At 40.0% G+C, this 72,089-nt stretch overlaps 2 non-coding genes across 2 annotated transcripts; one reads left to right on the top strand and one right to left on the bottom strand.

Annotated features, from left to right (window-relative positions):
- Nucleotides 1–13,938: 13,938 nt before the first annotated feature.
- On the top strand, nucleotides 13,939–14,045 carry LOC142173981 (small nucleolar RNA R71). Its single transcript, XR_012703345.1, has one exon. It is a non-coding gene; the product is annotated as a small nucleolar RNA R71 (small nucleolar RNA).
- Nucleotides 14,046–47,987: 33,942 nt separating this feature from the next.
- Nucleotides 47,988–48,094, bottom strand: LOC142173961 (small nucleolar RNA R71). Its single transcript, XR_012703325.1, has one exon. It is a non-coding gene; the product is annotated as a small nucleolar RNA R71 (small nucleolar RNA).
- Nucleotides 48,095–72,089: the final 23,995 nt, after the last annotated feature.

Below are 72,089 nucleotides of genomic sequence, written 5' to 3' on the forward strand. Positions count from 1 at the left end.
TAAGAGCCAAGGTGAGGATCGTATTTGGTTCTAAGAGCACCGAAATAAAAATTATATGATCGCTAAGGTTGTAGGAATAACAATTCCTAAAGTAAAAATGTATGGAAGTCATAAACGACTAAGTATTCCTAAAGATGTCGCCTACGAAAGGCTTTACGAGATCTGGTAAGAAGGGCAAGTTAAGCCCGAGATATATGGAGCATGACGAGCGCAAAAGACACACTTAAATTATACTCGCTAATCAAATATAGTATAGTATAATATCGTATCCACAGAGATTGGATTTAAATAGTGTTCTCGTAGTTTCTAGGTTGGGTGCCATCCAAGATGATCAACAGTTGAGATTTATAAGATTTCTAACAAAAATTAACTAAGAATCTAAAGCTATTGACTAATGACAATCGAAACAAAGAATAAGCAAGAAAGTTATCAATGGAGAAGATAGGGTTTTAATAGGATATGTGCAAGATAATTGTTCGGGATCTAACTATAGATAATTAACATCTAATTTTCAAGTGAGTCTCTCAAATTCACTCAATTATTAGTTCAAATGTTTAGCAAAAACTCCTCTCTCGATTAAGTTTTAACCTCACAAGATGAACCAATTTAAGCACATGAAGATATGCAAGAATGCATAATGGATTGGTCTTTAGGAAAACCTCTTTCTGTTATTCTCCTAACTAGGTTTAATCAATGATTCAACTTGCCTCTTTCGATTACTTAGAAGAATCTGTGAACTCAACCAACAATATAATGCAAAGATATCACAAGTTATGCCTCTCTCGATTACATGAACTAGTGAATATAGATGCAACAATTAAATCATCCAAAAACGCTTCAATACATAAAACTATAGTTATAATCCACAAACAATCATCACTACACCAAATCCATCAAACCCTAAAGGTAACTAATCCATAGATATGGAGCAATTCATCACAAATAAAATTAAAGTATAGGAAAACATAAATTCAATCCAAACTCGGGTCTTGAGTGAGGAAAGAATGATGAAATACTTGTGCTTTTGTTCTTCCAACTCCTCCTTAGCCTCCTTGGGTCGAATATGTGTCAAAAGTCTAGAAAATAACGTTTTCCTATGTATTTATACCAAGTAGGGTCGGGCCCAGATGAAACCACCTTCTCCTAGCCGAAATAGGATATTTACTCTGTAACAACTACACAGGCGCGCCGCATGGGGCAACGAGCCATGTGGGGGCATTAGTTGGGAAATTCAGAGAGATAACAATTTGACAGACAATAGGAAATGGGCAACCACGACACCCCACATGCCGCGACAGTGGGGTTTTCTCAGAGTACGACACAAACTTTGCTTTTTGACGTCTAGACTTGGTCCTCGACACCCGAACACGAACCCATCTTAATCCCTTGGGCGTTTACTCAGACTTCAAAGCTCCAAATCGCTCGAATTCATTCCATAACATCTACATAGCTCAGAATCATTCCTACAGGGCATAAAACACACAATAAGTGCAAAACACTATCAATTAAAGCTCAAACACAAATAAAGTGCAGTGAATTAGAGTGCAATAAGCGACTAAAATACGAGATTATAGCCTACCATCAACACCCCTGTTACACCCTATATTTTCGTATGTAAAAATGCGTTGTAAGCAAACTAATGTAGGACAAAAAAATGAGATAATATTTAAAAGTATATAAAGTAAGTTAATCATGTTACCTCTGAGGTTACAAATATTGAAGATCATGAACAACAAGTACAAAGAGGGTTGGATAGTTCAGAAGCTAAAGCAATTGAAGAAAATAATGTTTCATCGAAAGTCGACAAGTTGGGAATGTTATAACATGTACCTTTGGGGTGAGACTAGGGTGATTAACATGATAAAGAGATTATGTTATGATTTATATTAGTCGTATTACATCCGTGTGTTATGTTTTTAAGTCAAGCGAGTTGTGGAACAAAAGTCGATGAAAGTCATCACAAGTTACATTCATAAGTTTTACTGAAACTTTGGGTCAAATGTAACTGCAATTTTCTCCCAATATACTTAGAGTTATGGTGTGTTCCACACATCAAATTAAAGATCTATGAGTCTAGTTTCCAATGCATTAAACCGTTTGTCAATATGACATCGGAGTAATGAGATATGGGCATTTTTGTGATACTGCGCAAGCTGCTAGGTGACAAGTAGGTGTGTCACCTACTTGCTTAAATGAAAGCCCAAAACTGGGCCATTTCGGGTCGTCCAAAGAGGCCTTTTAAGGGCCTATTTTCTTCATATATTAGACTTAAAATAGAGCATAATAACCAGACATAAGCTCTGCAAAGAATCCTCCCAAAAATTTCCCACAAACCCTAATTGATTTTCTCTCCCTTTCAAGTTCCAATTGGAGGTAAAACTTAGAGTTTGAAGAACCAAGATAGGAGCTGAGTTATCCAACAAATAAGGTGAGTTTACTGCTCTCTTTCATCCATTTTTTCTTCTGTAAATTCATGGTAAGTCGTTCTATACTTGTAAGAACTCACGGGATGGTGATCGGAAGCCGTGAGTTCGAGTTATTCACTTGTAGCGGACTGTTTTGTGGACTGTTTTGTGTTGCTGTTGGGCTGCGTGTTTTATTACTATTTTGTGGAGTTTTGGAGGAGGAAGGGGGTTTATAAACACCATATAAATGTAGGGTGGTTGGCTGGTCGTTCGTCATAACATTTTCGGGTCGTTTGACACTACTACGGTGGTCGTTTTGTGTACGAAGAGATTGGGGTGTGTTGGGCTGTTTTGTAGTATTTGATGGTGTATATAGGGCTGGAAAATGATGTATATATGTTGTTATTGTTCTGTCCTTGTATTGTTGGTGTTATCTTGAAGTTGGAGGAAGGGCATATTATAGGGGAGATGCTGCCCGTTTTAATACAAAATAGGTTTGTCGTTCGTTGTGCAATAGTTGTACCTTTCGTAACTTAACGATAGTATTATTATCATTCTTGTAGATTAAGGTGCGAAGAGGTGAGTTCAACTTGGTGATTGAAAAGATTGTGATAAGGTATGTTAAGGCTAAGCCTTCCTTCATTTTGGCATGATCTCGTAGCTACATGTGTTAGTAATGAGACAAAAAGAGAAGTTCATATTCATGAATTTATTCACACTATTCTAGTCTCATAAGTTACAATATTATTCCTTATCGAGACTCTATATTCAATTTTAGTATTGTCTTCTTCCAGTCAAGAGAGCAGCAAGCCTATATATACAGTATTACAGTATTTTCATTACCATCGAGCTATAATCGATGGGCAGGCCCCTATTGGGCAACCTCTGATCAGATGGAAAGTTATATACCGAGCCTACTGTGGCCGAGCGCCTATGAGCGAGCCCAGCATGGCCGAGATACATAGCCTAGTATGGCCGAGCGCCTATGAGCGAGCCTACTATGGCAGAGCAGTTATATATATACCGAGCCTTATAAGGCCGTACAATTATTTTACTTACTATATTGAAGGAGTTGAGTCAGTATCAGCAGGTAAGTATATCTCCAGATCATCTTTGACTCCCAGTTAATTTCAGTTAACATATTATCAGTTCAGTTTTAGATTTCAGTTATTTTATTGCCTTACATACTCGGTACATTATTTCGTACTGACGTCCCTTTTTTGGGGGCGCTGCATTTCATGCGTGCAGGTTCAGACAGACAGACGGGTAGACCTCCTCAGTAGGTGTTTTCCGAGTTCCGCCTGATCGGTAAGCTCCACGTCTTTCGGAGTTGCCAGGACTAGAGTTTTGTGTACATCTTATGTATATCTGTATATATGTTATGGGTAGGTCGGGGCCCTGTTCCGATCACAGTACATCTATCAGTAGAGGCTTGTAGGCATATCCTGTTGGTTAGTGCAGTATGTTGGGTTTGTATAAATTGGTGGTTTGTCAGCTGTAGTAGCTATGACGGCCTTGTCGGCCTAGCTTTATATTGATATTTAGTTAGTGCTAGTTTCCATTCAGTTTTATATTTTGCTTCGCAAATTGTCTTGCAAGGTGGCCCCATGGCCAAAGTATGACATTATGTGTTCAGAGTCCCTTAGTCGCAATTTGGTACGCCAGGTTAGGTGAGGCACGGGGTGCTTGTCTCGCTCCTAGGTTCGGGGCGTGACAAACTTGGTATCAGAGCAGTTCTGTCGTAGGGAGTCTACAAGCCGTGTCTAGTAGGGTCTTGTTTATAGATGTGTTGTGCACCACATTATATAAGCAAGGAACTACAGGGCATTTAGGAGTTGGTTACACTTCTTTGAAATCTAAATCGTGCTATAGAACTGAGTTATAGGAAATTTGAATTAAACTTATGTGTTGGTGTTTGCATGCACAGATGACGGTGACTAGGAAGACTACGGCTAGCCAGAGGAGAGATACAGTAGTAGGTGAGGGGACCAACAGGGTACCCCCAATAGATGGGGCCCAGTCTGAGGCTCAAGGGGAGACCCCTACTCAGCCATTACCGGCTCCTCCACCAACTACGGAGATTCCTAGGGAAACCGCACATCCAGTTCCCCCTCCACTTCCATCAGATCAGGACTTAAGGAGTGCGGTGCATTTGTTGACACAGTTGGTAGCTACCCAGCAACATGCTAGGGCATCAGCTAGTGCAGGAACTTCTGAGGGGTCTGGGAGTTCAAGGGTCCGAGAGTTTATTGCTTTGAGTCCCCCAGAGTTCACGGGGACAAATCAGAGGGAGGACCCGCAGGATTTCATAGATCAGCTTCACAGGATCTTTCGTGTTATGCATGCCACGGAGAAAGAGGCAGTTGAGCTAGCAGCTTTTCGACTCCGAGATATAGCCGTCCTTTGGTATGAGGGATGGGAGAGGTCCAGGGGACGTGATACACCTCCAGCTATTTGGGAGAATTTTTCAGATGCTTTCCTTGACCAGTACTTACCGCGGGAGATCCGACAGGCTCGAGTCGATCAGTTTCTAGCCCTCAAGCAGGGTAATATGAGTGTTCGAGAGTATAGTCTCCGTTTTGACTCATTGGCCAGATATGCACCATCCATAGTTTCTACTATGCGGGACAGGATTCACAGGTTTATAGCAGGGTTAGCCCCAGAGTTAACCGAGGCATGTGCCACCGCTGCATTGCAGGATAGTATGGATATCTCCCGGATTCAGGCATTCGCCCAGAATATAGAAAGGGGTAGGCGTCGGCAGCAGGGTACAGAGAGGGCTGAGCAAGGGCAACGTAAGAGGATGAGATTTCCCAGGTCTCAGGAGCAATCTCAGGGTAGTTATAGGACCCAGTACTTCGGACGGCCACCTAGGCCTCCGCCACCTCAGTTACAGGGTTACGGGTATGACCGCTATACTCAGTCAGGACCAGGTGAGAGCTCACGGGCGTCGGGTTTGCAGCGACAACGAGGTTCTGCGCAGACATGGTCATTTCCTCCGCGGTGTGACATCTGTGGTAGAGGACACTTGGGTCAATGCCGAGCAGGTTCTGATGCTTGTTATACATGTGGGCGTCCGGGGCATATGATGCGAGATTGCCCAAATAGAGATTCTGGGGGAATGGCACAACCAGCGAGTTCAACAACAGGATCATCTATGTCCGTGCATCCTTCAAGGCGCGAGTCTCAGTCTTCAGCTGGTAGAGGTCGAGGCAGAGGTAGAGGTTCCAGTTCAAGTGGTAATCAGAACCGTATCTATGCTTTAGCGGGTTGACAGGACCAGGAGTCTTCACCAGACGTTGTGACAGGTATATTAACCATTTGCTCTCACGATGCTTATGCTTTGATAGACCCAGGATCTACTTTATCGTATATTACCCCATTTGTCGCGAGGAAGTTTGGTATAGTGCCTGAAATACTAAGTGATCCTTTTGCGGTATCTACACCGGTCGGAGAATCGATTATTGCTAGACGGGTTTACCGAGGTTGTACGGTGACAATTTGTAGTCGTCAGACCTCAGTTGACCTAGTTGAGCTAGAGATGATGGACTTTGATGCTATCATGGGCATGGACTGGTTGGCAGCTTGCTATGCCACAGTTGATTGCCGAGCAAAGGTAGCCAAATTTCATTTTCCGGGTGAGCCAGTCCTTGAATGGGTAGGTAATACACCAACACCCAGAGGTAGGTTTATTTCCTATCTGAAGGCGAGGAAAATGATCGCAAAAGGGTGCATTTATCATATTGTGCGAGTTAGAGATGCAGATGCTGAGATACCTACACTTCAGTCTATTCCCATAGTCAAAGAGTATGCAGATGTGTTTCCAGATGAGCTTCCAGGTATTCCTCCAGAGCGAGAGATTGATTTTAGCATCGATTTGCTTCCAGGAACTCAACCAATATCCGTCCCTCCGTATAGAATGGCACCTGCCGAATTGAAGGAGTTGAAGGAGCAGTTAAAAGATTTGCTGGAGAAAGGTTACATTAGGCCCAGTACCTCACCTTGGGGTGCACCGGTACTATTTGTGCGGAAGAAAGACGGCTCGCTGAGGATGTGTATCGATTATAGGCAGTTGAACAAGGTAACTATTAAGAATAAGTATCCACTTCCAAGGATCGATGACTTGTTTGATCAGTTGCAGGGAGCTAGATGCTTTTCCAAGATTGATTTGAAGTCGGGGTACCACCAGGTCAGAGTTCGGGAAAAAGATATTCCGAAGACAGCCTTCAGGACCCGATATGGCCACTTCGAGTTCCTTGTCATGTCCTTCGGGTTGACTAATGCACCCGCTGTATTTATGGACTTGATGAATAGCCTATTCCGGCCATTTTTAGATCTGTTCGTGATAGTATTTATTGATGATATTCTGGTTTATTCCCGTTCAGAGGATGAGCATGCGGACCACCTGCGAGCGGTACTCCAAACCCTCCGTGATCGTAAGTTGTATGCTAAGTTTTCTAAATGTGAGTTCTGGTTGAAGTCTGTAGCATTCTTGGGGCATATTGTATCAGATGAAGGGATAAAGGTGGACACTCAGAAGATTGAGGCCGTGAAATCTTGGCCTAGACCTACCACTCCGACAGAGGTTCGTAGCTTTCTAGGCTTAGCAGGATACTATCGGAGGTTCGTAGAGGGTTTTTCTTCCCTTTCGGCACCATTGACGAAGTTGACACAGAAAGAAACTAAGTTTCAATGGACAGAGGCTTGTGAGCGGAGTTTCCAAGAGCTTAAGAACAAGTTGACCTCAGCTCCGGTTCTAACACTTCCAGAGGGTCTAGAGGGTTATGCCGTGTATTGTGATGCATCAGGTGTCGGGTTAGGATGTGTCCTGATGCAACATGGGAAGGTAATTGCATATGCTTCAAGGCAGTTGAGGAAGCACGAGAGGAATTATCCGACCCACGACCTCGAGTTAGCTGCGGTTGTCCATGCACTTAAGATATGGCGGCATTATTTATATGGTGTTCATGTTGATATATTTACTGATCATAAAAGCCTACAATATATTTTCAAGCAGAAAGAGTTGAATTTGCGACAGAGGTGATGGCTTGAGTTATTGAAAGATTACGATGTTAACATTCTCTACCATCCAGGGAAAGCTAATGTTGTAGCAGATGCCTTAAGTCGCCGATCTATGGGTAGCTTAGCACATGTAGAGCCCGAGAAAAGACAATTAGCTAGAGAGATTCATCAATTGGCTTCGTTGGGGGTTCGGTTAGTAGATTCTGAGGATGGTGGAGTTGTAATCCAAAACACTGCAAAATCATCCCTCATAGCTGAAGTCAAGGAAAGGCAGTACGAGGACCCAGAGTTGGTCGAGTTGAGAGAGCGAGTTCCGCAGCAGAAGAAGCCATTGTTAGAGCTCAAGGGAGATGGGGTTCTCAGATACAAGGGTCGTTTGTGTGTTCCAGATGTAGCAGGGCTACGAGACAGGATTATGTCAGAGGCAAATTGCTGCTATTTATAAAGATTGGCCATGTGTGGCATGCATAGTATGTTTCTGGCTACGTGCAGGTTGGTTTTAACCTAGTGTACGAAGGATACTCTGGAAAAAGTTTCCAAAGTCTCCAAGAGTAAACATTCGAGGACGAATGTTCCCAAGGGGGAGTGATGTTACACCCTATATTTTCGTATGTAAAAATGCGTCGTAAGCAAACTAATGTAGGACAAAAAAATGAGATAATATTTAAAAGTATATAAAGTAAGTTAATCATGTTACCTCTGAGGTTACAAATATTGAAGATCATGAACAACAAGTACAAAGAGGGTTGGATAGTTCAGAAGCTAAAGCAATTGAAGAAAATAATGTTTCATCGAAAGTCGACAAGTTGGGAATGTTATAACATGTACCTTTGGGGTGAGACTAGGGTGATTAACATGATAAAGAGATTATGTTATGATTTATATTAGTCGTATTACATCCGTGTGTTATGTTTTTAAGTCAAGCGAGTTGTGGAACAAAAGTCGATGAAAGTCATCACAAGTTACATTCATAAGTTTTACTGAAACTTTGGGTCAAATGTAACTGCAATTTTCTCCCAATATACTTAGAGTTATGGTGTGTTCCACACATCAAATTAAAGATCTATGAGTCTAGTTTCCAATGCATTAAACCGTTTGTCAATATGACATCGGAGTAATGAGATATGGGCATTTTTGTGATACTGCGCAAGCTGCTAGGTGACAAGTAGGTGTGTCACCTACTTGCTTAAATGAAAGCCCAAAACTGGGCCATTTCGGGTCGTCCAAAGAGGCCTTTTAAGGGCCTATTTTCTTCATATATTATACTTAAAATAGAGCATAATAACCAGACATAAGCTCTGCAAAGAATCCTCCCAAAAATTTCCCACAAACCCTAATTGATTTTCTCTCCCTTTCAAGTTCCAATTGGAGGTAAAACTTAGAGTTTGAAGAACCAAGATAGGAGCTGAGTTATCCAACAAATAAGGTGAGTTTACTGCTCTCTTTCATCCATTTTTTCTTCTGTAAATTCATGGTAAGTCGTTCTATACTTGTAAGAACTCACGGGATGGTGATCGGAAGCCGTGAGTTCGAGTTATTCACTTGTAGCGGACTGTTTTGTGGACTGTTTTGTGTTGCTGTTGGGCTGCGTGTTTTATTACTATTTTGTGGAGTTTTGGAGGAGGAAGGGGGTTTATAAACACCATATAAATGTAGGGTGGTTGGCTGGTCGTTCGTCATAACATTTTCGGGTCGTTTGACACTACTACGGTGGTCGTTTTGTGTACGAAGAGATTGGGGTGTGTTGGGCTGTTTTGTAGTATTTGATGGTGTATATAGGGCTGGAAAATGATGTATATATGTTGTTATTGTTCTGTCCTTGTATTGTTGGTGTTATCTTGAAGTTGGAGGAAGGGCATATTATAGGGGAGATGCTGCCCGTTTTAATACAAAATAGGTTTGTCGTTCGTTGTGCGATAGTTGTACCTTTCGTAACTTAACGATAGTATTATTATCATTCTTGTAGATTAAGGTGCGAAGAGGTGAGTTCAACTTGGTGATTGAAAAGATTGTGATAAGGTATGTTAAGGCTAAGCCTTCCTTCATTTTGGCATGATCTCGTAGCTACATGTGTTAGTAATGAGACAAAAAGAGAAGTTCATATTCATGAATTTATTCACACTATTCTAGTCTCATAAGTTACAATATTATTCCTTATCGAGACTCTATATTCAATTTTAGTATTGTCTTCTTCCAGTCAAGAGAGCAGCAAGCCTATATATACAGTATTACAGTATTTTCATTACCATCGAGCTATAATCGATGGGCAGGCCCCTATTGGGCAACCTCTGATCAGATGGAAAGTTATATACCGAGCCTACTGTGGCCGAGCGCCTATGAGCGAGCCCAGCATGGCCGAGATACATAGCCTAGTATGGCCGAGCGCCTATGAGCGAGCCTACTATGGCAGAGCAGTTATATATATACCGAGCCTTATAAGGCCGTACAATTATTTTACTTACTATATTGAAGGAGTTGAGTCAGTATCAGCAGGTAAGTATATCTCCAGATCATCTTTGACTCCCAGTTAATTTCAGTTAACATATTATCAGTTCAGTTTTAGATTTCAGTTATTTTATTGCCTTACATACTCGGTACATTATTTCGTACTGACGTCCCTTTTTTGGGGGCGCTGCATTTCATGCGTGCAGGTTCAGACAGACAGACGGGTAGACCTCCTCAGTAGGTGTTTTCCGAGTTCCGCCTGATCGGTAAGCTCCACGTCTTTCGGAGTTGCCAGGACTAGAGTTTTGTGTACATCTTATGTATATCTGTATATATGTTATGGGTAGGTCGGGGCCCTGTTCCGATCACAGTACATCTATCAGTAGAGGCTTGTAGGCATATCCTGTTGGTTAGTGCAGTATGTTGGGTTTGTATAAATTGGTGGTTTGTCAGCTGTAGTAGCTATGACGGCCTTGTCGGCCTAGCTTTATATTGATATTTAGTTAGTGCTAGTTTCCATTCAGTTTTATATTTTGCTTCGCAAATTGTCTTGCAAGGTGGCCCCATGGCCAAAGTATGACATTATGTGTTCAGAGTCCCTTAGTCGCAATTTGGTACGCCAGGTTAGGTGAGGCACGGGGTGCTTGTCTCGCTCCTAGGTTCGGGGCGTGACAACGCAGGACATGGAACCATTGCCAGTCCTCGAGCAATCAAACTACACTTCATATAGACACTACCTTTTTCAACAACTCTCATAACTCATCACACCAAGAATATTCAAAACAGATTAAGCACAATACCGTAACATCCTTGCCTCAAGATTTGAGTCAAAAGCACCACGAATTATTTATACCCCACTCACTTACTCTAATATAGAGGTCAATGACATTACCTTTACTTCATGAATCAAGTGTCCTCACACAACAATAGAGAGTAGTTCTGCACATAATCAAATTTAAGAACAATTAGGAACTCAAGATAGAAAGAATTCACTCACTCTCAGAAACAACATTCATATTCCACAAAAGACGTACCATAGGCTTTCTCGTAGTGTACTACTCTACTAATTGAGCTCATTCAGTTAAGGATCAAGTAGGACTTTAATTAGTTGTAATGTAGGATGTGGGATGGGTATGATATATTTAGATATAAGAGTGACTACACCTCCCTAAGAACTTTAATACAAACATTTAACCATTCAAAATCCCACACTTATGTCAAACCATACTCCACCTTCACATCAATATACATTAACACCCTACTTCTTTAAGCACAATTACATTAAGTTACCACTATCAAGGAACATTTTTCACACTCATACACTTATTTTTTTCTTTGTTTTCCAATTCAAGTGGCCCTTACTTTTTCAACACATTGCATATTTCTCCTTAGTTCAATAGTTCCACTCAAAAGCCAAACCAACCACCCCACACTTTGACTTTTACAAAGTTCATAATAATTTCAAGTACTCACAAGAGGTACAAGGTTCAAACATATAGTCAATTCAAACAGATGGATAAGACTTGTAATATGGTTGCCAAAGAAACGGGATTACAGGCTCAACGGGGTTAACTAAGATACATAATGATTAGGTAGGTAAAAGCATATAACTGGCTCAATAAAGAAATGCCTATATCACTTCCAAGACTGAATAAAACTACTATTTCGCTTTGCAAACACACGGGGCAAGTTCTAGACATCAAATGCAATGCACAAAATACACAAAACTTCACACACACATGGCACATAAATCACTCAGTATTGGACTATCCAGACACTCTAGTCAAAGCAGTTAAGCAAAGTTAAGATCATACAATTTAAGGTACTTATACAAGAGCCAAAAACTGAGCCTAAGCGTCACAACTAAAGCACTTACTATTCTCAAGGGATAATAAAGTTAAGATATATTACCTTCAATGCAATTCATAGCACAAGGTTTCCTACTCCTAAAAAAATAAAAACTAACTACACCCGGTTCAAACAAAACCCTTGGAAAAGAACCGCGACACAAAAAAACTAAGGGGGAATTATTACACTACCAACAAAAGAAAATCTTTTTGTCTTTTTCCTTCGACTTTAATCCCTCAAGAAACCTATCGAATAATATCCATCGTCAAGAAAAATCAAATTTTTTAAATTTTTTTAAATGTTTTTTCCATTTTTTTCTATCTCTAACTACTAAAACTAACAAAACAAAAACAAAAAACTAATATACATGCATACATACAAAATATCCCCCACCCCACACTTTAAGTTGTGGCATGTCCCCATGACACAAAATTAAAAAGCATAAGGTAGAGGAAACTTCCGTAAATATCTAGTCGGGGTCTAAGTCGAAGTCATGCTCCATTCCTCGCGCACGAACTAATGCAGACATCCATGCAGACAGCTTCTTCTCAGCCTTTTTGGGGTACACCCCATACCTATCTTTCACACTCACCGCAGCCTTCTCTTTCGCGCCCTTCACTTTCCACTCAACACTTGCAACTGGTTTTCCTTTTTGCACCCCTTTTCTACATCCATCTTGAATGGCATAGTCTCCTCACCCACTCTAAGCATAAGTTTTCTCTCATGTATATCCAATATCGCTCTACCCGTTGCTAAGAATGGTCTTCCTAGGATAAGGGGGACCTCTTAGTTTTCCTCCATTTTCACCACTATATAATCCACAGGAAATACGAACTTATCCACCAAACTAACACATCTTCCACTACCCCCTCGGGTATCAGAGTTGTTTGGTCTGCCAGCTGCAAAGATATTGGTGCAGACCTTATCTCTCCGATCTCTTTCTCTAGTTTCCTATAAATAGATAGAGGCATTAAATTAATTGAGGCACCAGAATCACATAAAGTCTTATCAAAATTAATAGAGCCTAAAGAGGAAGGTATAGTAAAACTCCCTAGATCTCCACATTTTTGTGGGAGTTTATTTTGCAATATTGCGCTGCAATGCTCTGTGAGCTTGACCATTGAGGTCTCTTCTATCATCCTCTTCTTTGTAAGGATATCCTTTAAGAATTTAGCATAAGAAGGCATTTGTGAGAGCACTTCCGTGAATGGTAAGTTTATATGAACATGTTTCAGCATATCTAGAAATCTCTCAAATTGCTTGTCCAGCTTTTCTCTATATAGCTTTTGAGGGAAAGGTATCATAGGCATATGCTTGCTCTCCTCATGTTCCTCCCTTCTTGATTTTTTTTCCTTCTTCTTTATCTCAACTTTCATTTGGCCTTTCTTCTTTCTTATCATCATCATTTTTCAGCTGCTCCCCACTTTCTTTTTCAAGTATCACATCTTTTTGTATCGGGGTGGGATCTTTCAACACTTGCCCACTTCTCAAGGTTACAACTTTCATTTTTTCTTTGGGATTTCTTTTAGTATCAGCAGGGAGAGTGCTTGGAACCCTCTTAGATAATATTGTTGCAATTTGTCCCACTTTCTTCTGTAAATTTCGAATTGCTTCCCCTTGTACTTCAAATCATTCATCGGTTTTCACAATTAAGGCCTTCATGAGATCTTCTAGACCAGGCTGATTGGGCTGTTGAGGTTGAAATTACTGCCCCGGCTGATTCATAAAACCAGGAGCTCTTTGTCCCTGAAATCTGGGGTTGTTTTGTTACCATGCATTTGCGGTACCCCTAGGTGAACTCCAAGAAAAACTAGGGTGCTTTTGACCTATTGCATTAAAGTTGTAATTTCCCACAGCATTTACTTCCTCAATTGAGGCTTGACACTCATGAGTAGTGTGTCCTCTTCCACATATATCACAGGCTGCATGAGGCTCACTTTGTATTGTACCCAATGTCAGCTTCCTTATTTCTTTAGCCATAGCATCAAGCTATACCTGCACAAATATGTTAGCATCAACTTGGTGAACACCAGTTGATCTTCTTCTTTCAGCACACTCAGAGGGCCACTAATTTGCATCTTCAGATAACTCATCAATAATTGTAACTATCTCCTTTGGGGTCTTCTTCATCAAAGGGCCTCCAGCTGCGTTGCTCAATGTTCTACGCGAGCCCGGTGTCAATCTATCCCAAAAGTCCTGGAGTTGCTTCCAGAGTTCAATTCCACTATGTTGACACTTTCGAACTATCTCCTTAAACCTCTCCCATGCCTCAAAAGTAGTCTCGGTCTCTTTCTGGCAGAAGTTATGGATTTCTATTCTAAAATTGCCCATTTTATATGAAGAGAAATATTTATTAAGGAATTTTCTGATCATCTCCTCCCATGTTCTGATCGATCCCTTGGGCAAGCTTCGAAGCCACTGATTTGCATCTTCTTTGAGTCTGAAAAGGAATGCCCTTAAGTACACTGCATCTTGTGACACACCATTGTATTGAAAGGTGTTCATAATCTCCTCGAAGTCTATTAGATGTGTGTTTGGATCGTCGTTCATCTTCCCTCTGAAGACACAATAATTCTGAAGGGTTTGAAGCAAACATTGCTTCAATTCAAAAAATTTAGCTATAATTGGAGATGGTCTCACACTTTATAAGCCTTGATTATAGACTGGTCTAGCATAATCGCCCAATTATCTCCAAGGCATATGAGCTATATTTTCAAACTGGTCTGCAGCCAAGAGTTGATTTTGAGCAATTCTCCGACCCCTCTCTTCTTCATAGATAATCTGTGCTACTCTGATAGCTGCTTCCTCAGCATCCCGTGCAGCTTTTTCTAGTTGTTAGGCTGCCTCTCTTGCAGCCAAATCTACATTATCATCACCGTTCCCAGCCATGGTTTCTTTGGTTGAGGATTGCCCAACCTTTTCTAACGTCTCAGTGAGATTTCTTTTCTTTCTCAGTTGTCATAGTTGTTCTTCTATCTCTAGCGTGTATGGTATCACTTCTTTTGCAGAAGCTCGAGTCATGCACCAATCTTAACCTGTAACCTGCGCACAACCAAAAAAACAAAATGTAAAAAGAGAAAATAGAAATAAAAAGAAAAATTCTTGAATTAGCACTACAAACTATTTCAAACATTATTGATTGCCAATCCCCGGCAACGACGCCAAAATTTGACGAGCCCAAAACACACACTTAAATTATGTCGCTAATCAAATATAGTATAGTATTATATCGTATCGACAAGGATTGGATTTAAACAGTGTTCTCGTAGTTTCTAGCTTGGGTGCCATCCATGATGATCAACATTTGAGATTTATAAGATTTCTAACAAAAATTAACTAAGAATCTAAAGCTATTGACTAATGATAATCGAAATAAGGAATAAGCAAGAAAGTTATCAGTGGGAGAAGATAGGGTTTTGATAGGATAGGCGCAAGATAATTGTTTGGGATCTAACTCTAGATAATTCACTTCTAATGTTCAAGTGAGTCTCTCGAATTCACTCAATTATTTGTTCAAACGTTCAACAAAAACTCCTCTCTCGATTAAGTCTTAACCTCACAAGATGAATCAATTTAAGCACGTGAAGATAGGCAAGAATGCGTAATGGATTGGTCTTAAGGAAAACCTCTTTCGATTATTATAGCCTCTTTCGATTACTTAGAAGAATCTATGAACTCAACCAATAATATAATGCAAAGATATCACAAGTTATGCCTCTCTCGATTACATGAACTAGTGAATATAGATGCAATAATTAAATCATCAAAACATGCTTCAATACATAAAACTAGAGTTATAATCTACATACAATCATCACTACACCAAATCCATCAAACAGTAAAGGTAACTACTCCATAGATATGGAGCAATTATCACCAATAAAATTAAAGTATAGGAAAACATAAATTCAATCCAAACTTGGGTCTTGAGTGAGGAAAGAATGATGAAATTCTTGTGCTTTTATTCTTCCAACTCCTCCTTAGCCTCTTCGGGTCGAATATGTGTCAAAAGTCTGGAAAATAACATTTTTCTATGTATTTATACTAAGTAGGATCGGCCCCAGACGAAACCACCTTCTCCTAGCCAAAATAGGATATTTACTATGTAAAAACTACACAGGCGCGCCGCATGGGGCGACGCGCCATGCGGGGCATTAGTGGGGAAATTCAGAGAGCTAACAATTTGACAGACATCATGAAATGGGCAGCCGTGGCGCCCCACACGCTGCCCCATGCACTGCAGTAGTGGGGTTTTCTCATAGTATGGCTCAAACTTTGATTTTTAATCTCGAGACTTGGTCCTCGAGCCACGAACACAATCTCATCTTAATTACTTGGGATTTTACTCATACTTCAATGACCCAAATCACTCGAATTCATTCCATAACATCCACATAGCTCGGAATCACTCCTACAAGGCATAAAATACACAATATGTGCAAAACACTATCAATTAAAGCTCAAACACAAATAAAGTGCAGTGAATTAGAGTGCCATAAGCCACTAAAATACGATATTATAGCCTACCATCAGGGCCTTACAGAGTCATTCGATGGATAAGAAGTGTAGCTTATGAGCTTGAATTGCCTCTTGAGTTTTATTCAGTCAATTATCCATGCTATAGAATTGCATTGGAGACCTTTCTCGGGTTGTCCCAGTAGATGACATTTAGATTACAGAGGATCTATCCTACGAGGAGATTCCAGTGGCTATTTTAAATCAAAAGATCCGTAAGTTGAATACCAAAATTGTAGCATCCATGAAGGTATTATGGAGAAATAAGACTATTGAAGAAATGACGTGGGAGGCTGCAGAGGAGATGGAATATGAATACCCCACCTATTTCAAATTGAAAATATTGCTCTAGATAGGATATTAGCACAACTCTATTCAGGCCAGTAAGTCATCAGGTAAGCTCTTATTTTTGACTTTCAGTATTTATAATTGACGGCTGTGTGAGGCCAAGTGTTGCTATTTATAGACATTGGACTTATGTGGCATGTATAATATGTTTTCTGACTGTGTGCAGGTTGGTTTTAGCCCAGTGTATAGAGGAGACTCTGGCAGAAATTTTGCAAGTCTCTAAGAGTTAACATTCGCGGAGAATGTTCCTAAGGGGGAAGGATGTTACACCCTGTACTTTTATGTTGTAATGCTTCTTGAGTGAATCAATATGATAAGAGAGTTTAAGGACCTTTACAAAGGTAATGATGAGTTAACAGGTGTTACAGAAGTATCATGAGGGTTAGATTCTAAACGAATCAAAGATGTTATAACCCGTATTTTCGGGATAAAACTAAGAGTGCTTAATATGCTAAGGAGGTCATATTTTAAGGTACTTGAATCATATAATATTTGTGTGTTAATTTATGAAGTCAAACAAAGTTGTAAAACAGAATTCCACAAAAAGTGTCGCAAGATACATTCATAATTTTACTGAAATTTGGGTATAATTGTCACAACCCAAAATCTCACCCGTCGTGATGGCGCCTATCTCAATACTTGGCAAGCCGACAATATTAATAACACACAATTTCTTTTAAATACTGAAAACATAATAATTAAGTTTAAGAGTAAATCCTACAAACATTAGAAATAAATATACTCCCAAAATCCGGTGTCACTGAGTACATGAGCATCTATACATTACAAGTCTGGGAAACCCGGTCTATAATAATCCGAGACCACATACAATAAACAGAAGGATAGGGAAGGAGAAACAAGTTCTGCGAAACATAGCAGCTACCTCTGAATCTCCGAAAAATCAACCGTGCGAAAGAATCAACACCCACTATGTCCGGGATCACCTGGATCTGCACATGAAATGCAGGGTGTAGTATAAGTACAACCTACTCACTAAGTAACAATAATAAATAAAGAACTGAAAGTAGTGACAAGCTTCATAGCTAAGTCCAAAAACAGTGATATATGATCGCTGAAATGCAGAAATAAAGAAATTAATGCATCCTCTCAGAGTAACAGTCACTCAGTCCTCCCATTCACTCCAACCTCACAGTCACTCTTTCCTCCCAGTCACTCATTCCTCCCAGTCACTCAGTACTCGACACTCACACTCAGTAGGTACCTGCGCTCACTGGGGGTGTGCACAAACTCCGTAGAGGCTCCTTCAACCCAAGCGCTATAACAAGCCAATCATGGCATATAGCAATGAAACATGCTGCGGCGTGCAGCCCGATCTCATAAATATCCTCACAATCAGGCCCTCAGCCTCACTCAGTCATCAACCTCTCCAGTCTCTCAGGCTCTCAGAAATCATGATAAGAAGCCCAAACAGCAATGATATGATGCATCAATAATGAACAATAGAGACTGAGATGCAATGTGCAAGTAAAACTGTGACTGAGTACAAAATAGCAATTTAGCAGATAATTCAACATGTACACGACCTCTGTGGGTCCCTAGAGTGTCAACACATGGTTAACACATGATTTATAGTTCGATTTCTCTAATACGTGGAAAATGTACAAATATCAATAGATTACTCAACTACACAGTTCCATGGAATTGACCAAGTCAGAATTCCTACGGTGCACGCCCATACGCCCGTCACCTAGCATGTGCATCACCTCTCAAAAAATCACATATCACAAAATCCGGGGTTTCATACCCTCAAGACCAAATTTAGAACTGTTACTTACCTCAATCCGAGCAATTCTTTATTCCAATAAGCCTTTTCCTCGCGATTCGGCCTCCAAACACCTTGAATCTTAGTCAAAATAATTTTATACAATCAACACGAGGTATAGGAATCAATTCCATATGAAAATGCTAAATTTCAAAATAAAATCCAAAATTAACTCAAAAATCAACAGTGGGGACCACATCTCGGAACCTGACAAAAGTTGTAAAATATGAACGCCCATTCAACCACGAGTCCAACCATACAAAAATTGCTAAATTCTGACTCTGATTCGGCTTTCAAACCCTCAAATCAATTTTTGAAAAATTTCTATTCTAATCCCCCAAATCATGAAATAAGTGTTGGAAATAATGTTAGATTCGTGAATAACGGACCAAATCAAGTTAAGATCACTTACCCCAGTCCAATTTGTGAAGTTTGCCTCTGAAAATTGCCCAAACCGAGCTCCCCAACTATTTTTATGTCAAAAATGGCCAAAAACCCCGTTTATAGAGCCTCTGATGTTTTCGAGCACCACAGGTAGCGTGGGGCGCTGCCTGTGGTGCACTTTCAAGAATTCCAAAAATTCCCAGCGCCAGGGCTATCGCCCCACGCTACCCTGGGCACTGGCGGAGACGAGAAATATTTTCTCGACACGGAAATGGGCATAACTCTCTCATACGATGTCCGAATTCGACAATTCTTTTTGCTATGGCTCCGAAATATTAATACGGATCTAATGCTTCAATCAACACTGAATTTAGAGCTCATTTGATTAATGTGATACCACTTATTCTCGAAGAAACGATGTCGGAACATTCTACATTTGATGCCGAAACCTAGCAAATCAAGTTCGATTGACTTCAAATTTTGCACACAAGTCATAAATGACATAATGGAGGTATTCTAATTTTCAGAATCAGATTCCGGTCCCGATATCAAAAAGTCAACTCCCCGGTCAAACTTCTAACTTAAAATTTCTATTTTAGGCATTTCAAGCCTAATTTAACTACGGACTTCCCAATAATTTTTCGGACACGCTCCTAAGTCCAAAATCACCATACGGAGCTATTGGAATCATCAAAACTCTATTCCGGGGTCGTTTACACATAAGTCGACATCCGGTCACTATTTTAACCTAAGCTTTAAACCTTGGAACTAAGTATTCCAATTCATTCCAAAACTTCACCGGACACGAACCAATCACCCCGGCGAGTCACATAACAACTGTAAAGCATAAATTGAGCAGTAAATGGGGAAATGGGGTTATATTACTCAAAACGACTGGCCGGGTCATTATATTCTACCCCTCTTAAACAAACGTTCGTCCTCGAACGAGTTTAGAATTATACCTGAAGTATCAAACAGGTGTGGATATTTTCTCTGTATCTCCCACTCAGTCTCCCAAGTAGCTTCTACAACTGGCTGACCTCTCCACTGCACTTTCACTGAAGCTATGCTCTTTGATCTCAACTTTCGAACCTTCCAGTCCAAGATGGCCACCGGCTCCACATCATAAGCCAAATTACCATCCAACTGAACCGTGCTAAAATCCAAAACATGAGACGGATCTCCGATATACTTCCGGAGCATAGATACATGAAACACTAGATGAACACCTGATAGACTAGGTGGCAAAGCAAGTTCATAAGCCACCTCTCCAACCTTCTTAAGTATTTTAAAGGGCCCAATATATCTAGGGCTCAACTTGCCCTTCTTTCCGAACCTCAACACACCCTTCATGGGTGAAATCTTGAGCAGAACCTTTTCCCCAACCATGTAAGCAACATCACGGAACTTCCTGTCAGCATAACTCTTCTATCTAGACTTCGCCGTACGAAGCCGCTCCTGAATCAATTTAACCTTCTCCAAAGCATCCTGAACTAAGCCAGTAACCAATAACCTTGCCTCACCCGGCTCAAACCAACCCATCAGAGATCGACACCGTCTCCTATATAAAGCCTCGTACGGAGCCATCTGAATGCTCGATTGGTAGCTGTTATTTTAAGGAAACTCTGCTAGTGGCAGAAATTGATCCCAAGAACCCCCAAAATCTATAATACAAGCGTGTAGCATATCTTCCAATATCTGAATAGTGCACTTGGACTGTCCGTCCATTTGAGGGTGAAAGGCAGTACTCAACTGAACCTGTGTGCCCAATTCTCGCTGCAATACTCTCCAAAACTTTGATGTAAACTGCGTGCCCCGATCTGAAATGATGGACACTGGCACACCGTGTAGGTGAACAATCTCACATATATAAATCTCAGCCAACCGCTCCGAAGAATAATTAGTACCAACCGGAATAAAATGTGCAGATTTGGTCAACCGATCCACAATCACCCAAACATCATTAAACTTTCTCAAAGTCCGTGGGAGACCAACTACGAAGTCCATGGTAATACGCTCCCACTTCCGCTCCGGAATTTCAAGTCTCTGAAGTAATCTTCCCGGTCTCTGATGCTCATGCTTTACCTGTTGACAACTTAACAGGTATATCATTCTTCATTTGACTCCACCAATAGTGTTGTCTTAAGTCCTGATACATATTTGCAGCACCTGGATGAAAGGAGTATATCAACTCACACAAACCATCTACATTAGGCACACATAGCCTGCCCTGCATCCGTAATACACCATCATCTCCAATAGTGACTTCCTTGGCATCACCGTGCTGAACTGTGTCCTTAAGGCAAAGCAAATGGGGATCATCATACTGGCGCTCTCTGATTCGATCATATAAAGAAGACCGAGAAACCACACAAGCCAAAACTCGACTCGACTCAAAAATATCCAATCTAACAAATTGGTTAGCCAAGGCCTGAACATCCAAGGCCAAAGGCCTCTCTGCTACTGGTAAGTATGCTAAGCTGCCCAAACTCTCCGCCTTACGACTCAAGGCATCGGCCACCACATTGGCCTTTCCGGGATGATAGAGAATGGTGATATCATAATCCTTAAGCAACTCTAACCACCTTCGCTACCGCAAGTTAAGATCCTTCTGTTTAAACAAACGTTGTAGACTCCGATGATCGGTATATACCTCACACTGGACACCGTACAAGTAATGCCACCAAAGTTTCAAGGCACGAACAATAGCTGCTAACGCAAGATCGTGGATCGGATAATTCTTCTCATGTACCTTTAACTGTCTGGATGTATAGGCAATCACCCTACCGTCTTGCATTAGCACTGTGCCGAGACCAATACGCGACGTGTCATAATACACAGTATAAGACTCCGGAACCCGTAGGCAACACCAATATTGGGGTTGTAGTCAGAGCTATCTTGAGCTTCTGAAAGCTTTCTTCATATTCATCCGACCACCTGAACGGAGCACCTTTCTGGGTCAATTTAGTCATAGGTGATGCAATAGACGAGAAACCCTCCATGAAGCGACGATAATAACAGGCCAGGCCGAGAAAACTCCGAATCTCAATAACTGAAGATGGCCTGGGCCAGCTCTAAATCGCCTTTATTTTCTTCGGATCCACCTTAATCCTTTCACTAGACACTATGTGTCCCAAGAATGCCACCGAGCTAAGCCATAACTCACACTTAGAGAATTTGGCATAAAGTTTCTCCTCTCTCAGCCTCTGTAGAACAATACTCAAGTGTCGTGTATGCTCCTCCTGGCTACGTGAGTACACCAGGATATCATCAATAAATACTACGACAAATGAGTCATGATATGGCTGGAATACACTATTCATCAAGTGCATGAATGTTGCTGGGGCATTGGTCAACCCAAAAGACATCACGAGAAATTCATAGTGGTCATAACGAGTCCTGAATGCCGTCTTTAAAATATCCAAATCCCGAATTTTCAACCGGTGATACCCAGATCTCAAATCAATTTTGGAGAACACCCCCGCTCCCTGAAGCTGGTCAAATAAGTCATCAATACGCGCCAACGGATATTTATTCTTAATTGTAACTTTATTTAACTGCCTCTAATCGATGCATATTCGCATAGTACCATCTTTATTTTTCACAAATAGAACCGGTGCACCCCAAGGTGACACACTAGGCTTAATAAACCCCTTTTCAAGGAGTTCTAGAAGTTGCTCTTTCAATTCTTTCAATTCAGCCGGTGCCATATGATACAGAGTAATAGAAATAGGCTGAGTGCCCGACACCAAGTCAATACCGAAATCAATATCCCTATCAGGTGACATACCTGGCAAGTCTGCAGGAAATACATCCGGAAAGTCTCGCACGACCGATACTGAATCAATAGTAGGGGTATCTGCATCAACATTTCTCACAAAGGCTAAGTATGACAAACACCCCTTCCCAACCATACGTTGGGCCTTCAAATTAGAAATTGCCTTGTTGGGAACATAATCTAGAGAACCTCTCCATTCAACCTCTGGCAACCCCGACATCGCCAATGTCACGGTTTTTGCATGACAGTCGAGAATAGCATGACATGGAGACAACCAATCCATACCCAGGATAACATCGAGATCAACCATACTAACAATAAAAGATCAACTCTAGTCTCCAGTCCCCCAATAGTTACCACACACGACCGATACACACGGTCCATAATAATAGTATCGCCCACCGGTGTAGATACATGAACAGGTGAAACTAAGGACTCACGGGGCATATCTAGATAATGAGTAAAGTACGATGATAGATACGGATAAGTAGAACCAGGGCCAAATAATATAGATGCCTCTTTGTGGCACACTAAGACAATACATGTGATTACTACATCTGAAGCAACAACATCTGGTCTGGCAGAAAACGCATAGAATCGGGCCTGACTGCCACCTGATCGGCCTCCCCCTCTTGGGCGACCCCTAGCTGCCTGAACCCCACCCCGAGCTGGCTGGGTGGGTGGCGAAGTAACTAGTGCTGAAGTCATGGTCTGACTCCTTTGATGCACTGGACCTCCTGGGCGACGAGGACATTGCCTCCACATATGCCCGAATTCCCCACACTCAAAGCAACTCCCTGGTACTGGTGGTGGTGAGGACTGAATCGTGCCCCAAGAACCAGAATAACTGCTAGAAGCACCAGGTGCAAATGAACCCTGAACTGAAGGAGCATGGGACGAACTCTAGGCTGGAAGGGCACTGAGAAATGACTGGCCCTGGTGAGTATTATATGAACCATGGTTGGATGATGCACCACGGTGAACTGGACAACATGTATGTGCGTGTCTATAAGGACGACCCCTGCTGCGGTATAACTTACCCCCTGAAGGAATACCGCTGAAATCACCTCGTCCACGAGGCCTCTTGGCCTCCCTCTCTCCACATTCCTGACTACAGACCATATCTATCTACCGAGCAATGTCAACTTCCGCATCAAAAGTAGCACCAGATACTCTCTCCCGAGTTATAAGTAATTGCAGCTGATATGTGAGGCCATCAATGGATCTCCTAATCCTTTCCCTATCAGTGGGAACCAACCAAACTGCATGATGAGCCAACTCAAAAAATCTCATCTCGTACTGTGTCACAGACATGCCATCCTGACGTAATTGTTCAAACTGTCTACGCAGCTCCTCTCTGCAAAACTGCGGCACAAACTTCTCCAAAAATAGAACGGAGAATTCCTGCCATGTAAGTGGTACTGCACCAATCGGCCTGCGCCTCTCATAAGCCTCCCACCATCTGAAGGCAGCCCCAGAAAACTAAAAGGTAGTGAATGAGACCCCACTGGTCTCCAGAATACCCATTGTCCGAAGCATCCGCTGGCACTTATCTAGAAAACCCTGAGCATCCTCTGACTCAACACCGCTAAATGATGGAGGTCGAAGCCTCCCAAATCTCTCAAGTCTTCTCTCCTAATCATCTGCCATAACAGGGACTATTGGGGCCTGAGCAGCTACAACCGGCTGGGCTGGTAGTGCCGCCGGTATCTGAAGTCCCTGTACTACCTGATCTGGAGTACGGGCAATAGGGGTATGCGTACCTCCCCCGGCCTGAGAAGTAGCAGGTGCGGCTTGAGCCAAAATCATCTGAGCAAGGCCAGTGTAAACTGTCAATATCTAGGCCAAAGTCTCCTGAAGTTCTGGAATCTCAATGGGCACAACTGGTGCCTGAGCTGGTCCTATCGGCTCGGCTATATCTGGAATCTGCTCCTGAGCTGGAGCAACAGGTGGTACTACAGGTGCTGGTCCAACTGTGGTACGAGCTACACCTCGACCTCTACCTCGGCCCCGACCACTCGCGGCCCTAACTGGTGGCATTGGTGGCTGACCGTCCGATCCGGTAGTACGTGTCCTCACCATTTGTGAGAGAATAGAATAACAGAATCTTAGTTTTCCGGAATCAACAAGTTCTCACGATAGAATACAAGAAAGTGAAATTTTCCTAAGGGTTCGGTAGCCTCTCGAATATAAGTACAGACGTCTCCGTATCGATCCGCAAGACTCTACTAAACCTGCTCATGACTCGTGAGACCTATGTAACCTAGACTCTGATACCAACTTGTCACGACCCAAAATCTTACCCATCGTGATGGCGCCTATCTCGATACTAGGCAAGTCGACAACATTAATAACCCACAATTTCTTTTAAATACCGAAAACATAATAATTATGTTTAAGAGTAAATCCCACAAACATTAGAAATAAACACACTCAAAAAACTGGTGCCACTGAGTACATAAGCATCTATACATTACAAGTCTGGGAAACCAGGTCTATAATAATCCGAGACCAAATACAATAAACAAAAGGATAGGGAAGGAGAAACAAGGTCTCTGAAACATAGCAGTTACCTCTGAATCTCCGAAAAATCAACCGTGCGAAAGAATCAATACCCACTATGTCTGGGATCACCTGGATCTGCACACGAAGTGCAGGGTGTAGTATGAGTACAACCAACTCAGTAAGTAACAATAATAAATAAAAAATTGAAAGTAGTGACGAGCTTCACATCTAAGTCCAAATACAGTACTTTCCAACATAAAAAGGTAGGCATGTTTTCAAGTTCAACTTTTAAAACTCCACTGCAATTTCATATCAAATTTTGAATGAAACAGAAATAATATCTTTTAGAGTTTTAAAAAAAAACACTGATATATGACAACTGAAGTGGAGCAATAATGAAATTAATGCATCCTCTCAGAGTAGCAGCCACTTAGTCCTCCCATTCACTCCAACCTTAGAGTCACTCTTTCCTCCCAGTCACTCATTCCTCTCAATCACTCAGCACTCGGCACTCAGCACTCGCACTCAGTAGGTACCTGCACTCACTGGGGGTATGTACAGACTCCGGAGGGGCTCCTTCAGCCCAAGCGCTATAACAAGCCAATCATGGCATATAACAATGAAACATGCTGCGGTGTGCAACCTGATCCCATAAATATCCTCACAATCAGGCCCTCGGCCTCACTCAGTCGTCAACCTCTCCAGTCTCTCGGGCTCTCAGAAATCATGATAATCAGCCCAAACAACAATGATATGATGCATCAATAATGAACAATAGAGACTGAGATGTAATGTGCAAGTAAAACTGTGACTGAGTACAAAATAGCAATTTAGCAGATAATTCAACATGTACACGACCTCTGTAGGTCCCTGCAGTGTTAACACATGGTTGATTTATAGTTCGATTTCTCTAATACGTGGAAAATATATGGATATCAACAGATTATTCAACTACACAGTTCCATGAAATTGACCAAGTCAGAATTCTTACGGTGCACGCCCACACGCCCATCATCTAGCATGTGTGTCACCTCTCAACCAATCACATATCACAAAATTCGGGGTTTCATACCCCCAGGACCAAATTTAGAACTGTTACTTACCTCAATCCGAGCAATTCTTTATTCCAATAAGCCTTTTCCTCGTGATTCAACCTCCAAACGCCTCGAATCTTAGTCAAAATAATTTTATACAATCAACACGAGGTATAGGAATCAATTCCATATGAAAATGCTAAATTTCACAATAAAATCCGAAATTAACTCAAAAATCCATAGTGGAGACCACATCTTGGAACTCGACAAAAGTTACAAAATATAAACGCTTATTCAACCACGAGTCCAACCATACAAAAATTACTAAATTCTGACTCCGATTCGGCCTTCAAACCCTCATATCAATTTTTGCAAAATTTCTATTCTAATCCCCCAAATCATGAAATAAGTGCTGGAAATAATGTTAGATTCATGAATAACGGACCAAATCAAGTTAAGATCACTTACCTCAGTCCAATTTGTGAAGTTTGCCTCTGAAAATTGCCCAAACCGAGCTCCCCAACTATTTTTATGTCAAAAATGGCCAAAAACCCCATTTATAGAGCCTATGACGTTTTCGTGCGCCATAGGTAGCGTGGGAATGGACATAACTCTCTCATACGATGTCCGAATTTGACGATTCTTTTTGTTATGACTCCGAAATTTCAATACAAATCTAATGCTTTAATCAAAACTGAATTTGGAGCTCATTTTGTTAATGCAATACCACTTATTCTCGAAGAAACGACGTCGGAATATTCTACATTTGATGCCGAAACCTAGCAAATCAAGTTCGATTGACTTCAAAGTTTGCACACAAGTCATAAATGACATAATAGAGGTATTCCAATTTTCAAAATTGAATTCCGTCCCCGATATCAAAAAGTCAACTCCCCGATCAAACTTCCAACTTAAATGTCTATTTTAGCCATTTCAAGCCTAATTTAACTACAGACTTCCAAATAATTTTCCGGACATGCTCCTAAGTGAAAAATCACCATACAGAGCTATTGGAATCATCAAAATTCTATTCTGGGGTCATTTACACATAAGTCGACATCCGGTCACTATTTTAACCTAAGCTCTAAACCTTGGAACTAAGTATTCCAATTCATTCCAAAACCTCACCGGACCCGAACCAATCACCCCGGTGAGTCACATAACAACTGTAAAGCATAAATTGAGTAGTAAATGGGGAAACGGGGTTGTAGTACTCAAAATAACCGGCCGGGTCATTACAATAATGTCACCGAGAGTTTCTTCCAATATCCTTGGAACTACGGGGTGATCCACCCAAAAAATTTGAATATCACGAGTCTAGTTTCCAACAAATTAAACCATTTATCTATATGACATCAGAGTAGAGAGATATTCATAGTTTTGCGAGACTGTGCAGACAGTCCCTATGAGGCCCACTTAAGTCGTGATCGACGTAATTCTTTTTAAAAATTATTTGGACGTCCATTCTTTCTCATTTTTCGATCCAACTTAGTCTCCAAACTCCTCATAATCCTCTTAAACAGATTTAAAAGGTTTAAGGATGATTCCAAAGTGATTACACCATATTTCAACATCAAAAGATAGTTCTAGTAAAGAACAACACCTCTTTGAGGTTGTGTGGTAATTGAGGGTTGTTGTGTACTACACCGGCTTGGGATTTCAAGTTTAATCTACTGACTAAGGTAAGTAAATCATGTTCTTGCTTGTCATTAAGGTTAATCATGTTTTGGTTGAATTGTTTGGGTGAAAATCTACAAGATAGTAATTAACATGGCATAAGAAATTGTTATCTTTTTTGTGGCCTATGTTGAGGCTATATATATGGTTTTTTGGGGATGGAAATTGTGAGAAATAATTTGATTATATTATGGCTGTTGTTGTTAACCCTATCTGTGTGCAATTAAGTTGATTGAAGAAGAAAACATGTAAAAAATGAGATTGACGATAATGGTTAAGGTGTTAGGCGTCTGGACTATTTTTGAAGATTATTCTTATGATGTTTTGGGCTGAAAATGATATGGTAAACATAAGTATGATGTTATAGATGTTGTAGAAAGATTCATGGAAAATGAATTGGATTCAAATTATATTTTATTAATCGTAAATCGAGCTTGCCGCTCAAAATAGTTGTTGAAGTAATCGGGAAGCTTATTGTGAATTTTATTTTCGTTGTTTGGGCTGTTTGGTGACTTTAGTAACTTATGGGATGTAGTATAAACAGGGGAGGTGATGTCTATTTCTTGTAGAATATTGTTGTTGAAATATGAGAGTTACGACGCTTATATGATGACGACGAAGTCGTTTTACTCATTGTAGATGTAAGAAGATCATATTGCTCTTGGTTGGAGATTGGAGAGAAGAATGAAAAGGTATGTTAAGGCTTACACTTCCTCTCATGGCATGATCTATTTGAGCGAAATGTAAAAGAAATGCTATGCCATAACAACTCTACTCTTAGTAGGTAGAAACCTCCATATTGATTCATGATCAAATACTAGTGTCTCCAGAAAGTCTATTCCTATGATTGGTAAGTTCTATAGAGTCATGTAACGATAACAATGCCGGTCTCATAACGTTGTTCAGAGGTGTAATGACCTTACGTCACTCCAATAAGTTCATGATGTCTCTTTATGGCTCTTGCACATGCATATATATATATATATATATATATATATATATATATATATAATGATATTATGAGTTCATGTGTGGCTCCGAGAGTCATTATATTTGCATATATATGGTACGACGACACTATAGATGCCACCACCTGATCAGCTGATATATGATGATGATGATGCCCACAATGGCTTGACGGTGCTATATATATATATATTATATGATGATGGCGTTATATGCGGGTATATATTGTATTCATGCATATCATGGCCCTCAGTGGAAACACATAGCCAAGGTTAAGTTTATTATTCCTCTTTTACATTGATATCTCTCATTACATTGTTTTATCCATATCTATTTCGCGGTCCACTCTGTGACCACAGAGCTATATTCGGAGGGTCCATTTTCTGGTTTTATAACCCGACCCTATTTCGATATATAGACATTAAGGACCATTTGTAAGGTAAGAATTTGATATTTTAGAGTGAGGAAATGCTCTATAGTGAGAGGGGAGTTCGTAAGCTAATTGCTCATCTATTCTTGCTCAAAGGTTGGAGAATCCACAAGGAAAACTCACAAATTTTTCATCCAAGAGGTAAGGTTCCATACCCTAGTTTCAATTTCGAATTTGGGCTAGAAGATGGTTAATGGGGAGAGTGATTCTTGGGTGTGAGAGTGTTATTTAGGCATGCATGTACTATCAAGGTTTGTGGGAAGGTTGTTGAGCTCAAATGGGTAGACTTTGGGTTGTGGGATGAAGGAATCCACCATAGGAGGACCTTAAAATCATAATGCCCACCTAGTGTTTGATAAAATGCTCAAATGAGTTGAAACCACGAATACCCTCCTAATTTGTGTTCAATTTTGTTATGTTTATAAATAGATCGAAGTTGATAATATTTCCGAAACATTATAGGAATTTAAGGAAACTCAAAGCGAGGTATGTTGGCTTAACTTCTCTCTTATAATTGAACCCCATGATGTTCTTGTAAGTCCCGAGTTGTTCATTATAAATTGATTATTCCGAATAAGCCTTGTGTCAAAAGATATATGTTCAATATGTTTTCCAAATGTTCTTGTCATGTTATGTTACCATTTGAGAATGTGTTCAAAGTATGGGTTGCATATCTAAATGTTATGACTTCAAGTCGTGTTTCAAATGAAAGCTATTATGCCAAATTGTGTAAGAAATCTCAATGTGCTTAAGACCCTTATTTGCTCACATGTGTACTTAAAGTCTTGAGTAGAAATGCTTTGTTGTGGATGATTTGTGATGATGTTTGAAAGTGAAAGAGGTGAGCATAAAGTATGAAATACGGCCAACGTGCCAAGAATGACATTACATTTGGGGACACTAGTGCTAATGAAATGAAGAAACGTGTAAAAGGTATTGAAACGAGTTGAAAGTCCTCTATACAATAATTTTTTTTGGGAGTATCGTTAGTTACCGAGAAAGGGTAAGTTGAAATAACCTAACCCCGAAACTACACGTGCCAATGTAGGAGTGAATTATGATTATTCCTCTTAGTTAGGATAAGATTGATGTTATGAGAATATTTCCCTTTATTAGGATGAGATGATTGCTAAATAAAGGGTGATGTCGATCCACACGGCATTGTGGTGAGATGACCTAGCCAGTCGAGTCGTGATCGGACGCCATGCCGCACACATGGTGGTGATTGTGCTGGAAATTGTAATTGAAATTATGATTGTGATACACCTCCACCCGCACATATTGGGGTGAGGCGGCGGGACCGCTTTGTGTAGACTGAATGTCTTTGGGTGAAACGGCCTAGCAGATTGAGCCGTGATCTGACCCATGCTAAAATCATGGTGGTATATTGGTGCTAAAGATCTCCAAACCTAAAATATGGAAATTTACTTGAAAACTTGTCTTGTTCCTAACTTGATGTTTTGGCATTATTTGAGGCTCCCATTGATTCTATGATTGTTCTTCCTTGTGTTATTACTCGTTCTATTGAGAGTGTGTTTAGTCATACATGCTAGTACTATTCCATATGTACTAACGTCCCTTTTGCCGAGGGAGCTGCATCTTTAATGGATGCAGGTGGTTCCATAGCGGGAGGCATTGACAAATGATAGCGGTACACTTTTTCCCAGCAGATTGGTGAACCCCACTTCATTTTGGGGTCTTCTGTTTTTTGTTCCTCGTGTATTGTATTTGAGGTAGCACTATCAGAGTACTCCTTCGTATCTATTAGAGGCTCCATAGACACAATGTGGGTTGTATATTGATGTTGGGAAAGTCAAACTAGTTTTGTTATATTTGAATCACTTGTTTCACTTCTACTATGAAAGTGCATGTATTTTGAGACTTTAAAATGAAGTAACTAATGGTAATGAATTGGTATTGTATATATGATCTCCTTATTGTATAATTAATGAAAATATATCTTCTCTTTATTCATGGGTGAGTTTGGGTAGAAGGCAATCTAGCAGGCTTGATCGGCCGGGTTATCTCGGTTGAGTGCCGGTCGCGCTCCCCAAGGCCGAGGCATGATACACGCCCCTCCGGTATTGGTCATGACAAAATAACTCCGTAAGGTCGTTACACCTCCGATTATCGTTATGGAACTAACATCGTCAATATATGTTTCAATAAGAGTCAAGATCAATGCCATGAATCAGAAATACATCATGAAAGACAATGACCAACTATTTACATCTACTAAAAATATAGCCATTTAAAAGTATCATTCATTTTTTACGTTTCATTTTTTGGATCATGCCAAAAGAATGAAAGAATGTGCCTTAACATACCTTTGTCATTTACTTAACAACTCAACGTATATCTTGCCGAAAACTTCAATCTACATTAAGACAGTAAAACTTGTAGTTAATGCTATAGAAAGACTTAAAACATGCTTCTAATCTAGTAGGTCACTTATACAAAATCGGACAACATTTCCCCAGTAACTTTCACTTTATTCCATTTCTAAACAGCATTAATCAACAACCAGAAAAATATTAATAACAACATAATTCAGCTATAATTATCAATAACCAACATACAACATCATTAACAAGACTATTATCCAACAAGACGAGCAACAAGCTCGGATTGGAACCTATTCAAGCCCTTATATCCTTTCTTGATTTTAACTTCAACATACAACATAACCAATATATTACCAAACATATTCTTATAATGTTCGATCCTTATATCTATATTCAACAACACATTATTAGCCCAACAAGAGTTAATAAAAACAAGAACAGCTTTTAGGTGCTATATAACCATTCCACCCTCTAGCTTGTAATACCATCTTCATAACCAATACTTAAACAAGCATAATGTAATGACCCAGTGTTTGTGTATTGTAGCCATGTTCCCCTATTTATTGCCTCTTCTATGTTCATTTTGTGGTTATGTGACTTTCCGGGGTGGTTGGATTGATTTCAGGAAGGTTTTGGAGTGAATTAAGACACTTAGTCCCAAAGTTGGAAGCTTAAGTTGAAAGAGTGGATCAGAGTTTGACTTTTGTGTAGACGACCCCAGAATAGTATTTTGATGATTCCAATAGCTTCAGATGGTGATTTTGTGCATAGGGGTATGTTCGGAATTGGATTTGGAGATCCATAGGTTTGTTTGGTGCTTTTTGGCGAAAGTTAAAAAGTTAAAGGTTTTGAAGGTTGATAGGTTTGACCGAGAGTTGTCTTTGTTGATATCAGGCTTTGATTTTGGTTCCGGGAGTTGGAATAGGTTCGCTGTGTCATTTGGGACATGCATACAAAAATTAGGGTCATTCCGAGTTGGCTTGATGTGTTTCAACATGAGTTTTAAGAGTTGGAAGTTCATTAGTTCATTAGGCTTGAAATGGGGTGTAATTCATGATTTTGATGTTGCTTTATGTGATTTGAGGCCTCAAGTAGATTCGTGCTATGTTTTGAGATTGGCTGGAGTGATTGGACGAGGTCACGGAGCCCTCGGGTGTGTTTCAGACCATTTCTCCATGTTTTGGCATAGCTGATATTTGATGTCTATTTTTCTCCTTCGCGATCGCGAGGAGTAAGACACGTTCACAAAGTGGTGATGCATTCGTGAAGATTTGGATGGTAGTGGTCATCGCGATCACGAGAGGATGGTTGCATTTGCGTAGAAGGGTGAGTTCAAATGGGGTGTCAGGCGGTAAGCCTTCGCGATCACGATGTTGTTTCTGCGTTCGCGTAGTTCAGGAGCGTGTTGAGCTTCGCGTTCGTGACCATGGGCTCGCATTCACATAGGGTCTTTTGGAGGAGCTGGAAGTTTGTTCTTCGCGATCGCGAGGGCGTGTCCAAGATCATGAAGGGTATTCCTGGGCAGAATGTTTTAAATACTTTATTTCGAGGGTTTGGTTATTATATCACATTGTTTGTTAAAGAGCTCGGTTTTGGGCGATGTTAGAGGGGATTTTCACGATTTGGACTACGGTAGGTATTATTGACTCGAATTTGTTATTATTCCATAATTCCATGTTTGTTTTAGCATTTAAATGGTGATTTAAATTGAAGAAATTGGGGATTTTAGCAAAAACATTCCTAAAGTATAAAATGAGGATTTCAAGGTCGATTTGAGGTCAAAATTGGATGAAATTGGTATGGTTGAACTCGTAATTGAATGGGTGTTCGGAATTTATGAGTTTTACCGGGTTTTGGGGTGCAAGCCCAGGGTTGACCTTTTGGGTTGACTTTTTGATTTTGATAAAGATCGAAGCTTTATTGTTCGAAGTTTTTTCCTATGGCATGATTTGATGATATTAAGTTTTTTGTGACTAGATTCGAGTCGTGCAGAGGCCGATTCACGTGGGAAGGGATTTTTGGAGTATTGAGTGCCGCATTTTGAGGTAAGTAACATATCTAAACTTGGATTTGAGGGTATTGTCCCAGGAAACTATGTTGTATGAGAGGTATTGGGGTGACGTACATGCTAGGTGACGGGAGTGGGTATGTGCACCAAAGTGTTCATGATTAGAGTTGGCTTTTAGATTATTATGAGATTTGTTTTGCTATCATGCGTCGTTATATCCATGTTTTCTCTACTTGTAGGACTATTTGAGCTATGATTCATGTTAGAAATCATGTCTAGGCTATATGCTATTTGTTTGAGGCATGATATGGTTATTCTTGCTATTTCTAAGCTATCTTCCTTAATTGCACACATACTCTCAGTTGCGATGCTATATCCGTGTATGATATCTTTGTCTCAGTGCTTTCTTATTTTATTCCTCACATGATGTTGATGCCTCATTTGTGTTACACTGTTGAACTGAGTATTGTGAGATGTGATTATCTGAGACTTGAGCATCTAATGACTGAGCTTGGGCCATAGAGTCGATTTGGTAATAATTTTGAGGTGACACGTACGCCAAGCTCATATTGGGCTAAGTGTTATTGTTTTGGGGAGACGCTTGCACCAGGCCCCATCATTTAGGCTGTGTGATTATAATTAGCACTTGGGTAGTATCCACCCCTTCGGAGTCTGACATGCCAGTAGTGGGCGCATGCACACTATTTTATATATGTGCTTGATGATGGGCAGTTATGCCAGACACCCGTACAATGCTAAGTGTGATTATTCTTTATGGATCCATATAACATGTATATTTGACATTTAGGCATAAAGATGCATTTTCCTCATGATAGCTGGTAAATGAAATGTTATATGTGTTGGACATTAACTATCATACTTGGAAAACAATTTCTAAATTCCCGTAATGTGAATGTACTAAACATGATATCATTGAGTTATTTACTTACACTGTTTTCCCTTATATCTTTAATTTTTATTAGTTATTAATATTGGTCTCTGATTGTTTCTTCTAAGCTCGTCACTGCTTTCAGCCCAAGGTTAGTTTTGTTACTTATTGAGTACATTGGTTCGGTTGTACCTATACTACACTCTGCACTTCGTGTGCAAATCTAGGTGCTTCCGAACGAGGTGATCTCTAGAGTTCTGTTGCTACCAGTTTCTAGAAGACTACGAGGTAGCTTCTATGTCGTCCACAAACTTTGAAGTTCTCTTTCATTATTTCTGTTATTACTGTTCTACTATTCAGACAGTTGTATAAGAGGATTTGGCTTGTATTTTTACATTCAATAGTGCTCATGTACTTATTGACACTAGATCTTGGGATGGTTGTAGCGGTATTGTGGTTGTTTTAATCAGATATTTCATGATATTTCCATTGTTGAGCTTATTAAACCATGTTTATCTAAATTTGTTGTGTTTGTGTGACTGTTGGCTTGGCTAGCAAGTAAGTAGTGTTAGGTGCCGTTGCGGCTCCAGTGGGATTGGGTAGTGACGCATAACAACAACAACCACAACAAAACCAGGTTATTCTACATATTTCCCTGCCACAAGAAGTCATATACACAACCTCAAAACAGTCCAGCAAAAAGACAATAACACCTTATGTTATTTCAAGCACTAGCTTGTAGTTTTTTATTCATACAACTCAACCAACACTTGAATAAACTTAAGCACAAGCAAATAGATCATATAATTACCTTATACAACAACTACAATTCGAAATCCAAGATCCTCTTCGCTCACAACAACCCTTAATGTCACCACAACACCATAGAAGCTTTATTCCTCACCACACCTAACTTTTGATAATGAAATATGGTGTAATCACAATGGAATCTTGAACCTTTGGAATCCGTTTAGGAGGGTTAGGAGGAGCGTAGGGACAACGTTGGGTCAAAAAATGAGCAAGAATTGTAAGGCCCCGTAAAATTTCATAACCGAATTTAAGGTTTCGTGGTGTCGAGGTAGGCTTATGTGTTTGAGGATTGTAGAAATTCTTCGCGGCAAGCTTGCTCACCGCGGTACAGAGTTTTTGTGCTGAAGAATGCACTGAGAGTTTATGGAAATGCTTGGCAAGAGAAGGTGATTCTGCGGTCAAGTTTGCGACCGCAGAACAGGTTTACGGACCGCATAACCATCGCAGAGTTGAGTAGAAAGTTGTTAAATTTTGAAAGTTATTCTGCGCATATTTTGCGGTTGCATAATTCATTCTGCGACCGCATAAGTGGTCTGTAGACTGTAGAACAGTCGCAGGCCTGACTAGTGCAGCCCAGTTATGGGCATCAGCTTTGCGGTCCATTTTGCGGACCGCATACCTATTATGTGGTTCATTCTGCGATCGCAGACCTGAGTTCGGAGGGTCCATTTTTTTATTTTTATAACCCGACCCTATTTTGATAAATAGCCTTTGGGACTTATTTTGGGGCGACCAGCTGATGATTTTAGAGAGAGGTACGAGCATTTTAGAGAGAGAAGGAGGAAACCTACCATTCTAATCATCCATTCTTTCCCCAATCTTCAAGAATCAAGGAAGCCAATCACAAGATCTTTATCTAAGAGGTAAGGTTCTAACCCTAGTCTTCAATTTTGAATTTGGGGTGGAAGGTGGTTAATGGAAGTATGAATCTTGGGTGCGGGAGTGTTATTTATGTATGCATGTACTATCAAGGGTTGTGGAAAGATCATTGAACTAGTATGGGTGAAATCTTGGTGATGAGTGGGTTGTGGGGTGAAGAAAATCTTGTAGAAGGACCTTGTAGAAAATTTGCACACCTAGTGCTTGATGAAATGCCTAAGGGAGATGAAACCATGAATCTCTCCCTAATTATGGTTCAATTTTGTTATATCTCTAGATGATTAGAATTGCTAGAAGTGTTGGGACGTTGTTTTAATCTAAGGAAAGCTCAAGAAAGGTATGTTGGCTAAACTTCTCTCCTAGAATTGAATCCCATGATGTTCTTGTAAGTCCCGAGTTATCCATCTAAATTAGCTATTCCAAATAAGCTTTGTGTTGAAAGGTATATGTTCAAAATGTGTTCCGGATGCTCTTATCATATGATGTTATCCTTCGGGAATGTGTTCAAAGCATGAGTTGGGTAAAAAATGTTATGACTCCAAGTAGTGTTTCAAGTGAAGGCTATTATGCCAAATTGTGTAAGAAGTCTCAATGTGCTTAAGACTTTTAATTGCTCATAGGTGTATTGTGTAAGTAAACACTGTGAACGGTCTATGAAACGCACAAGTGTATTGTGTAAGTAAACACTGTGTTGTCTATGAAACGCACAAGTGTATTGTGTAAGTAAACATTGTGAACGGTCTATGAAACGCACAGGTGTATTGTATAGGTGACACTGTGAACGGTCTATGAAACGCGCAGGTGTATTGTGTAAGTAAACAATGTGAACGGTCTATGAAATGCACAGGTGTAATGTATAGGTGTAAGATAAGAGAGGGATATGGACGGTCTAGTGAGACGCATTGTTAACACAGAAATTAGGTGCCACTTTCATTGGCCTTGTTTGTACATGTTGTTTCAATTACTTTATATTATGTATTCCACGCATAGTTCATATGGCTCAGTTAATCCTAAATAAAGTTTAAAATGATATAAGCATAACGAGACTTGAAATGTGAATCTATGGGATATTTCGTAGTTTTTGATGTACTTCGTATGCCTCTTATTTGAATTACCATGATTTTATATATTGTTCTGTTTGCCTTACGTGCGAGTACTATTCCACATGTACTCACGTCCCTTTTGCCGGGGGAGCTGCATCTTTTAATAGATATTAGTATACTTCTACAAGATGATATGGATCTTCTGCGTAGCAGATTATGGCGAGCTCGCTACAATTACAGTGGGTATTCGAGTCTAGTTGGCTTTATGTACTTAGGTATCTATTGTCATAGAAGCTCCATCTACACTGTGGGTCATGTACTTAAGTTTTGAGTTTCGTCATGTATTTATGTTCAAAGATATTTATGAAGCTATGTACCCATCACGAGAGAAAAAGAAAAAAAAACTTTATGGGCCATTGAGCCAAATGTATTCAATATGAAAGTCAAGATCTAATTATGTTTTGATAAAACATGCATGAGTTATGATGTGAGGTTGATGTAACGTAGGCTTGCTCGATTGGGTTCACTCGGTTGAGCGCCGGTCATGCTCCTCAAGTTCGGGGCGTGACAAGAATGGTCATCCAAATCGCTTTTAAAATAAAGTAGGCCGACCACCTTCTAAGTGGTCCCCATAGGGGCTGCCTACGCAGTCTCGCAAAAATGCAAATATATCTCTCTACTCTAATGTTGTATTGTGATGACCTGATAGGTCATTTGAAGTACTAACCTTAATTTCCATGTTTCAAGACCTTTTTAGATTCATTTGATGTTTATTGGTTTGCGTGCATGGTCCGTGTCAATTTTCGAAAAACTTTTATGTAAAACTTTGAAGAAAAAGTGATTTTTGACTTAAAATGAGGGTAGAGTTGACCACAATCAACATTTTTGGTAAACAATCTCGGATCGGTGTTTTGATGATTCCGGTAGGTTTGTATGATATTTTTGGACTTGTACACATGTTTGGTTGGAGTCCCGAGTGACCCGAGCATGTTTTGGTGCATTATGTGACAACAACAACAACAAAAACCCAGTGGAATCCCACAAATGGGGTCTGGGAAGGGTAGTTTGTACGCAAGCCTTACCCTTACTCCGTAGGAGTAGAGAAGCTGTTTCCGATAGATTCCCGACTCAAGGAGATGAAAAGAGACAGTGGAGCAGTAATAGCAGAGAAAGCAAGAAAGATAACATCAGCAACGTAATAACCAAAAAATAGAGAGAAAATCAATAACAATAAGCAGTAACAATGGCACAATACTAGAGACACAATAGAGTAATATAGATACAATAAGATCCACTAGTATCCTAAGATACTATACTATCGGACTAGCCTCATACGACCTAACCCGCAGCCCTAAAGAAGTAATATGGACACAATTGAAGCCACTAACAACCTATGACAAAACACAAGCTAGTCTCCTACCTCCTAACCTACAATCTTAAATGCTCGCCCTCCACAACTTCCTATCAAGGGCCATGTCCTTGGAAATCTGAAGCCGCACCAAGTCCTGCCTGATCACCTCTCTCCAATATTTCTTTGGTCGTCTTCTACCTTTTCTCACACTCGTCAAGGCCAGTCGTTCACACCTCCTAACAGGGGCATCCATGCTTCTCCTCCGCACGTGCCCGAACCATCTAAGCCTAGCTTCCCACATCTTTTCTTCTGTGGGAGCCACGCGCACCTTCACCCGGATATCTTCATTCCTAATCTTATTCAGCCTAGTGTGCCCGCACATCCATCTCAACATCCTTATTTCTGCAACTTTCATCTTCTGGATATGAGAATTCTTGACTGGCCAACACTCTGCACCATACATCATGGCCGATCTGACCACCATTCTCTAGAACTTACCTTTAAGTTTCGAGGGCACCTTCTCATCACACAAGACACCAGACGCTAGCCTCCATTTCATCCACCCAACCCCTATACAGTGCATAACATCCTCATAAATCTCCCCATCCTCCTGGATAACCTTGGGAATGACTTGAGAGTCAAGCCTCACGTCTATGTTTGCTTCTCCCGAAACGCCACTAAACTTGCACTCCACGTATTCTGTCTTAGTCCTGCTCAACTTGAAACCTTTAGACTCAAGGATCTGTCTCCAAACCTCCAACCTATCATTAACACCGCCTCGCATCTCATCGATCAGAACAATATCATCGGCCAATAACATACACCATGGCACCTCCCCTTGGATATGGTATGTTAGTGCGTCTATCGCCAGGGCAAATAAGAACGGGCTGAGTGCCGATCCTTGGTGTAAACCCATAATAACCGAAAAATGCTCCGAGTTTCCCCCACTATTCTAACCCGAGTCTTAGCTCCATCATACATGTCCTTAATCACCCTAATATAAGAAATCGGAACACCTTTCACCTCCAGGCTTCTCCAAAGAACTTCCCTAGGGACCTTGTCATATGCTTTTTCTAGGTCAATAAACACCATGTGCAAACCCTTCTTCCTATCCCTGTACAGTTCAACTAACCTCTTTATAAGATGGATAACTTCCATAGTAAAACGACCAGGCATGAACCCAAACTATTTATCGGATATCGACACTGACCTCCTCACCCTCACTTCCACTACCCTCTCCCAAACTTCCATGGTATGACTTAGTAACTTTATACCCCTATAGTTTTTACAATTCTGGATATCGCCTTCGTTCTTGTACAACGGTATCATCATAATCCACCTCCATTCTTCTGGCATCTTCTTCGTCCTGAAAATAATATTAAACAACCCAGCTAGCCACTCCAATCCTGCTCAACCCACTAACCTCCATAATTTTACCGGAATCTCGTCGGGTCCGGTCGCTCTATCCCCAACGCATTTTACGTATAGCCCCCACGACCCCCTCGACCTTAATGCGCCTACAATAGCTAAAATCTCGGTGACTCTCGGAGTGCTCCGATTCCCCTAGCACAATATCTCTTTCCCTTTCGTCGTTCAACAGTTTATGAAAGTAAGTCTGTCATCTCTGTTTAATCTGAGCATTTTCCATCAACATTCTACCTTCCTCGTCCTTGATGCACCTCACTTGGTCTAGATCATGAGTCATCCTTTCTCTGTCCTTGGTCAGCTAGAATGACTTCTTGTCCCTACCTTTGTCCCCCAGTTCTTCGTACATGCGACCAAATGTTGCAGTCTTAGCCTCCGTGACCGCTAACTTCGCCACCTTCCTAGCTATCTTATATCTTTCTCTGTTCATCCACCTTTTCTCCCCATTTATACTCTCCACTAACCTCTGGTATGCCACTTTCTTTTCTTCTACCTTTCCTTGGACCTTGGCATTCCACCACCAGTCACCACTGTGACCGCCCGAGTAACCCTTCGAGACCTCTAATACTTCTCTCGCAGCCTCCCATATACAGTTCGCCGTCATTTTCCACATACCGCTCGCGTCGCCACTACTCCTCCAGGCCCCCATAGCCTATAACCTCCCCTCTAACTCTTGAGATTTATCCTTCATTAAGGCACCCCACCTAATTCTTGGACGACCCCGAACGATTGTGAAAAATGAGTTTTCAAGTTGAAATCTTGTGTTTTGATGATTGATTCTTGTTATTTGATGTTATTTTAATGATTTGAGTTAGCGAGCAAGTTTGTATAATGTTATTACACTTATGTGAATATTTGGTTTGGAGCCTGAGAGGCTCGGGTGAGTTTCGGATGCATTGCGAACTGATTTGGAACTGCTGGTGTAAGTCTATTTCTGGTGTAGTCTGAAGATCTCGCATTTGCGAGCATCGCTTTTGCGGTTAAGTGATCACATTTTACAACGAGCTAGGATTAGGGAAATTCTCATTTGCGAAGAAGGAGCCGCATTTGCAAAGGCAGGGACATTGCAATTGCGGATGGAGTCTTACATTTGCATCTCTGACAACTTGGGGGCAGCTTCGCAAAATCGAAGCTCAGTTCGCAACTGCAGAGGGAGGGACCTTCGCAAATGCGAAGGATTTTTCACATTTGCGATATTTCTGAGACACACGCACTGGTCGTAATTGCGATCAGTGGTTCATATTTGCGTACATCATAATTGTGAACAAGAGTTTGCAATTGCAATACCTGCAGCTGGGTAAATGATGGGAAAGTCGGGACTTAGCTCATTTTTCACCATTTTTCAACCCTAGACTCCATAGAGGCGATTGTTTGATAGCGTTTTCTTCCCAAATTCATTGGTAAGCACTTTTAACTACTTTTCAATCAATTTAAACTACGTTTCATGAATTCTTAACAACAAATCTATGAATCTCATGGTAGAAATTAGGGATTTTGGGTAGAATTTAGGGATTTTATAAAATTGAGATTTAGACATTAAATTGAGGTCAGATTTTGAAACAAAGCACATAACCGAGCTCGGGGTTAACGGATAATCGGGATTTAGTCCGAATCTCGGATTTTGACCAAGCTAGCCCGAGGTTGACTTTTGTTGACTTTTTAAAAATGATTAAGATTGAACAATTTTCGTTCACGGATAGTTTCCAAAGCTTATTTTGGATTGTTTGATTGATAATTGACTAGATTCAGTTGGTTTGAAGGCTTGTTCGAAAAGAAAAGCCGTGATTGATTGTGATTGTGTTGCGGAAAGAGGTAAGTATTGTGTTTAACTTTGACTTGAGGGAATTAGGACTTGTTTGGTTATTGCTACATGAATTATGTGTGGGAATGACGTATATGCGAGGTGACGAGTGTATATGCATTATCACGGGTTAAATCATGTAGGTTAGGCTATTTATCTTTATATCACCATTTATTCCATGTTATATCTCGTTACATGCTTTAATTGCTACATGCCATTACTTGTTATTTATGCCTTAATCGTTATCTATCATTTATTTGTTACCTGTTTCTGTTTATTCATTCCTTGTTGAATATCTGCTTATCTCCTACATGCCCCCCTATGCTAATTGAATATCTTCATTGTTTCATGCTTTTACTTGCCTTTATTGTCCTTACCTTATTTGTTGCACTTTATTATGCTATATCCAATCGTGTGAGTCCTTTGGCTATTCTTGCGTTAATGATTTGTAGAGGTTTGTGAATATGAGATATTGGTTGCTCTTTGTGGTACTAGTAGTTCCTTGGTGTTTTATACACTTTAGTACCTTTTGTGTTGAGATTCCAGAATTTGGTTGTGTTGAGTTGTTAGCAATAGTGAATTGATATTGGGAATGGGTTGTGCGCCGCAACATAAATGATATGATATGATAATGGATCGGGTTGCATGCCGCAACAGATATTGATATGATATTGGGATTGGGTTACACACCACAACAAATATTGAAAGGATATTGGGATCGGGTTGTGGATTGCAACAACGTATGGAGTGTTGTAACTGTTTGTAAATGTGGTGTTCTATTTCTGTACTGTGATATGAGGTTATGAGTTCATGTTATTCTGGGGCCTTCTGCTAGTTGACCTTCAGGTCCCATTCTTATGAGTTTATTCGCTATCTATATATTTTTGTTGTCTTTTATTATTATTCGTATAGGTTTATAGTGGGTGTCTTGTCATAGCCTCGTCACTACTTTGTCGAGGTTAGGCTCAACACTTACGGAGTATATAGGGTCGGTTATACTCATTCTGCACTTCTTGTGCAGATCCCCGTGTTGGTCATAGCGACTCTTAGAAGAGATTGCTCGGATTTGACTTATTCAACAGACTTGAGGTAGAGCTACACGTCGTACACACACCCTGAAGTCCCCTTCTATCTTGTTATACTGATTATCTTATTTCAGACAGTTGTATCTCATTTCAGACCATATTTGTAGTATTCTAGTTGGTCATGTACTTGTGACTCCGGATTTCTGGGATTAGTATAGACTGCATTATTTTTGTATTTTATCTTATGTATTTCAGAGTATTTCCGTTGTTAGTTATGAATATTCTGCTTTTAAAATTGTCAAAATTTGTTAATTCTTTAATTGATGTTGGCTTGCCTAGCAAGTGAATGCTAGGCGCCATCAAGGCCCCGTGGTTAGGATTTTGGGTTGTGACATGTATCGACAAACAGGTTAATTCATTGGAAACTAGACCCGTAGACCTTCAATTTGGTGGGTGGACCACCGTGTAACTCCAGGTACATTAGGAGAAAAGCTCAGTCACATTAGACCTAAATTTCAGCAAAAGTATGAACGTAACTTGCAATAACTTTTTTCGACCTTTGTTTTACAACTTTATTGGCTTCAAAACATAAAATACGAATATTATACAATTCAAATACCTTAAAACGTGATCCATTAGCATATTAAGCACTCCTAGTATAACTCCGAAAATATGGCTTATAACATCTTTTATTCGATTAACCCCGAAACCATATGGTACATACTTAACATTTGTTTAATATCATCCTTAGCCTTGTAAGGGTTTCATGACTCCTTCGGGATCACATTAGTTAACTTACAATACGAATGATGTGAAAACAATCCTAGGTGTAATATTCTCCGCCCCTAAGAATATTTGTCCTCGAATGTTGGAGTGTATAAGGGTGACATATTGATCCCTTAAGTCCTTGAATTCGGCAATGTTTCCTTTATGAATAAGATCAACTAACCCTGTTACCAACATAAAGTCCCAATCTTAGCTTATAAAATCTTATAGTAGGACAAGTCATTTAAGTACTTACGTACGAACTCACCTTATCCTTCTAATTAGGTCAAGTTTCTCTTTTAAGCTGGAGTAGATAATAACATGTAGACGTTATTTCGTCTCCTTTTTATAACTATGTGAATCTTCTCATTTATTGATCTCCATTACTTTTAAATTATCTTGTGCCTCTCTTCAATATCAAAACATTATAACCGGGTGAACGGATCCTACTTCCGAGGCCACCTTCCTTTAATATCTCCCATGGGTAGTTTGAACGTGGCCTATATATATGTCTTGATCGGCTTGTCATCCTTATACCGTTATGCCCTTCATGCACAAAATTTTCAAGAAGACTATAATCTCGTCATCATGTGTTGGCATTCGAGCTGTAATGATCTTAAGCATAGATATTCTTGAACAATGCTAAAACTTCTATTACTTAATACATTAAATAAGGTCGGACGATTCCACCTTTCACATGTGGTGAATCATATTTCCTCCCACACAATTCTTTATACAGAGACTTATGATCCTTATGATCCTCTTGCATGTAGCTAATACAATAGCTATCGTTTTGTGCTCCCTCATTAGATGGCAGTTGATTTCCCATATATTCGTAAAGCTTAAGACCTTTAATTGCATTAAACCTTCTTCGATTGTTTAACTTGTATGACTCTCTTAACCATCCATCTATGAAGTTGTATTGGGAGCAACTTAGATATCCAAGTTTTTCTTGAGAGGGTTTGCAAAAAATTTCAATAGCTGGGCACCTTTAGTGGATGGAATTAGGGTGGAGATATTATATGTCCGGACTACTTTCTCTGGCTTATCACTTCGTATAACTTTTGGCAAATCATCTAGTAAAAGTAGGTTGGATATTATTGAGCTAATTGTAGTCACCCATGTAGGATCAGACTTGCCACATTTGAACCAATTTCTTATTAATCATTCCTCGTCTCCATATTGATTATCAGATTCCTAATCACTCTGCCATGTTCTTGACATTCTATAACTCTCTTCTTTGTATCATCCTGTTTGTGTAATTCTTTGCTATCGTGGTATATCTTTGACGTTCCAAAACAAATGGGATAGAGTGGATAATGGACATTTGTCCTACTCCCACCTCACAATTTTTGTCACACTTGAACACGCCATCGGCCCTGATCTCAAAGTCTCTTCTTATTAAATTCTAGTTTGTGTCTCTTCTCCTTATTGAATCTCTTTTTTATTTTCCTAAAATGGAATCTTCTTGTCGATATTCTTTTCTCCTTGATTATAAGGTAATCCTTCTATATTATTTCTAATAAGCTTCTAGCAATCCTTTTTTCCCCCTCTGGGCTCGCTCATTTGTCAGTCACTTGTGGCATTACGAGTAAACATATTCGCTACAAAATTAGCTTTACCTTTATTTCGTCTCATCCAGAATTACTTATCCTCGTCCTTCTTACTACCGTAAATAGCCAACAGTTTCTCGTTTAGGCTCATTCTATTACATTTTGTTTGCAACTCGACTCTAGTTTCCCTCACGTTCTGGATTTCTTGTACATAAAATTCTGGATATCATCTATTGGCTTACGCCTCCATGTTACCATACATGTGTTTCATATTCCATCATGGTTATTCTGGATATAGAAGAACTGTCATCGTATACTAGCTTACTTTTATACTAACTCTTTCTACTTCTCTTATTGTCATTTCAAATCTTATCCTCAAATTCGACGTTGTTGTTTTAATTTTGGATGGTTTCTCTTCTTTAGGATGTCCTTGAAATGTTGTACTAACTCCATTATCATTGCTGACATCTCAGCTATCCCTCGAGGTTTCAACTTTATAGAGATACAACTAATTTAGAATGATTACACCAATTAGATACCCATGGTCTATCTTTAACTTCAAGAATCATAATCGATTCCCTCTCAATCCCTTATGATTGATTCGTCATTCTATCTTCATATTTCAATCTCAGCAATTTTCCTTTGGATTTATATCCCCCAACATTAACTCTTTATTCAAGTTGATATTCCTAAGTATAAAGTATCTGACCACGTCTGGCATCAATTCGTCTTCCTTCCTCGTCGTTAGTACCCATGCGTTACTTTAAAGTTGGTTCTAATCTCTTTCTCTCACAGTATTTCCATCATTTCATCGTCAACAAGGCGCACCTTTTGACCTATCACTTTATCATATCATCCCCCCCCCCAGGGAAATAAGTCGTTACTTTACACTTGATAATCTGCTTGTCCACTCCTTTTTCTCTTACCCATATTCTTAACATAACTGATCCTAGAATGACCTTTCTTCTCCCCAAGGTGATTTGAAGGAATCTCTATATATAGAGAGTCGTACATTCTCGCTGACATACTTCTATCCAATCAACTCAACTTCGATTTACGTAGCTTGTCAGGTAAATGTTTGCTAATCGTATTCAGAGTTCTTTTTCTATAATTGCTTTCCCCGTTCTATTCCTTGCTCATTCCAACATTGTATTACTAACAAGTGCAAGAATCTTTCGAACCTCTTTTCGGTGTCCTTTATTTTGGGCCCGACCCTACTTGGTATAAATACATGGAAAATCGTTAATTTTTGGACTTTTGACATACCTTGTACCTAAGGAGGCTAAGGAGGAGTTGGAAGAACATGAGCACAAGGATTTCATCATCCCTTCCTCACTCAAGACCCGAGTTTGGATTAAATTTATGTTTTCATATACTTTAATTCTATTTGTGATGAATTGCTCCATATATATGGAGTAGTTCCCTTTAGGGTTTGATGGATTTGGTGTATTGATGATTGTTTATGGATTATAACTCTAGTTTTATGTATTGAATCGTTTTGAATGATTTAATTATTGCATCTATATTCACTTGTTCATGTAATCTAGAGAGGCATAACTTGTGATATTTTTGTATTATATTGTTGGTTGAGTTAATAGATTCTTCTTAGTAATCTAAAGAGGCTAGTTGAATCATTGATTAAACCTAGTTAGGAGAATAATCAAAAGAGGTTTTCCTAAATACCAAACCATTACGCATTCTTGCATATCTGCACGTGCTTAAATTGGTTCATCTTGTAAGGTTGAGACTTAATCGAGAGAGGAGTTTCTGCCTAACGTTTGAACTAATAATTGAGTGAATTCGAGAGACACACTTAAACATTAGAAGTGAATTATCTAGAGTTAGATCCCAAATAATTATCTTGCACCTATCCTATCAAAACCCTATCTTCTCCCATTGATAACCTTATTTGCTTATTCCTTGTTTAGACTGTCATTAGTCAATAGCTTTAGATTCTTAGTTAATTTAGTTAGACATCTTATAAATATCAACGGTTGATCATCTTGGATAGCAACCAAGCTAAAAACTACGAGAATACTGGTTAAATCCAATCCCTATGGATAGGATATTATACAATACTATATTTGATTAACGGTTAATTGTGTGTTTTGCACCCATCAAATTTAAGTGTGTGTTAAATCAATAGTGTTTGAAATTGTTTGTAGTGCTAATCCAGGATTTGTTTCTTTTTATTTTATTTTTCCCTTTTACGTTTGGTGTTCTTTGATTGTGTGCAGGTTACAGGTTAAGATTGGTGCATGACTCGAGCTTCTATGAAAGAAGTGCTACCATATAAGCTAGAGATAGAGAAGCAACTACGACAGCTGAGGAAGGAAAGAAATCTCACCGAGACGTTAGAAAAGGTTGGGCAATCCTTAACCAAAGAAACTATGGTTGGAAATGGTGATGATAATGTAGATTTGGCTGCAAGAGAGGCAGCCTAACAACGAGAAAAGCTGCATTGGATTCTCAAGAAGCAGCTATTAGAGAAGCACAAATTATCAATAAAGAAGAGAGGGGTCGGAGAATTGCTCAAAATTAACCCTTGGCGGCAGACCAGTTCGGAAGTATAGCTCCCATGCCTGGGAGATCACTGGGCGATTATGCTAGACCAGCCTACAATCAAGGTTTATCAAGTGTTAGACCACCTCCAATTGCAGCTAATAATTTTGAATTGAAGCAAGGGTTGCTTCAAACCCTTCAGAATTGTTGTGTCGTCATATGGAAGATAAACGAGGATCCTGACACGCATCTACTGGACTTCGAGGAGATTATGAACACCTTTCAATACAATGGTGTGTCACAAGATGCAGTGCACTTAAAGGCATTCTCCTTCACACTCAAAGATTATGCAAAGCAATGACTTTGAAGATTACCCACGGGTTCGATTATAACATGGGAGGAGATAACCAGAAAGTTCCTTGATAAATATTTCTCCTCAGCGAAAACGGGCAAGTTTAGAAGAAAAATCCATAACTTCTTCCAGAAAGAGACCGAGACTATTTTTGAAGCATGGGAGAGGTTTAAGGAGATTGTTAGAAAGTGTCAATATAGTGGAATTGAACTCTGGATGCAACTCCAGGACTTTTGGGATTGATTAACACCGACCGTACGTAGAACATTGAGCAATGCAGCTGGAGGTCTTTTGATGAATAAGACTCCAGAGGAGATAGTTACAATTCTTGATGAGTTGTTTGAAGATGTAAATCAATAGCCCTCTGAGAGTGCTGAAAGAAGAAGATCAACTGGTGTTCACCAAGTTGATGCTAATACATCTGTGTAGGCACAAATTGATGCTATGGCTAAAGAAATAAGGAAGCTGACCTTGGCTATAATACAAAGTGAGCCTTATGCAGCCTGTGATATATGTAGAAGAGGACACCCTACTCATGAGTGTAAAGCCTCAACTGAGGAAGTGAATGTTGTGGGAAATTACAACTTTAATGCAATGGGTCAGAAGTACCCCGATTTTTCATGGAGTTCACCTGGGGGTATCGCAAATGCATGGCAACAAAACAACCCCAGATTCCAGGGACAAGGAGCTCCTAGTTTTATGAATCAGTCGAGGCTAGTTTCAGCCTCAACAACCCAATCAACATGGTCTAGAAGATCTCATGAAGGCCTTCATTGTGAAAACTGATGAAAGATTTGAAGTACATGGAGCAACAATTCGAAATTTAGAGAAGCAAGTGGTACAGATTGCAACAATATTATCTGAGAGGGTTCCAGGCACTCTCCCTGCTAATACTGAAAGAAATCCCAAAGAAACAGTGAATACTGTAACCATGAGAAGTGGGCAAGTGTTGAAAGACCCCACCCCAATCCAAAAAGATGTGATACTTGAAAAAGAAAGTGAGGACCAACTGAAAAGTGATGATGACAAAAAGAAGAAAGCCACGATGAAAGATGAGAAAAAGAAGAAGGAAGAAAAATCGAGAAGGGAGGAACATGAGGAGAGCAAGCATATGCCGGCACTACCTTTCCTTCAAAAGCTGTATAGAGAAAAGCTGGACAATTAGTTTGAGAGATTTCTGGATATGCTGAAACAAGTTCATGTAAACTTACCATTCATAGATGTTCTTTTTCAAATGCCTTCTTATGCCAAATTCTTGAAAGATATCCTTACAAAGAAGAGGAAGATAGAAGAGACCTCAGTGGTCAAGCTCATAGAGCATTGCAGCGCAATATTGCAAAATAAACTCCTACCTTGCTCTTTAGAAAATATTAATTTTGATAAGTCTTTGTGTGATTCAGGTGCCTCCATTAATATAATGCCTCTATCTATTTATAGGAAACTAGATAAGGAGATTCGAGAGATAAGGTCTGCACCAATATCTTTGTAGCTGGCAGACCAAATGACTTTTATACCCGAGGGGATAGTGGAAGATGTGTTAGTTCTTGTGGATAAGTTCGTATTTCCTGTGGATTTTATAGTGGTGAATATGGAGGAAAACAAAGAGGTTCCCCTCATCCTAGGAAGACCATTCTTAGCAAGGAGTAGAGTGATATTAGATATACACGAGAGAAAACTCATGCTTAGAGTGGGTGAGGAGACTGTGACGTTTAAGATGGATGTAGAAAAGGGGGTGCAAAAAGGAAAACCAGCTGCAAGTGTTGAATGGAAAGTGAAGGGCTTGAAAGAGAAGGCTGCGGTGAGTGAGAAAGATAAGTATGGGGTGTTACCTCAAGAAGGCTAAGAAAAAGCTGTCTGCATGGATGTGTGCATTAGTTCGGGCGCGAAGAATGGAGCCCGACTTCGACTCAGACCCTAACTAGATATTCAGGGAAGTTTTCTCTACCTTATGCTTTTTAATTGTGTGTCATGGGGACATGCCACAACTTAAAGTATGGGGTATGGGATATGTTGTATGTATGTATGTGTATTAGTATTAGTTTTTGTTTTGTTAGTTTCAGTAGTAGTTGGTGATAGAAAAAAATTTAAAAAATCATAAAAATTTTAAAAATTTTCGATTCTTCCCGTCGATGGATATCATCGACAGGTTTCTTGAGGGATTAAAGTCGAAAGAAAAAAGACAAAAATATTTTCTTTTGTTAGGTAGTGTAATAATTCCCCCTTGGTTTTTTTTGTTCCGCGGTTCTTTTCCAAGGGTTTTGTTTGAACCGAGTGTAGTTAGTTTTTATGTTTTTTAGGAGTAGGAAACCTTGTGCTATAAATTTAATTGAAGGCAATATCTCTTAACTTTATTATACCTTGATAATAGTGAGTACTTTGGTTGTGACGCTTAGGCTCAGTTTTTGACTCTTATATAAGTACCTTAATTTGTATGATCTTAACTTTGCTTAACTTCTTTGACGAGAGTGTCTTGATAGTCCAATCCTGAGTGAGTTATGTGCCATGTGTGTGTGAGGTTTCGTATATTTTGTGCATTGCATTTGATGTCTAGAACTTGCCCCGTGTGTTTGTAAAGCAAAATAGTAGTTTTATTCAGTCTTGGAAGTGATATAGGCATTTCTTTGTTGAGACAGATATGTGCTTTTACCCACCTAATTGTTATGTATCTTAGTTAACTCCGTTGAGCCTGTAATCCTGTTTCTTTGGCAACCACATTACAATCCTCACCCATTTGTTTGAATGAACCATCTATTTTAACCTCGTACCTCTCGTGAGCACTTGAAATTGTTATGAACTTTGTAAAAGTTAAAGTGTGGGGTGTTGGTTTGGCTTTTGAGTGGAACAATTGAAATAAGGAGAAAGGTGTATTGTTTTGAAAAAGTAAGAGCCACTTGAATTCAAAAAGAAAATGAAAAACATAGTTGTATAGTTGTGAAAAATACTCCTTGATAGTGGTAACTCTTGATGTATTTGTGCTTAAAGAAGTAGGGAGTTAATATATATTGATGTGAAGGTGGAGTATGGTTTGACATAAGTGTGGGGTTTTGAATGATTAATTGTATGTATTAAAGTGCTTAGGGAGGTGTAGTCACTCTTGTACCTAAATATATCCTACACATCCCGCAACCTACATTACAACCAATTAAAGTTCTACTTGATCCTTGACTGAATCAGCTCAATTAATAGAGTATTACACTACGGGCAAGCCTATGGTACATCTTTTGTGGCATATGAATGTTACTTCTGAGAGTGAGTGAATTTTTTCTATATTGAGTTCCTAATTGTTCTTAAATTTCATTGTGTGTGGAACTACTCTCTATTGTTGTGTGAGAGCACTTGATTCATGAAAGAGAGGTAATGTCGTTGACCTCTGTGTTAGAGTAAGTGAGCGGGTTATAAAAATGCATGGTGCTTTTGAGTCAAATCTTGAGGCGAGGATGTTACGGTATTGTGCTTAGTTTGTTTTAAATATTCTTGGTATGATGAGTTATGAGAGTTGCTGAAAAAGGTCGTTTCTATATGAAGTGTAGTTTGATTGCTCGAGGATGAGCAATGGTTTAAGTGTGGGGTGTTTATGGTAGGCTATAATCTCGTGTTTTAATCACTTATTGCACTCTAATTCACTGCACTTTATTTGTGTTTGAGCTTTAATTGATAGTGTTTCGCACTTATTGTGTGTTTTATGCCTTGCAAGAGTGATTCTGAGCTATGTAGATGTTATGGAATGAATTCGAGCGATTTGAAGCTTTGAAGTCTGAGTAAAAGCCTAAGGGATTAAGCCGGGATCGTGTTCGGGGGTCGAGGACCAAGTCTTGACGTCAAAAATCAAAGTTTGAGATGTACTCTGAGAAAACCCCATTGTCGCGGCGCGTAGGGTGCCGCGGCTGCCTATTTCCTACTGCCTGATAGATTTTGACTCTCTGGATTTCCCCACTAATGCCCCGCATGGCGCGTCACCCCATGCGGCGCGCCTGTGTAATTATTACAGAGCCAATGTCTTATTTCGGCTAGGAGAAGGTGGTTTCGTCTGGGACCGGCCCTACTTAGTATAAATACATGGAAAAATGTTAATTCCTGGACTTTTGACATACTTTGGACCTAAGGAGGCTAAGGAGGAGTTGGAAGAACACGAGCACAAGGATTTCATCATTCCTTCCTCACTCAAGTCTCGAGTTGGATTGAATTTATGTTTTCCTTTACTTTAATTTTATTGCTGATGAATTGTTCCATATGTATGGAGTAGTTCCCATTAGGGTTTGACAGATTTGGTGTATTGATGATTGTTTGTGGATTATAACTCTAGTTTTATGTGATGAATCGTTTGGATGATTTAATTGTTTCATTTATATTCACTTCTTCATGTAATTGAGAGAGACATAACTTGTAATATCTTTGTATTATATTGTTGGTTGAGTTCATAGATTATTCTTAGTAATGGAATGAGGCTAGTTGAATCATTGATTAAACCTAGTTAGGAGAATAATCGCAAGAGGTTTTCCTAAAGACCAAACCATTACGCATTCTTGCATATCTTCACATGCTTAAATTGGTTCATCTTGTGAGGTTGAGACTTAATTGAGAGAGAATTTTTTGCCTAACGTTTGAACTAATAATTGAGTGAATTCGAGACTCACTTAAATATTAGAAGTAAATTATTTAGAGTTAGATCCCAAACAGTTATCTTGCACCTATCCTGTCAAAACCATATCTTCTCCCATTGATAACCTTCTTTGCTTATTCCTTGTTTCGATTGTCATTAGTCAATAGCTTTAGATTCATAGTTAATTTGGTTAGACATCTTATAAATTTCAATTGTTGATCATCTTGGATAGCAACCAAGTTAGAAACTACGAGAATACTATTTAAATCCAATCCCGAATTTTTAACTAGCTTAGAAAGAACCAGGACATATATTTTTCACATCATTGCTGAAGGCTCATATCGCTTCAACTTAAAGGATCATAAATATAGCCCGAATTATCATTCAGATCTTAGAGGTTTACTTGGTCTTTCATCTTATATTTGTAATTCATTCTCATTAGGATACCCTAATTTTCGATAATGCGGTAAAGGTCAATCCCATATTCCCAGAATATCAATAGTAAAACATACTACACTTAGGATATAACCTCATAAAAGGAAGAATCTCACAAGGTAACCGATTACATACCTATACCCAAACATTAATCACTAAGTAGTATCGTAACCTAATGTTTCATCCTCAACCTTGACCTTTACGCTTCGGCTTTGGACACATCTGTATCTTGTGGTTCTTACAACTAGAAACAAACTCCTATTCCTACACGACATTGGCCGGCATGTGCCTGACTGCACTGAGGACACAATGGCCGGGGCGGCTTTATTTTACTTGTACTAACATGATCCTGACACATGGTTATTTGCGAACCTGCACTGGCCTTACATGAGCACTCTGGTCTAGCACAACTCGCTGCATCAACCTAGTCTGCTTCAACCTACCACCATCTTGAATTTCTCTATCATCACCAATTGTCCTAGCCTTTTAGTCCATCTAATAACCTCACCTTGATCATATCCTATATATACATACGGGCATTGCCCTCTAAAATCCCAAGGATGTGTACTCCTTGACCCATCAAGGGGTCTATCTCTATCATGCACTTTCAAGTGGCGCGAAGCCTGTGAGGCAAACAACTGCGTCAATACCTGTACTGCCCTCCTCACATCCTGATCAGATGTAGCCGGTAGTGAAACTGGTAAAATGGGAAGTGTTGTATCTTCTCTGTGCTCCTCTAATATTGATGGAATTGGAGCTATCTAATAAAGTGACTCACCCTGGTCTTCAAACGGATTGGTCTCAATAGAGGGTGTATGTTTTGTAACTTCCTCACTCTGGGCCTCATTTGGATATGACTCAATAGAGGGCATATATCTCGTACCCTTTCCTAATCCTTCCTTATCATTTTGGCCCGCGATAGTTCTTCTGGGCGAAGTCATCACTGCACAACCTACATCAATGTATACATTAGACTGAATTCCCTAAAACTTAGCTCTATCGCACGATCTAGAACATGAAAGGAAGGTAACCATCTTAAATATCCCGCAACCTCCTGTTTATAAGTATGGTTCACAATACACCCATAAACAAGACTATACTAGCTATGTTTATGAGTGTGTTGTGCGACACACTTATAAATAGGAGATTGTAGGGCAGTTAGGATGGTTACCTCACTTTCATTTCTAGATCGTGCAACGGATCTGAGTTATAGGGAATCGAGTGTAACGTATGCATTGATGTAGGTTGTACAGAGATGTCATTGCCTAGAAGAGTTGTAGCTAGTAGGGATTTGAAGGAGGGATTTGGAGGTGGTATGAGATGTACGCCCTCTATTGAGACATATCTGTATGAGGACCAAGGTGAGTCACTCCTTCAGATAGCCCCGGTTCCACTAATACTAGAGGAGATGATGGAAGCTCCAACATTATTGGCTCTGCAAGTTCCATCACCGGCTCCGTCTGATAAGGATATGAGAAAAGAAGTACACGTGTTGAGGCAGTTGGTAGCCTCTCAGGATTGGCATCACCCCGGGGCCCCTGATAGTGATAGAGCCCTTGAAGGGTAAGGGAATTCATGACCTAGGGATTCTAGGGAGTGAGATTTGTCTATATTCTCAAGGGATTATTTCGATGAGGTTAGAGGATAGAACAAGAGGGAGGAAAGTTGGTGAGTTTAGAGGACTGCTGGGTGGTGGTAGGTTACAGTAGACTGGGTTTGCACAGTGACTTGCGCGTGATTAGAGATCTCAGGTAAGATCAAGGCTAGGTTCGCACACGTCAGTATGTTAGGATCATGCTAGTACAGGTAGAGTGGAGTCACTCCGACCATTGTGTCATCGTGTTGTCTGGAGCATGCTTGACCAAGCCGTGTAGGCACGGGGGATAATTTTTGGTGTGGTAGCAAGAGCCACAAGATACAAACGTGTCCAACGCTCAAGCGTAAAGACCAAGATAGTAGTAAAGAGGGAGTGTCAGGATCTTGAGATTACTTTCTGAGTATAGATATACTATCCAATTTTCTTTTATAAAGTTCATTTTGACTAGTAGAATGTTACCCGACAATGCAGGGACGCTCAGATGGATGGTTTCTTACTCTTATGGATAAATCATTGTATATGCAAATATAGTAAAGATAGACGATAAGCGCATTATGCGAAAGATATACTCGGGGATGTTCTACAGCTTATGGGGTTATCAAATAAGTAGAGAAATATCACATGACTAAAGAATGAGGCCAGTTAAAGTACGGGAAGTCGAGAATTAAGGATGTTGAAATTACTTCGAAGGAGACAAGAAGTGGAATGTTGTGAAAGGCTTGTACGAAACCAAATAGAGAAATATGAGTGAATTGGAAAAACCATTAAGGGAAGTAAGTTAAAGTATGGAAGTACAATAAGATTCATAGGCAAGTGAGCTCTAAGGTTATAAAATAGTATAGGCTATGTTTTCATTAAAAGTGGATTTGTAATTGTAACTCGGATTATCGGAAGGTCAGTTTAACCATATAGATAAGAGGTGTAGATATCGGAGGATGACTTAGGATGAACTAGAACTAAGGTTAGAGATTCAAAGGACTCTAACACTATCTAGAATTGTAGTGATAGAAAGAGTGAATGAGCATAAGGATGAAGATGATTAGTGGAAGAAGAACCCTAAAAGAAATTTATAAAGATCTCCTTGACAAGACACGTGAAATAAAGTTAAACTATCAAAATAAGGCATGCCAGCAAGAACGTATGACTCGCTACGTATATGGACCCCTATAAATTGTCTCAGAGGAAGAAGGGTTACCCAAAGGTCAATTGTAAGCTACCAGGAATACGTACCTACAGAAGGCGGAAATACGAGTAGGACTTCAAGCATGAAACATTGAACTATTTCCCTAAGAGGGGAGACGAGGTGGTAAAGCAATATGTCAAGAGCACTTTTGTTTAACAAATGAAAAAATGGGAGGATCGGGACAGAAACCAGCGAAGTTAAAGGAATTAAAATAACAGTTGCAGGAGCTATTGGATAAGGGTTTCATCAGACTTAGTGTTTCACCTTGGGGTGTACCGATACTATTTGTAAAGAAGATATATGGTTCCATGAGGATGTGCATTGACTACAGGAAATTGAACAAGGTTACCATCAAGAATAAGTATCCACTACCGCACATTGATGATTTATTTGATCAACTTTAGGATGCCTGGTGTTCTCAAAGATTGACTTGAGATTGGATTATCATCAGTCTAAGATTAGGGCTTCGGAAATTCCTAAGACTACTTTCAGGACCCATTATAGCCACTATGAATTCTTCATGAAGTCTTTTGGCTTGACTAATTCCCCATCAGCCTTTATGCATGTGATGAATAGTGTGTTTTATCCTTATTTGGATTCCTTTGTTATTGTGTTCATTGATAATATCTTGGTATATTCCCGTAGTAGGGAGGAGCACAAGAAACATTTGAGGATGGTGCTACAAATTTTGAGAGAGAAGAAGTTGTATGCTATGTTCTCCAAGTGGGAGTTTTTATTGGATTTTGTGGCATTCTTGGGCCACGTGGTATCTAGTGATGGGATCAAGGTGGATCTAAAAAATATTGAGGCAGTTCAGAGTTATCCCAGACCTTTTACCGCTACGGAGATCAAGAGTTTATTAGTTCTAGCTAGTAACTATCGTCAGTTCGTTGAAGTGTTTTCTTCCATAGCAGCTCTATTAACTAAATTGACCCAGGAGGATGCTTTATTCAGATGGTCAGATGAGTGCGAGGAGAGATTTTAGAAGCTCAAGAGTGCTTTGACCACGACTCCAATTTTGGTATTGCCATCAGGATCAGGATGTATACTATTTTTTGTGATGCTTCACGTGTTGGCCTTAGATGCATGTTGATGCAAGACAGTAGGTTGATTGCCTATACGCCGCGCCAATTGAAGCCCCATGAGAAGAACTATCCGGACCATGATTTGGAGTTAGCATCTATTGTGCAAGCGCTCAAGATTTGGAGGAATTACTTTTATGGCGTGTCTTGTAAGGTATATACGAATCATCAAAGTCTCCAGCTTCTGTTTAAATAAAAATATTTGAATTTGAGGCAGCGAAGATGGTTGGAGCTGTTGAAGGATTATGACATCACCATTCTTTATCATTCGGGGAAAGCTAATGTGGTAGCAGATGCCTTGAGCAGAAAAGCAGAGTATGGGTACTTTAGAATTTATTCCAGTTGTAGAGAGGCCATTACCTATGGATGTTCATGCGTTGTCCAATAGGTTGGTGAGATTGGATATTTCAGATCCTAGCAGGGTTCTTGCTTGCGTTGTATCTTAGTCATCTTTGTTTGAGTGCATTGCGACTATCGGTGATGATGGTATATTGCGACTTCAGGGTCGAGTTTGTGTTCCTAATGATGATGGCTTGAGAGAGTTGATTTATGAGGAGGCTCATAGTTTGCGGTATTCTATTCACATAGGTGCTGTGAAGATGTATCGTGATTTAAAGTAGCATTATGGTGGAGAACGATTAAGAAAGACATTGTTGGGCATGCTGCACGATGTTTGAACTGTCAGTAGGTCAAGTATGAGCACCAAAGACCGGGTGGTTTACTTCACAAGATTGACATACTGGAGTGGAGGTGTGTAACGACCCGGCCGGTCAATTTGACTATTGCAATCTCGTTCCCCCATTTACTGCTCAAATTGTGATTTATGGTTGTTATTTGGCTTGCCGGGGAAATTGGTTCGGGTCCGGTGAGGTTTTGGAATGATTTGGAACACTTAGTTCCAAGGTTTAGAATTTAAATTAAAAAGGTTGACCGGATGTTGACTTATATGTAACGACCCCGAAGAATTTTGCTAAGGAAATTTTGTGGTGCCGAGGTAGATCAATTAGTACAAAGATTATAGAAATTTCTCGCAGCGAGCTTGCGCGCCGCGGCTCGGACTTTTTGGCTTGAACAATGCACCAATGTGTAAAGGAAACTTTTGCCGGAAAAAAGGTCATTTTTGTGACCACATAGTGGTCGCAGAATCACTCTGCGGACCGTATAATGGACGCAGAGTGGATCAGGAGAGGGCAAGATTTGAGGAAAATCTGCGGTGCATTATGCGACCGCAGGCCTATTTTGCAGTGCATTATACGACTGCAGAACAGGTATGCGGGCCGCATAATGACCGCAGACCGGGTCAGTCACGCCTAGTTTTGGAGGCCAAATTATGTGGCCGATATGCGGACCACATACCTGTTATGCGATCGCATATGCGATCACTTAACTGCGTCGAAGCTTCCATTCTTTCTAATTTTTGACCCGACCCAACTTCGATTTATAGCCCTTGAAGCTCATTTTTGAGCCAAAATCTGACATTTTAGAGAGAAGTGAGAGCATTTTAGAGAGAGAAAGTAAAGACTTAGTCATTTATCCATCAATTGTTGTTCAAGGTTTAAAGGTTTCACAAGGATCTTGCTAGGGCTTCAAAGAGGTAAGAATTCCTTTCCCCAATTCTTCAATTTCGGGTTTGGAGTAAAGATGGGTAATTAAAAGTATGATTCTTGAGTGTTAGAATATTATTTATACATACACATACCAATAAGGTTTATGGAAGGATTATTGAGTTCAAATGGGTAAAGATTGGGTTCAAAATGGTAGAAATATTTAAAGACTTTAACTTAAGATTTGAGGGTCGAGTTGATGTCGGAATTTGGTAAAATTTGTATGGTTGGACTCGTGGTTGGATGGGCGTTCATATTTTTTAACTTTTTTCGAGTTCCTAGACGTGGACCCCATGGGCGAGTTTTGAATTAATTTCGGATTTTATTGGAAAAATAGTATTTTCTTATGGAATTAATTACAATAATTGGTATTAACTGAATCGAATTAATTGTGGCTAGATACGAGGCTTTCAGAGACCAATTCTCGTGGAAAGGGCATAGCGAAATTAAGAATTACACGGGTTGAGGTAAGTAACAGTTCCAAATTTGGTCCTGGGGTTATGAAACCCCGGATTATGTGTTATGTGATTTACTTTGAGGTGACGCACATGCTAGGTGACGGGCGTGTGGGCGTGCACCGTAAGAATGGTGACTTGGTCAAATTCCATGGAACTGTCTAGTTGAATAATCTGTTGATATCCGTACATTCTCTAAGTGTTAGAGAAAATTGAGTTGAGACTCGTATTAAAAATCAAGCTTAGGCATATGTTGTTATTGTTGGTACCCATTCGGGTCATTTTTGTGGTTGAATAATATGTTCAAATTGTAATTTTTCACTTAGTCATGTTAATTCATTTGATATCATACCTCAGTCTCTCTTATTTATTATTGATCCATCATATCACTATTTTTGGGCTGCTTATCATGATTTATGAGAGCCCGAGAGACTGGAGAGGTTGATGACTGAGTGAGGCCAAGGGCCTAATTGTGAGGATATTTATGGATTAGACTGCACGCCGCAACATGTTTATTGATTTATGCCATGATTGGCTTGATATAGCGCTTGGGCTGAAGGAGCCCTCCGGAGTCTGTACACACCCCAAGTGAGAGCAGGTACCTACTGAGTGCGAGTGCCGAGTGCCGAGTGCGAGTCCCGAGTGCCGAGTGATGAGTGACTGTGAGGAAATGAGTGAATTTGAGGAATGAGTGACTTTGAGGAAAGAGTTAATGTGAGGAAAGAGTGACTGTGAGATTGGAGTGAATGGGAGGACTGAGTGACTGTTACTCTGAGAGGATCCATTGATTTTATTATTTGCTGCATTTCAGCTGTCTTATATCACTATTTTGGGAATTTCGGGAAAATATTATTTTCTGTTTCAGTCAAACTTGATATGAAATTTCAATGAAATCATAAATTTTGAACTTGAGAGCATGCCTACTCTTTTATATTGGAAAGTATTGTATTTGGACTTAGCTGAGAAGCTCGTCACTACTTTCAGTTCTTTATTTATTATTGTTACTTACTGAGTTGGTTGTACTCATACTACACCCTGCACTCCGTGTGCAGATCCAGGAGATTCAGAGGTAGCTGCCATGTTTCGCAGACCTTGTCTCTCCTTCCCTATCCTTTTGTTATTGTATTTGGTCTCATATTATTATTATAGACCAGATTTTTCCCAGACTTGTAATGTATAGATGCTCATGTACTCAGTGACACCAGGTTTTGGGAGTGTTGTATCAGAATTGCTAGATTTTTGGTATTGTATTAAATATTATGTTTTCAAACTTAAAGGAAATCGTGGGTTATTGATGTTGTCGGCTTGCCTAGTACTGAGATAGGCGCCATCACGAGAGGTTAGGATTTTTGGGTCGTGACAAGGTGAGAGCGTATTACCAAGGACTTCGTGGTAAGGTTGCCACAGACATTAAGGAAGTTTGATGCAATTTGTTTCATTATGGATCGGTTGACCAAATCGGCACATTTCATTCTGGTTATGACTTCCTACACTTCGAAGTAGTTGGCTAAGATCTGCATCTGAGAGATTGTTCGCTTGCATGGTGTACCCATTTCTATCATCTCAGAATGCGTCACTAAGTTTACATCGCACTTTTGGAGGGATTTAAGCGTGAGTTAGAGCGGCAGGTTAAGTTGAGTACAACATTTCATCCTCAGACGGACGGGCAGTCTGAGGGGACCATTCAAATCTTGAAGGATATGTTAAGGGCCTGCATTATTGATTTCGGAGGCCAGTGGGATTAGTTTCGACCTTTAGCGGAGTTTACCTACAACATCAGCTACTAGTCTAGCATCGAAATGGCTCTGTATTAGGCATTATATAGGAGGAAACGTCGTTGTCTGGTTAGTTGGTTTTAGCCCGGTGAGACTAGATTATTGGGCACATATTTGGTTCGAGATGCTTTGGAGAAAGTGAAGTTTATTTAGGAGAGGCTTCGTACTGCTCAGTCCAGGCAAAATAGTTATGCTGATAGGAAGGTTCTTAATATGGCATTCATAGTAGGTGAGAAGGTTCTACTTAGAGTTTCGCCTATAAAGGGCGTGATGGGGTTTGGGAAGAAGGTTACATTGATCCCGAGGTTTATTTGTCCTTTCAAGGTATTGGAGAGAATTGATGAGGTTGCCAACAGACTTTCTTGGCCTCTTTGTCTTTCGAGAGTCCATCCAGTGTTCGTTTTTTTATGCTTCGGAAGTATCATAAAGAAAAGTCACATGTATTGGATTTCAGCAGAGTGCAGTTGGATGAGAATATGGCGAATGAGGAGGAGTCGGTGGCCATTTTGGATAGGCAGGTTAGGAGGTTTAGGTCTAAGGAGATCGTGCCACTCAAGGTCTAGTAGAGTGCCAATCGGTTGAGGAGGAGACTTGGGATACCGAGTATGATATACGGAGCATATATCCTCACCTTTTTGGCATTTTAGGTATGACTCTTAACCCATTCGAGGACGAATATTTGTTTAAGAGGGGGAGAATGTATCAACCCGGCCGACCGTTTTGTGTATTTGGGCCTCTTTCCTCCATTTGATGGTTTCTCCATGCTTGTTTGATGTATTTTGACTTGTGGGGATGGTTGGTTTGGTTACAGGGAGGTTTTGGAGTGAATTGGAACACTTAACTCTTTTGTTGGAAGCTTAAGTTGTAAAAGTTGACCAAGGTTTAACTTTTGTGTAAATGGTATTAGATTGGTGATTTGAGGATTCCAATAGGTTTATATGGTAATTTTGGACTTGAGAGTATGTTCAGAATTGGATTTGGAGGTTCCTATGATATTTTTGCACTATTTGTCGAAAGTTGGCAATTTGAAGGTTTGGAGAGTTCCTAAGTTTGACCGGGAGTAGACTTTGATGATATCAGATTCGAATTGTTGTTCTGAAAGTTGGAATAGGTTAATTTGTCAATTGGGACTTGTGTGCAGAGTTTGATTGCAATCCGGATTGGTTAGGCTTTAATCAGATGCTTGGTATGAAGTGTGAGAGTTCTTTAACTTAAGAGAAGTTCAGTTTGTATTTTTGCCTTTGATTCATTCATGTGATGTTATCGAATGTGCTTGGAGGCTTTTGATAGGTCCACTTGTTAGTATGATTGGGAGGAGTCCCGGGTGGGTTGGGTGAGTTTCGGATCACCCGGAGCATTGTTAGTGCTACAGAAATTTTGCTGGTGTCAGGTCTTCATCGTGGCCGTGGAGGCAGGGTCGCGATCGCGGTGTGTATTTTTGGAGCTGGGGAGGTTTCTTCTTTATGTTAGCGGTGGTTGGGGGACTTGCTCATCGTGTTCGCGCCAGGAGGGTCACGGTCACATTTGAGAGTTGAAGCTGGTGGATAGCCTTTGTATTCGCGCAGGTAAGGACGTGTTCGCATATGTAGAGGCAATTTGGTCATCACGTTTGTGAGATAGGTCACGTGAACATGAAGGGTTATCATTTTGTGCTTCGTGAATGCATGGCTCATAGCGTGTCCTCGAAAGGTACCCCGGGGCAGACCATTTAAATGTTGTATTTCGAGATTTTAGCCCATTCTTCCATATTTTGAACCCTAGACTTAGGAGAGGCGAGTTTGGCTTGAAGCTTTTCATATAAGGCTTTGGGGTAAGTAATTTCTGCTCATTTCTTTATGTTATTTCAAGAATATACATAGACTATTAACATTCAAAACAAGGGATTTTGAGGGAAATTTGGGGGTTTTTCCTACAACTTAAGAGAGTGAAAATTGAAGATGTGAGGGTCAAATTGGACATGATTTTGGAATCTAATCACATACTTGGACTCATGGGGTTATATGTAGTCGATACTATCCCTTGACTCAGGTTTTGACCGTGCGGTCCCGTGTTGACTTTTGTTGACTTTTCAAAAAGATTGAAGCTTTATTGTTTGGGGTTAGTTCTTATGACTTTGTTTGATGTTATTGAGTTATTTTTAGGCTAGATTTGAGCTGTTCGGAAGTCGATTCGCATGGGAAGGCATTTTTGGAGTATTGGTTTGGCTCGTTTGAGGGCGCTATCTTGCCTTGTGGACTGGTTTGAATTGTTGAGATTGTTTATGTGCTAGGGTGTCGTACAAGCGAGGGGTTGAGCCCATGTGCGTGCACCGAGTTTATCCATGCTCGGGGTAGTCTTTAGGCTATATTATGCCTTGATTTGAATGTTTGTGATTCTTGATATCATGTTATTCATGTTGTACGACTATGTGATTTCGTGAATCATGCTAGAGATCATGTGTTGGCTTATGTTTCCTGTTTGAACATGATGCTCATTATTGTGTGGTGTATTCGCCTAATTTGAGTTGTAATGGTACACTTCGCACATGCATACACCTTAGCATGTTATTTTATCAATCCAGGAGTATGTGATTTGATATCCATGACTGTATACATGTATTCTTGTATATTCTTTCTATGATATGGACTGGTTTGACAATACGTGAGTTATCCGTGAGGGTTGAGTTGATTGTGGCACGCAAGTTGTCTGTACGGTTATTATAGCACGCGAGTTATCTGTGAAGTGTGTGGATAAGAATCCATACCCTTAGGGTCGTCCACTTATGTTTCTCCATGATGACATACTAATCAGTGTTGGGTTTTGTCTATCTTCTCTATATGCAAACTCCTTGGATGTATACATAATTTTACTGCTTATCTCCTCTATATGCTAGCTCCATAATTGTATGCATGCCTTTTATGCATATTCCTCTCTATATGCTGTTTCTGTTGATAAAGAGATACACACTACATATCTTCTCTATATGTAACTCTTTGTATAATTTGACTTGTACATTTACGCATATCTCCTCTATATGCTGAAGTGTTATTCTATTTGATGTTCGTGCATATCTTCTCTTTGTGCACCTTGAGTTTTATCTGCGGTCATGCTTAGACTCTAGTATTGTTACTGCGTGTTCGTATGTATTTAGGAGTTTACAATTTATCACGTGAGTATAATAGGTGATTCTTTCCACTAAACTCTCTGAGGTTAGTTATGATACTTACGGAGTACATGGTGTCGGTTATATTCATACTACACTCTAAACTTAATTGTGTAGATTTAAGTGTCGGGCCTAGCTGAGAGTTGTACTGGATCATTGTTGAGTTGCTGATAGACGAGGTAAAGCTGCATCCCGATTGCAGTCCTTGGCATCTCTTTACATTTCTATTATTTTTGTTGTTGTTTTTGTTGTTGTTCAGACAATATTTTATATTATCAGACTTATACTCCCTTTGTATAGCTCATGACTCTGTATCACCAGTTTTGGGGGATTTATGTATTGACACAGTCTTTATTTATGATATTTGACTCTTCGACTTATATATTATGTACCTTATTGTCATGTTTGATTATTGCTATATGATTTAGCTTGCCTACCAAGTGGGTTAGGCGCCATCACGATCAATGGGGGTAGTGGATCGTGACATGTATATTTGTGTGCAAATCCAGGTGTTAGCACTAGCAGAGCTGAGGAGTAGATTGCAGTGCTTGGAGACTCGAGGTAGTGTAGCCTTTTCATTCGCGGGCCTCGAGGTCACTTTATTTTAGACATTGCTGTATTTATTCAAGACACTAGATTATGGGGGTCGTATTACTGTTTCGCATATTGGTGTCAGTTTTAGACTTATTTATGCTATAAATCTCTATTAGACTTGCTATATTGTTTTATTTCTACTGTTTATTTGATTGTTGTGTGATTGGTTCCCCTAGCTAGCCGATATGTTAGGTGCCATCACGACCATTGGTGGATTTTTGAATCGTAAAAGCCTGGTATCACAGCACTAGGTTGCACAGGTCTCACGAGTCATGAGCATGTCTAGTAGAGTCTTGTGGATCGGTATGGAGATGTCTATACTTATCTTTGAGAGGCTATAAGCTAGTTAGAAAACTTCACATTCTTTCATTATTTATCGTTCAGCTTTGATATATCCCGAAGTTTGAATCTTTAACCTCCTATTCTCTCACAGATGGTGAGGACACGTACTTCAGCCGTAGTAGAGCAAGAGCCAGAGCTAGAGGTCAGGCTATTAGAGGTAGAGGTCGGGGAAGGGCCGGAGCCCATCTTAGAGCATGTGTAGTAGCACCTACAACTACTCACACTCGTGCTAGAGCGGCATCAATTGAGCCACAAATAGCTCCAGATGGTGAGAAAATACCAGTTCAGGATGAGCTGGTAGGGCCAGGTCAGGTTCTAGAGGGGTTTATTGCTTCCCTAGTGCTTCGGGATACCTTAGTCTGTATGATTAGTTTCATGAAGAGCATGGCATACGTGGGTGTACTTCTTATGGCATCAGCTACTTCTTAGGCTAGGGGAGGAACTGAGACCCCCGCTTCACATACTCCCGAGCAGAGGGTTCAGGGGTATCAGACTTAGGATGTGTTACCAGCTGGTGTGGTTCAACCTATCATTGAAGCACGACCTGAGGTTGAGCCCGCTATGTCTGTAGATGAGCAGAATAAGATGGATAGGTTCTAGAAGTTACAGCCCCCACACTTTGAGGGAGGTCTTTTAGAAGATGCCTAAGATTTCTTGGATAGGTGTCATGCGATTCTGCACAATTTAGGACTTGTGGAGTCTAGTGCAGTTGATTTTTAACTATATTTTAGTTGAGAGAGCCAGCTAAGAGGTGGTGGAAGACTTACGAGCAGGGTATGCCAACACGGTCACTTCCTCTCTCACGTGCTCAATTTTTGCCTCTTTTCTTGGAGAAGTTCATTCCACCCACCCAGAGAGATGAGCTTCACATCCAGTTTGAGCATTTGGCTTAGGGAAGCATGTCAGTGACTCGGTATGAGATGAGGTTCACAGAGTTATCACGCTTTGTAGATTTTCTGATTCCCACCTAGAAGGAGAAACTGCAGAGGTTCATTGAGGGTCTTCACTTTGGTATCATGATTGGGGTGGTGCATGAGGATGATACTGATACCACTTTTCATCACGGGTGGAGATTTCCAGGAGGTTGGAGCGCATCCATAAATAGGATAGGGAGGAACGCGAAGCCAAAAAGCCTCATAGTATTGGAGGTTTCAGTGGTGCCTCATTTGGAGGAAATGGACATTATGGCAGAGGTTAACATGCCTGACCACTTCAGTAAACACTTCATATTTCCTACGACACCACACATAGTCATGGTCTCCATGGTGCTCGTTCGGGACAGTTGCTACATAGTGCACCTTCAACCTATGGTCCTCATGGTGCACTTTCAGGACAGTCCGTTCAGTTGGTATTAATATCACAGAGGTTAGTCAAAGGTTCAGCAACCTAATTAGAGGATAAGATGTCTTGAGTGTGGGGATTTAGGGCATATTAGGATGCTTTGTTCCAGTTTGTGGAGTGCTACACCATGATAGGGCACTCCGACTATGATTCCATGCCTCGTTCCTACACCACCTACCCAGCCAACTAGAGGTGGAGGTTAGGCAGGTCGAGGTCGTCCTAAAGGTGGAGGCATTTTCGGGTAGGCTTGAGGTGGTTGCCTCTGATATAGTCATCATATGTATTGTTTAAGTCTATCATAGAGATGTTTCAATATTATTCGATCCGAGTTTTACTTATTCGTATGTATCATCTTACTTTGTATCATGTTTGTATATGCCTCGTGATTCTTTGGATATTCATGTTTATGTGTCTATACCTGTTGGAGATTCTATTATGGTGCATCGTGTCTATCGATCTTGTGTAGTTACTATTAACGTGTATGATACTATAGTTGATCTCTTGTTATTATACTTGGTGGACTTTGAGGTGATTCTTGGCATGGATTGGTCGTCTTTGTATCATGCTATCTTAGATTGTCACGCCAAGACCATGACTTTAGCTATGCCAGGATTGCCTAGACTTGATTGGGGACGGTCACTTGGCCATTCTATGGGTAAGGTAATCTTATTTTTGAAGGCTCAGTGTATTGAGAAGGGGTGTCTAGCATATTTGGCTTTCATTCGAAATTCTAGTACAGAGGTTCCTTCTATGAATGCATTACATATTGTGAGGGAGTTTCTGGAGGTGTTTCCTATGGATTTGTCAAGCATGCCATAAGATAGGGATATTGATTTAGGTATTAAGTTGGTTCCAGAAACCCCAACCCATATATATTCAATTATGTTACATGGCACTATCGGAGTTGAAGGAATTAAAGGAGCAATTGTATGATTTGCTTGATAAGGGATTCATTAGATCGAGTGCTTCCCTGGGTGTGTCAGTGGTGCTTGTGAAGAAGAAGGAGGGTTCCATGAGGATGTGTATTGATTATAGGTAGTTAAACAAGGTCACTATCAAGAACAAGTATCCATTGCTTTGTATTGATGACTTGTTTGATTAGCTTTAGGGTGCTAAGGCGTTCTCCAAGATTGACTTGAGATCGGGTTATTATAAGTTCAAGGTTAGGGCTTCAGATATCCCTAAGGTAGCTTTAAGGAGTCGTTATGGTCATTGTGAGTTCTTAGTGATGTCATTTGGTTTGACTAATGCCCAGTGGCATTCATGTTTTGATAAATAGGGTGTTAAAGCCTTATTAGGACTCTTTTTTTATTGTATTCATTGATGACATCTTGATTTACACTCGTAGTAGAAAGGAGAACAAGTAGCATTTGAGAATTGTACTTGAGATATTCAAGGAGAAGAAGTTGTATGCCAATTTTTCTAACTGTGAGTTTTGGTTGGACTCAGTTGTGTTCTTGGGTCGTATTGTGTCTAGTGAGGGTATCATTGTTAATCCGAAGAAGATTGAGGCGGTTTAGCATTGGCCTAGACCTACTTCAGCTATAGAGATTCTGAGTTTCTTAGGTTTGGCAGGCTACTATCATTGCTTTATGGAAGGATTTTCATCTTTTGTAGCCCCATTGACTAAGTTGACTCAGAAGGGTGGTCCCTTCAGATGGTCTGAGGAGTGCGAAGAGATCTATCCGAAGCTCAAGACTGCTTTGACTACAACCTAGTGTTGGCGTTGCCCATGGATTCCAGGCCATTCACCATATATTATGATTCTTCGCATGTTGGTCTTGGTGCGGTGTTGATTTAGGATGTTAGGGTGATTGCCTATGCGTCATGACAACTGAATCTTCACGAGAAGAATTATCCGGTTCATTATTAGGAGTTGGCAGCGATTGTGCATGCGCTTAAGATTTGGAGGCACTCCTTACATGGTGTGTCATGTGAGGCTTACACTGATCATTGGAGTCTTCGGCATTTGTTCAAGCAAAAGGATTTGAAATAGAGGTAGTAGAGGTGGTTGGAGTTGTTGAAAGACTATGATATCACGATCTTGTATCATCCGGGGTAAAGTGAATATGGTAGCGATTGCTTTGAGTAGAAAGGCGTAGAGTATGGGTAGTTTGGTGTTTATTCCAGTTAAGGAGATGCCTTTGGCTATGGATGTTCAGGCCTTGGTCAACATATTTGTGAGATTGGATATTGTTTAGCCTGGTAGAGTTCTTGCTTGTGTTGTTGTGCAGTCGTCCTTCTATGAGCGCATTAAGGCTCTCCAATATGATTATGTACATTTGATGGATCTTAAGGACACAACCTATTGGGTGGTGCTAAGACGGTGGCTATTGGAGATGATGGTGTTGTGCGACTTTATGGTCGGATTTGTATTCCTAATGTTGATGGTTTTAGAGAGTTGATTCTTGAAGAGGCTCACCGTTCGAGGTATTCTATTTATCCAGGTGCTACAAATATGTATCGTGACTTGAAGCAGCATTGTTGGTGGTGGAGGATGAAGAAGGACATCATTGGGAATGTTTCACGGTGTTGGAATTGCAAAGAAGTGTAGTATGAACAACAGAAACCATGTGGTTTGACTTAGAGGTTGATTATACTAAAGTGGAAATGGGATCAAATTACTATGAACTTTGTGGTATGCTTGCCATTGACTTTGAAGGAGTTTGATGTTGTTTGGGTCATTGTGGACAGATGGACAAAGTCTTCGCTTTTCATTCTGGTTATGACTTCTTACACTTCAGAGAAGTTAGGCTTAGATCTACATCAGAGAGATTGTAAGTTTGCATTAGGTGGTTGTTTCTATCATTTCGGATCATGGTACTCAATTCACATCACACTTTTTGGGAGTTGTTCAATGAGTGTTATGTACACAGGTGGAGCCTAGCACTACATTCCACCCCCACACACAGATGGGCAATCTGAGCAGACTATTTAGATCCTTGAGAATATGTTGAGGGTCTATGTCATTGATTATGGTGGACATTGGGACTAATTCCTCCCATTGACAGAGTTTTCTTTCAACAAAATCTATCGGCCTAGCATACAGATGGATCCATATATAATAATAGCTATTGGCCCAGCATCCAGATGGCTCGATATGAAACTTTGTATGGTAGGCGATGACGTGCTCCTATTGGTTGGTTTGAGCCCGGTAAGGCTAGGTTGTTGGGTACAGATTTGGCTCGTGATACTTTGGATAAGGTTAAGTTGATTCAGGAGTGACTTCATACAGCTTAGTCCAGTCAGAAGAGTTATGCGGACCAAAAGGTTCGTGATGTGGCATTTATGGAGGGTGATAAGGTACTTCTGAAGATTTCACCCATGAAGGGCGTGATGAGGTTTGGGAAGAAGGAAAAATTGAGTCCAAGGTTCATAGGCCTATTTGAGGTGTTAGCGATTTGGTGAGCTTGCTTATAGGCTTGTGTTTCCTCCTAGCCTTTCGGGGGTTGATTTGGTATTCTATGTTTCTATGCTCCTGAAGTATTATGAAGACAATTCGCGTGCTTTGGACTTCAACACAATGCACGTAGATGAGAATCTGGCTTATGAAGAAGCACCAATGGCCATTTTTGATAGGTAGGTTCGAAAGTTGAGATCAAAAGAGATCGCACTAGTGAAGGTTCGGGTTCACTTTTGTTGACATTTTGAGAATTAATTAAAGATTGAAGTTTTATTATTTGGAATTGATTCCTATAAGTTTATTTGACCTTATTGGGTGTTATTTTGATAGATTCAAGCCGGTTGGAGATAATTTCTAAAGGAAAGGTGACTTTGAAGGATTGATTTGGCTTGCATAAGGTAAATATCTTCGCTAGGCTTGGCTTGAGGGAATATACCTTAGAAAATTGAACTTATTTGATATTTGCTATGTTTTGGGGGAAGTATTGCGTGGTGGCAAGCATATATACGAGTGCCATGGACTATTCATGCTCGGGTGGATCTTTAGGCTATTTTATACCTTGTTTAATATCATATGCTATTTATAATTTCGCCGAGGTTAGTTTAGATACTTACTGAGTACATTGGGTCGGTTGTATTTATAATATACTTCTGTACATTTTTGTTCAAATCCATTTATTGGAACTAGCAAAGCTGAGGAGTAGATCATTGCAGTGCTAGGAGACTCGAGGTTTGTAGCCTGTTCATTCGCGGGCCTCGAAGTTACCTTTTTTTTTCCTATGTTGAGACTGTTTTTTCAGTAAATGTTGTATTTATTTAGGCTAATGTATTTCAACACTCGTAGAGCTCATGCACTTATCGACACCAGATTCTGGGGATTGCCTAGCTAGATTTTATCTCATGACATCTCTACGCCTATTTCTCTCCCTTGCTGCTTGAAGAGCACTTGAAAGTTGCGCGACGTTCTTCTCCATAGCCGAAATTGCCTCCCTATCAAGTGCCTCGTCTTATACGGAAGCCCCTATACCTTGCAATCCACACCTGTAGTGGTAAAATGCTTTCTAAGGAAGTTCGTATGCTATTCCCTTTTTTGGACCACCAACAACATCCAATCAAATTCTTTTTAGTGTCTTCATTTAAAGGTTCTGTTGGCTCGCCCGAATTAGAAGTTGATTGACTGCACTGGAACTCCTCCAAGCTGCTTTTATAGTGACCCTACATTTAACGTTTAATATTTATATTTAGTAAAAATATTATAAACACAAATTATAACTCTTCGGATAATTTGGAAGATTACATATATAGTTTCAGCTCGGTCCTCAACCCACTTACCCGGCTTCGAGATATTCTTCTTCTTTAGAATGTGGGTCTCCCTGAATAGCTCATCATCACTCATTTTCCTCCCATAATGTTTTTCCTAAAAAAGAAATAAAATGAGTTAAATAATTAGAATTGAATATAATAATAATAAAAAAAAGACTGTAAGGCTTTAAGAAATTTCCAGACGCCTCCTAATCGTCATCATGCTTATAGCACCCCACGGTGCAAGGAGCCATCATTCTCAGATGATCAGGCTTTCTTTCATTGTTTACTCTTCTTCAAAAAGTCTCAGTTCTTTAATGCCTTAGTAGATCCTTCAATTAATTCAGGAGACACAAATCATTCCTCCTATTTTCCTCCGAGCAGCCGAAAAAGGTCAAACAATCGCTTATGGGCTTTAAGCTTAAAATTTGAGCAAATCGCTATGTTATGGCAGGCATCCCAAGCATATTTAGATTGTATCAAATGTGTACTGTTAGATGTAAACATAATTAATATTACGCTTAGAACTACTAAAACAATATTAGTACCTTAATCTCATTGAAAATTTGCTTCTTGAGCTCGTAGGGAAAAGCACTCCACGTCGGATAGCGGTAATTATACAGGCTACCAATGGCATTGGTGATTATCTTTGTAGTCTCTTTGCCTGGTATGAATGTGCAATATAGAAATAAAATATATGAAAATGTTGTTTCAAGATTTAGAAAATTTAAAAACCAATACATAACAGATAAATCATATCCATTCCCCTCAAGTATGACGATGATCCTATGATAACCATCATACTACAATTCCTTTGGATCATCCATTGCTAGTGCAACCTGTGTATCCTGCATAGATTAAGCATGTGCAGATGGGATAGCGTCGGCTCTGAGATACTGTCGCGAAGCCGAGGTCCTAAAATGCTAGGAGATAGATGACATGGAGGCGGAGTGGCTGATATAGATGGCTATGATCTAGATGCCTGTGATGCAAGTGGGATAGATGATGGACGCATCGAGCGGTGGCCGGTTGATAGATGACCCGGTGTAGGCATGAAAGGATATGCAGGATTATCTTGGACTATGGTAAGAATACTATAGGTGGGCTGATAGTAGTTATTGCTAGGCCCGAAGAGTATGGAGAAAAAGATGTTTGTATTGAAGAATGCATCTATGCAACAGAAGAATGCATATGTGGAGTGGAAGGAAAAGAGGGATTAGTACTGTCATTTGAATCTACTCGTACCCTATCCTTCTTATAACTCCCTCGTCCATAGAAGACTACGATATAAGTTAAAAGAAAAAATTAAGCCCAGATCATAGACAAAGGATTGAATTATTAGAAAAG

This window comes from Nicotiana tabacum, chromosome 19 (genome assembly GCF_000715075.1).
Source record: "Nicotiana tabacum cultivar K326 chromosome 19, ASM71507v2, whole genome shotgun sequence".
Taxonomy (NCBI): Eukaryota; Viridiplantae; Streptophyta; class Magnoliopsida; order Solanales; family Solanaceae; genus Nicotiana; species Nicotiana tabacum.